Here is a 64,216-nt window from a genome sequence, read left to right as displayed (position 1 = left end):
TTCCGGATGACTCCCAGAACCTGAGTCAAGCGGGGCTATGGCTACACTGTAAAGCAGTAGGGCTCAGGCCCTGGGTCCTTGCTTGATTTGAGCTCGGACCTTCCAGCCCTGCAGGGTCCTGGGACCCAGGGTCCAAGCTCTGGGTTAGCACAATTGTGGTGAAGATGTGAGGAGGGTTAACTTGAACCCAGGCTCAAGTACAAGGTTGTATTGCAGTCTAGACATGCTCTCAGGCAGTCTGATTTCTTTCCCCAAACCTAAAGAAGAGCTCTGTGTAGTTTGAAAGCGTGTACCTTCCACCAACAGAAGTTGATCTAATAAAAGATTCACCTCACCCACCTTGTCTCTCTGATATCCTGGGATCAACACAGCTACAAGACTGAAAACAACTGAGAAAAAAAGGCCATCACACACACGTCAGGTTCTTGTGGGTTAGGGACCTCGTCTTCCTGAACGTGTTGTATGGTGTCGAGCACATTATTTATTAATAAGGTGCTGACAATGATGATTATTATTATAATAAAGTGGAAAGATAGAAAACAAAACAAGGACATTCCAAAATTCATAGCAATACTCTCCATTTATAAAATGCCTGTCATCTGAAGCTCTCAAAATGCTTCCATAAGCCAAGGAAACAGATGCAAGTTAGAAGCCTTAAGAGGGGATGAGTAGCAGGAAGTCTATAAAAGACCAGACACAGCATTAGTGTAGGAAAAAACCAACTGCAAGATGATGTAATGATTCTCCAAATGCTCTCCAATTTGCGGGCACACGTTTTTTATATTTATATAGCACCTTCCACTGGAAGATCACAAATAGTTACAAACCTACACAGACTTAGCTTCACAAGGCTCTTGTGTTCCTACCCTCATTTTACAGATGGCAGAATTAAGAGAGAGGTGAAATGATTTGCCCAAGCTCAAGCATACAGTCTGAAGTAGAACCACAATCAGAACCCAGGTGGTCTCTTGGCTTCTAGTCCTGAGTGGTAACTACAAGATCATTCCTCATCCCCTGAAGATTTACCTCTTCTGGGACCAAAAAAAAAAAAAAAAAAAAGCCCTTTTGTAAACACATCAGCCACATGTCCCTCAACAGTCTTACGACGAGTGCACAATCATTACAGTTCAGTGCACAAGTGGCATCCTGATTTGTGAAGGACCTTAGCTGGCTTTCCCAATACAACACTACCCTTAGGCACTACCCCCTCCCCCACTCCTCCACCTTCCACAAGAGGTTGTAATCTGCTCTTGTCCAGGGGAGGATGGAGCCCATATTAAACAGAACCTTCATTGAAAAAAAGCTTCAGAAGGGAACGATTTAAATGAGTGACTCTTCTGTATATAAAGAGCGCTTTCCGCGGGCAGGCAGCACAAGAATAGATGGAGACCTGTCAAAAAAATGATACACAGGCAGCTAAGTGAAGCTCTAGCGTTCATCAAGAAACAATGTTATCAAAGATGAATAGCTTGGAAACTGCTTTCACGAACATTTACACAGGTCTTCACCTCCTGGCAACACAGAGACGTCAATGTCGTTATACCGCGCTGACTCATAAGAGCGCAGGAGAGCTTTGCACAAAGCTTTGTTATTTTTTAAATTTTTTAAAAGGGTCTGCTCAAAGGTGAAGGAGAAATAACACAAAGGAGTTGTTCCAAATTGGTTCAAAGAGAAGTTGTTTTCAGACTCCTTGCCACGCTTTATTAGCATGGCAATTCAATAATCTCATTAATTACAGAAAATAATGTAAGGTGGATCCGCTGGGCTATGGTACAATTTGAGCTCTGCTTCTGTGGGTAATTGCCAATGACATGTCTGAGAGAAATATCACAGAGATACATAACAAAGGGCAGCTCTGCTTTACAGCATAGATCTTGTTGCTATGGAAACTTGTCTTTGCTCCCCTCCTGGAGCTAGATGATTTATGTATGTGTAAGAATTTCCCTTTTGAGACGAGAGAGAGCGAGAGAGAAATACCTCATTCTCTTTCTCTCAATCATTCTCTCTTTATTGTAACTTCCTATGCATTATAATCATTGTCCATCCATCTGTCCATCCATTCATCCCTTCATGGTTGTGTTCTTTCTTTCTTTCTACACATTTGATGATCTGCGTGTGAATACAATATTGACACGAACAGGTTTGTGAGTGTGTGTCTGCACACCATTGTCCTCTACTAAGCTGAAGAAGAACTCTTGAATGATCTGTCATCTCTAAAGTCCTACATTGCTAACATCTACCTAAGGCAGTTCTTTCTCTACAGCAACAGGGGCGGGTGTTTTTGCAGCTGGAAGCTTGAGGTTCTGTCCCTTCCATTGCAGGGAAGTTCCCAATAGTCATGTGCAGCATAGTGACAAATGTGACATTTCTTCGCAGCCATGGATTTGTTAGTGTTTTGGCAGCACAGAAGGAAATGTGGGTCAGGAGAACACACAGCCTCTGTGAGCGTGGAGGACACTCATGCGGCCACAGAAGAACTGCCTTTGGCCGGTGCTCAGAAAGTTCTACATAGGTTCATAGGGCTGGTTGTGCCGGTGTAGGATGTTTGAAGATGGTGGCATTGGGGAGCACAAAGAGGAAAATGTCAGAGGTCCAGGAGCAGTGCCCCAATGGAATGTCATTCCCACAAGGACTTTCCTTCATCCATTTACTTGCATTAACTCTGGCAAAAGCATCACTGTACAGGAGTGGTCTCTCTCTCAAACAAGGGATTGAACCTCTATCATTCACCTCAGCTCGTTTGCCATTTTACATTAATTTTTCATGGATCTACCCAGCAGGACTGCCGATGCCCAGCTGGATTTGGGCAGTGGGCAGAGTACAGAAATTTGATATCCTAATCCAGAAGACCACAACTTTGAGTGCAGCACTTTACTAAGCTCCATTCACGGCCCATGAAATATTTCAGTGATATGTTGACTGGCTAAGGTGCTTCCAAATTGAATATGTGATTTCTTTAAGTACAGTACTGTCTGCCAGGGGGCTGTCAGATGCCCCAGTATGGTTACACATACATGCATGTCCCACTCCCAACTAATTACTCATTCCCCCAAACTTCCAGCAGTTTAAAAACAAAGACCTTATACTCTGTAAAGTTCAGCTACAGCAGTCAACAGAATCTGGCCCTTCGTATGAAAAGGGATATAGAATGGGGATGTCAGTTCTTTGAGAAACAGTATGATGATCTTTAAGGCCCTGATACAGCAAATCTTGTGTATATGGATAACTTTATTCTCATGGATAGTCTTACTGGGGTCAATGGAATGAGACCTTTGCATAAAGTTATTTATGTAGCTATTTACAAGATTGGGGCCCAATGTAGAAATCCTACTCACTTTAATTTTGAGAGAAGGTGCAGACACATATTTACTCACTGTGGTTCAGGACAGATCCTTTGGAAGTCATCAAGCATCTCCTATCAGGCCTAGCTTGTATCTGAAATTTAATTTCATACTTGTACTTTTGCCAGGTAACATGGCATTATCCAGACACAATATTGGGAAGATGCATATAATTTTTGTTCTCTTGATGGTTTGTAAAAAACTATGCTCTCCGAGGCTAAATCAGGATTTCAGCATTTTAAATTTTCCAAAGAACAGTGTGAGCCTCTTAATCTGAAAGAAAGAAAAACGTCCATATTGATGAGCTCCTTCTTTCAGCCTTGAAATTCATGGATCAGTAAAATTTTTCTCTAAGTTCAGAGAGTTGATTACAAGCCTAGTCTATCAGTTCTATGCCACTTTGGCAGAGACCTCCAGGGTAACTTTCTTCCACTGAGACCTGCTCGGGTCTCACCCTTGATCTTGGTTCAGGAATGCTAAAGCATGAAATGGAAGCACAGGGGAAACTATTTATGCAAAAATTATAAGAAGAGCCATGTGGCATTTGGAGCTCCTTGCTCTGTAACTTCTCCGGCACCCATCATGTGTTTGCTCTTTTTCAAAAAACGTCTTCTTAATTCCTGTGTAAGACCAAAGTTAATCTCTTGACACAACTAATCAGTTCTTTGTAGCAGACACTTCTCTCCCTCGGCCATGAATTTGCGGCTGAGGGCTAGCCATTAGCTCCTCCCCCAGCCTTCTCACTCACCCTCGGTTTTCAATTACTTAAGGCTGACAAATACCAGTATTAATGTTCCAAAATCAATTATATTAATAAAGCCTAGGGGGAGTTGAAGGGTTGCTGTTCAGAACTCACCTTTAATTATTCAGGGTGTTTACTTCCCCCATTGATGGAACCATCTAACTTTATGAGAGATCACAGACAGAATTGCAGTGCCCAACACACTTGTTCGCCCTGGAGACATGTTGCTTTATTATCATCATTAGAGCCTTTTACTTCTGTTCTGCATTTGAATGGTGGCTTAAAAACAGTTTCCAACTTAGCTCGGATGCAATATGAAATAGAGACAGTCCCAGCTCCACACTGCATATCACACAGAGTAATAATCCACAATATATGTTCAATTATAACATTGCTCTAAGCCATGCAGCCTTGTTTATGCACTAGGCAATGCTGTGTGACCTGCAGCTATACTGCAGTACCCGACACGGGGTATATTACTTCGCAGTAACTCACAGCAAATCAGTTTAAGGTGCATTATGATACATGATCCTCGGTGTGTTTGAATAGCCTGCACTGTGAGTGGTCTCTTTCTTTCAATTACATCCTCTTTGCCACAAGGAACTACTGACAAGAGCTTATTATAAAAATAATCCCCTCAGAACTGGTGGCTTTATAGATGTCTCTTTAATGGGCAGGTCAGGACTGAGGCGCACAGGCAAGAACCACGTGGGGGCAGCAGCGCTAGGAGACCCTCGCTCTCATGAGCACTGAATCCACTCACTCTTCCCTTTGTTAAAGGACATTTAAATGGATGGATGCTTCCCTCCTAGTTTAGCAAAAGTGGATTGATCAGGGATGTAAAAGAACAGGGCTGGAGATGAGATTCCAGGACAAATTAATCTCGGTTATAACTCCAGTGGGGAGCAGTATGGGAGGGTAACTAAACCCTGCCCTTTTCAATTGCCCCTTCCTGATCCTGCTTACATGGTCAGAGTGCAGTCTGCTCATCTCACCAACCCTCTACATGGTGCCAAAACACCTGGCCAGAGTGGTAAGTAAAGACTCCAGTCAAAAACCCTGGACTCAATTCCTTCATTCTCTGCTTGGCTCTTGACTTGACAAGTGCATCTGGCAGAGCAGAGTGTTGATGGGTTGGGTGTGAAAATAACATAATGGCAGGGAGGCTAGGTGCTCTCCTTTGGCACTAGCAGTGCAAGGGTGGGGAAAAGGGCAGGACATGAGGAATGAGAGCTAAGGAGGAGACAAAAGAAAATGTTCCCTTCATCCTAATGCAGTCTCTCCCAAGCACAGAGAAAATCTCATCCAGCCCCTGCCTGAAGCTTGGCAGCTCTGGAGCCGAGAGGCAAACTGCCTTAAGCTTCTTCCTAGCAAATGTAATCCCAAAAATGTAATCTGTACCTGGTGATCACCGAGCAGCAAGGTTCTTCCCTGCATCCAGTGGAATCAACTTGGATGCAGGTGACAGAGAATGAATGGGAGATTGGCCACTAGAAAGACGGACAAATATAGACAGATGTATTTCCTACCACCCATTGGTGTCTGGAAAGAAAAATACCATTTACTGCTTTAGAGTTAACTCGTTTATGAGATAAGATCACTCAAACCAGTCATCAAACTGGATAATGAGACAGGCCCCATTTCAGGGAGATTATTGCTTTATTATGGACGGAACATTCTGCAGATGTCTTAATTTTACAAAATTCATTTCACATTATCAAGATTTCTTGTCTATCTTATTTGATTTAACATTTGTTAAGAGCGATTTGTCTCTCTCTGATACTTAGGACCAGTGCAGTCCAATCAAGCAAATTGTCTGTAATTTAAGGCATTCCTGGGGGATTCATATTAGCATGGGACCTTTTGGTTTAGGTTTTTTTTTAAAATACATTCTGCATTAATGATTTCCCTCATGATTTCTTCTTTTATCTGAGTCTTTCCTGCCAATATGCCCATGTAGCACAGTTCTAGATAAATCAGAACTGCAGCGCGAAGTGGCATGAAAGCAGAGCCACACAAATCTGATTGAAGTTGTGAGCGAGTGAGAGAAATGTGAGCCCATCAGAATCTGAATTAATTACAGATTGTATTAGCATCTGACGGCGCCTGAGGGAAACTTGCCCTTTTTTTCTTATTTTAAACGCAGAATTGCATGTAAAGGCATTTGTGGGTCATGCCAGGGAAACCTCAGATTGGGCAACACAGCAGCACCAAAACTGCTGATGGCTCTGGAAGAGCAGGCAGTGGAGCAATCAGTCCAGGCCAATGGAGCTATTGCAATAATTGGAACCTAACAGGTCTACCCGGAGCTGAGTTGTTCTGCTGTGTATCCCAATCAATACATTTCCAAATGTTGGCATGAGTTTTCTGGTGTGTTCACCATGGAACTAAGCAGGCTGAGATCTCTGTACTCAAAACCCCAAACCATGGGACCCCAAACCCTGAGTCCCCACAGAACACCTGTGACTGCTGGGTGCTGAGCACTCCCTATTTTTTTGCCCCAAAACAACAAGGAGTCCTTGTGGCACCTTAGAGACTAAACACATTTATTTGGGCATAAGCTTTTGTGGGCTAAACCCACTTCATCGGATGCATGCAGTGGAAAATACAGTAGGAAGATATATATACACAGAGAACATGAAAAAATCGGTGTTGCCACACCAACTCTAACAAAACTAATCAATTAAGGTGAGCTATTATCAGCAGGAGAAAAAAAACTTTTGTAGAGATAATCAGGGTGGCCCATTTAGAACAGTTGACAAGAAGGTGTGAGTAACAGTAGGGGAAAAACAGCATGGGAAAATAATTTTTACTTTGTGTAATGACCCATCCACTCCCAGTCTTTATTCAAGCCTAATTTAATGGTGTCCAATTTGCAAATTAATACCTGTTCTGCAGTTTCTCATTGGAGTCTTTTTTTGAAGTTTTTTTGTTGAAGAATTGCGACTTTTAGGTCTGTAATTGAGTGACCAGGGAGGTCGAAGTGTTCTCCGACTGGTTTTTAAATGTTATAATTCTTGACGTCTGATTTGTGTCCATTTATTCTTTTGTGTAGAGACTGTCCAGTTTGGCCAGTGTACATGGCAAAGGGGCATTGCTGGCACATGATGGCATATATCACATTGGTAGATGTGCAGGTGAACTAGCTTCTGATAGTGTGGCTGATGTGATTAGGTCCTATGACGGTGTCCCTTGAATAGATATGTGGACAGAGTTGGCAACGGGCTTTGTTGCAAGGATAGGTTCCTGGGTTAGTGTTTTTGTTGTGTGGTGTGTGGTTGCTGGTGAGTATTTGCTTCAGGTTGGGGGGCTGTCTGTAAGTGAGGACTGGCCTGTCTCCCAAGATCTGTGAGAGTAAGGGATCAAACTTCAGGATAGGTTGTAGATCCTTGATGATGCACTGGAGAGGTTTTAGTTGGGGGCTGAAGGTGACGGCTAGTGGCGTTCTGTTACTTTCTTTGTTGAGCCTGTCCTGGAGTAGGTGACTTCTGGGTATTTTTCTGGCTCTGTCAGTCTGTTTCTTCACTTCAGCAGGTGGGTATTGTAGTTTTAAGAACACTTGATAGAGATTGTGTAGGTGTCTGTCTCTGTCTGAGGGGTTGGAGCAAATGCGGTTGTATCTTAGAGCTTGGCTGTAGATAATGGATCGTATGATGTGGTCTGGATGAAAGCGGGAGGCATGTAGGTAAGTATAGCGGTCAGTAGGTTTCTGGAATAGGATGGTGTTTATGTGACCATCACTTACTAGCACTGTAGTGTCCAGGAAGTGGATCTCTTGTGTGGACTGGTCCAGGCTGAGGTTGATGGTGGGATGGAAATTGTTGAAATCATGGTGGAATTCCTCAAGGGCTTCTTTTCCATGGATCCAGATGATGAAGATGTCAGTGTAGTGCAAGTAGAGTAGGAGCATTAGGGGACAAGAGCTGAGGAAGTGTTGTTCCAAGTCAGCCATAAAAATGTTGGCATACTGTGGGGCCATGCGGGTACCCATAGCAGTGCCACTGACTTCAAGGTATACATTGTCCCCAAATGTGAAATAGTTGTGGGTGAGGACAAAGTCACAAAGTTCAGCCACCAGGTTTGCCATGACATTATCGGGGATACTGTTCCTGATGGCTTGTAGTCCATCTTTGTGTGGAATGTTGGTGTAGAGGGCTTCTGCATCCATAGTGGCCAGGATGGTGTTTTCTGGAAGATCACCGATGGATTGTAATTTCCTCAGGAAGTCAGTGGTGTCTTGAAGATAGCTAGGAGTGCTGGTAGCATAGGGCTTAAGGAGAGGGTCTACATAGCCAGACAATCCTGCTATCAGGGTGTCAATGCCTGAGATGATGGGGTGTCCAGGATTTCCAGGTTTATGGATCTTGGGTAGCAGATAGAATACCCCTGGTCGGGGCTGTAGGGGTGTGTCTGTGCATATTTGTTCCTGTGCTTTTTCAGGGAGTTTCTTGAATAAATGGTGTAGTTTCTTTTGGTAACCCTCAGTGGAATCAGAGGGTAATGGCCTGTAGAATGTGGTGTTAGAGAGCTGCCAAGCAACCTCTCGTTCATATTCCGACCTATTCGTGATGACGACAGCACCTCCTTTGTCAGCTTTTTGATTATGATGACAGAGTTGTTCCTGAGGCCATGGATGGCATTGTGTTCTGCACGGCTGAGATTATGGGGCAAGTGATGCTGCTCTTCCACAATTTCAGCTGTGCACGTCGGCGGCAGCACACTATGTAGAAGTCCAGTCTGTTGTTTCGACCTTCACCAGGAGTCCACACAGAATCCTTCTTTTTTTAGTGTTGGTAAAAAGTTTTCTGTGGATTAGTGTACTGTTCAGAGGTGTGTTGGAAATATTCCTTGAGTTGAAGATGTCGGAAGTAAGATTCCAGGTCACCGCAGAACTGTAACATGTTTGTGGGGGTGGAGGGGCAGAAGGAGAGGCCCTGAGATAGGACAGACTCTTCTGCCGGGCTAAGAGTATAGCTGGATAGATTAACAATATTGTTGGGTGAGTTAAGGGAACCACTGTTGTGGCCCCTTGTGGTATGTAGCAGTTTAGATAGTTGTGTCCCTTTTCCTTTGCAGAGAAGCAAAGTGTGTGTTGTAAATGGCTTGTCTAGTTTTTGTAAAGTCCAGCCACAAGGAAGTTTGTGTGGAAAGTTGGCTTTTTATGAGAGTATCCAGCTTTGAGAACTCATTCTTAATCTTTCCCTGTTTGCATCATAGGACCTAATCACATCAGCCACACCATCAGATGCAAGCACCTGCAAATTTACCGGGGCATGTGGTATATGCCATCATGTGCCAGCAATGCCCCTCTGCCATGTACATTGGCCAAACTGGACAGTCTCTATTCAAAAGAATAAACGGACACAAATCAGAGGTCAAGAATAAATTTGTTAGTCTCTAAGGTGCCACAGGATTCTTTGCTGCTTCTACAGAACCAGACTAACACGGCTACCCCTCTGATACTTTTTATGAGAGTATCCAGTTTTGAGAACTCATTCTTAATCTTTCCCTGTTTGCATCATAGGACCTAATCACATCAGCCACACCATCAGAGGCTCGTTCACCTGCACATCTACCCATGTGGAATATGCCATCATGTGCCAGCAATGCCCCTCTGCCATGTACATTGGCCAAACCGGACAGTCTCTATGCAAAAGAATAAACGGACACAAATCAGAGGTCAAGAATAAATTTGTTAGTCTCTAAGGTGCCACAAGGACTCCTCTTTCTTATTGCTGAGACAGACTAACACGGCTACCACTCTGAAACCTATTTTTTCCCCCGTGGGTGCTTAAGCCCCAGAGCACCCATGGAGCTGGTGCCTATGATACTGTGGGGTAGCAACTCAGAGGTGGACAGCAGACTCTGTGGAGATGCTTCTCCTCCTCCTGCACACACGAGGGGGGAGCGAGCAGGAAGGAGTGAAGAATGGGTGCGGCTTTGGCTCTACACCACAATGAGCCAGCCAGCGCAGCTGGGCCAGCACACTGGGAGACGTACGCGACACCAGGTACAGGGGCTGATGCACAGTACTTCCTCACCCACTGCAAGATACAGGGAAGCTGATTATGACTCTTAGCCAAAATTTGATTCCTGAGCTGTGCCTGGGGTAGCACAGCTATGTGCTGCCCCTTAAACAGGGTTTATGGCAAAACCACAATTGAGCCCTTTACAACTAGCAAATATTCTTGGCAAATGGGGTGGTTCACACAGAGAAGAAAAGGGACATGTTTGAAATGAATAGTATTTCCAAGAAATAACTGGACTGGGATAATCACGGACAGCACCCTTTAGCACCACCCCAATGAACATAATGCATACATAGATCTGGCCATGATCTTGGTATGTATTTGAGCAGCCTGCTGCAGGGCTGTATTTGGAAATGCATGTTTCAAACCAGTCTTTGCTGAGATAACTGCCGGGAAGTAGAGCCCCTGCACAGAACTGAAGATTGCCAGAGCTTGCAGCCAAGCAAACCAACGTTAGTGGACACCATGACTCTTAAAAGTTCTGTATTAAACTGCAGAGAATGAGCTCAACCAGATTATGTTTGCTTTTGTTTCAAGGGACCTGGAGCAGGACTACTTAGATTTTGTAGGAATGTGGGTGGGTGGGTGGGGGATCTTTAATGATCTTTTCTCTCATCTGCAAACCACAGATTTGGCTTTGAGCCTGCGATCTGCTCAGTAGCACTGTGGCTGAAATACTATTTTCATTCTTGCTTTTATTGTTGTTTTTTCTTTCCATTTTGCTCGATTTCCGATTGTTCCCCACTTTACTATCCTGGCTCATTTCATTATTCTCCCTATGAGGCTTTTATGCAGACTCTGTAGGTGGAGGGGGGAGCTTCCCTTGATTTCTTTTTTGCATTTCATGCACTTATCTATTTGGGTAATCAATGCACATATACACACACAAAAGAAAAAAACTAGTAAAAATCTGGTTAGGAAAATATCAAAAGAAATCTGCAGACAGGAGCCCCATGATCTGACTAATTTAAAACTAGACTGGGCACCACCATAGGAACAGTCCTGTGCTGGGCACCATGGGATGGACTAGATGATTGAATAGGCCTTTACCATTACTAGATTATATGGCCTCATGGATCCATTTGTTTTAGAGACACATCCTCACAGCAATCACCAGTGGGCCTGGTATATCTCAATATTCGCATGAACAGCCACTGGAGGAGCAAGTGATTCCTCAGAAGCCACTCTATCCTCTTCCCACTGCCTCTGAGGCTGAGGGACAACTCTGTGACCCTCTCACCCTTTTCTGACCTGAGGAGCAAGAATCCCCCCGCTCCAGAACCCACTGGTACTCATGTGTCACCCCCTTATGTAACATGAAACACGCACGCTTTAGCTCCACAAACATCCTCCCTGTCATGCTAGAAGGTTGCAGACCCTGTTTTGAGAGAAATTAATCAAGCAATCATTTAAATGTTTCCCATTGCTAATGAGCCTCGATCCAGGAAGGCAAACCTAATGGCTTTAGGCTACACAAAGCCATTCCACGCTACGAGCATGACTGTTAATACGCCTGCCGTCAATAGGATCAGAAAGAGATCTTTACAAAGCTCAGCACAGTGGGGAAATGATGCACTTCAAGGGCAATGCTGTTTATATAAGCTTGGTGGTGAATCCCCACTTACCGTGCAGGCTACTATCTCCGAAGCGATTGCAAAACCACCCTCTGTCGTGCATGTGGCTCATTAGCGCACAGGAGCAGGAACACGTAGCTAAGGAGGGAGAGAGAGAGAAGTTGATCTAAGAAGCAGCACTCGGCAGCATTTGGAGTCAGGTGTGGCCCGACAGTGCTTACTTCCCAACACAGCCCCTTTGGCTGGTGCCATACGCAGTGTTCCAATATGCAAGCGGACAGTGAATACTAAAGGGGGGGTGTAAGCATGCGGGACTCACCCCTGCGGCGCCTCCTGCTGGTCGTCTCAGGGAATTAGCTCTTTTCTGGGCTGTCTCTGGCGTAGCCCTTCCTTCAGGGCTTGCCTGGGCCCTGCGAGTTCCATGGGGGCACTCACTCTTCAAATGCCCTGGCTCCCCACAGGCCCAACAGGTCCTTGTGCCCTCCCCCTCAGCAGCTGAAGCAGCCCTGCTTGCTGCTCAGCAAGACAGACCACACAGGCTCTCCAGTAAAGGTCTCTCATGTCTCCGGTCATGGATCTGGGCAATCAACCAACAGTCCTTGCCCTGGCCCCTTGTATCGGGGTGGACCGCACATGCCTGCATTCTCCACCGCTTGTAAGCATGCAGGACTCACCCCTGCGGTGCCTCCTGCTGGTCGTCTCAGGGAATTAGCTCTTTTCCAGCCTGGGTGCCCTCTGCAGGCCGGTGTCCCGCTTGTTTCCGGCCCCGTGTCCCTCCCGGACCCCGGTGCCCTTTTATCTGGGGTGCTGCCCCCTGGCAATATGCCCACGCTCTGCCTCTGGGTCTCCGCTCTCTGGGGAACCCCCAACCCTCTATCCCCACCTTGCCTCAGTCATCTACTGCCAGTCATCACCAAGCCCCCGCTCCCTGGGGCAGACTGCAGTGTAAAAGCCACTCATCATAGGCAAGGGGGCTTGAACCTGCTGCCTTCTTCTGCCTCCCAGTACCTCTATGGGCCTTGGACCAGGCCCTGCAGCCTGGGGAGTTGCCAGCCTGGAGCTCCCCCTGCTCCTCTAGCTCTCCCCAGCCCTGCTTCACTCCCAGTACCCTTTCTGCAGGCAGCCAGGCCCTGCTCTCTCCCAGCCGGAGAGAGACTCCTCCTGGGCCTCTGGCTCACAGCCTTTTTATACAGGCCAGCTGTGGCCTGATTGGGGCACGGCCCAGCTGCAGCTGCTCTGCCAATCAGCCCAGCTTTTCCCCTGCCCCAGCCCTCTGCCAGGGGTGTTTTAAGCTCTCCCGGGCAGGAGCGGGTGATCACCCCGCTACAGGGGGACTAAATGGGAATCTGGGAAGGTGTGGCGTGGGCATACGGCATGCCAAGCCACTACATGGAATGAGTCGAGGTAAGCAATATTAAGCATGGTCTAGTGAGTGGAACACAGGACCGGAACACATACAGGAGCTGCTGGGGTCTATTCCCAGCCCTGCTACTGACTCACTCTGTGACACTGGAGAAGTCACTGAACCTCTCTATGTCAGTCGCCCTCTCTGTCAAATATAGATGATGGACAAGATTCATCCCCAGGGGCATAGATAGGGATATGGAATAAATGTCCCTTGCATTCACAGGGACATTGCCCCAGTCATCTCCAGGGGGAGGCGGATGGTGGTTGTACCTGGAGGTTTTGTTGGGAGAGGCCAGTTTTATTTATAGCTGAGGCTCCCCCTGGGAAATGCACTTCAGATGCACATCAAGGCCCCCTCCCCAGTGGAGTAGGGGTGGTGGGAAGCTTGTGACATTGTGTGCCCACTCCTGGGTGACTTAATGCCACCATGGGCCATTAGCCTGGCTTGTACAATGGGAGTGAACTGGGCCCAGGAATATTTACTTGCTCCCCTCAGCGTGGGATTGTGAGGATTGATTAGGTAATGTCTGTACAGAGCTGAGAATGTGTCAAGTGCTCAATGTTATTGGGGCTTTCAATGCACCGCAGAGAGCTGCACTTTAAACAAGAGGAGGAGAGCCTGTTGGCAGTACACATAGCTGCAACATTGGACAATGCATCACCCTTGTCTCTGCCAAATCTTTGGAGAGGGGTCTGCTGATGATAAGAAACCGCCCCCCCCCGAAGACCTGCACTCTTCAACTTACACTCTAGGCTTGCTATCAACCTGGGAATAATCAAGAGACCATGCCGGCCGCATATTACAGGATGCATTAGGCCCATGTTAGAATGAGTGTAAGAGGACCAATACATACCGCAATACCCAGGTCTAGGCCCAGCCGGGTTCAGAGGCAAGTACACATTGCACCTTCTGAAGAGGTGGTCCATTGACTGAGCAACCTAGGATAGATTGTGCCTTCTCTTCTCCCCTGGGAATGTACATCACTGCTCCATCCCCTATTCATCACTGTACCTTATTGACCCTGTGTTAGACTTCTCCTATGTGCTTCTGCAGCTATTAAGCCAGAAATGATTGCCGCTTAACAGGCCAAGAATCCCTCGGCTACCAATTGTTACTACAGCTAATGACCAGTGCGTTCCGTATTAATTATCCTTTACCTACTAAGAAAATTAGGAACTCCTCCTTCATTCTCCTTAAATCAGGAGAATTAGTTGGGTTAGATGATAAAATGGAGTAATAAACAGCAATACCTGTGCCTTATACAAGAGAAGCAAGGAAATATAAAGGAGACTGTAGGCTAGGGGTCGGCAGCCTTTCAGAAGTACTGTGCCGAGTCTTCATTTATTCACTCTAATTTAAGGTTTTCCGTGCCAGTCATACATTTTAACATTTTTAGAAGGTCTCTTTCTATAAGTCTACAGGGCCGGTGCTACCATTAAGGCGAACTAGGCGGTTGCCTAGAGCGCCAAGATTTGGGGGCGCCAAAAAGCGGTGCCCCCAATTTTTTTTTATAGCGTTCCTCCCCGAGTGCGCGGTCGCTGCTCCACTTCTTCCGCCTCCCAGTCTTGCAGTGCCAATCAGCTGTTTGGCGCTGCAAGCCTGGGAGGAGAATTAGAGCGGGGGCGGTGTGCTCGGGGAGGAGGCGGAGCAGAGGTGAGCTGGGGTGGGGAGGTGCCGCATGGCTCCCTGGGGGGAGGGAGCTGCCATGGGGGGGCGCCTTAGGGCGGGGGAGCTTTCGTGGGGGCACCTCAGGGCAGAGGGGGGGACGGGGAGCTGCCGCAGGGCTGGGGGGGGCAAGGTGGAAGTTTCGCCTAGGGCACGAAACTTCCTTGCACCGGCCCTGTAAGTCTATAATATAGAACTAAACTATTGTTGTAGGTAAAGTAAACAAAGTTTTAAAAATGTTTAAGAAGCTTCATTTAAAATTAAATTAAAATGCAGAGCCCCCAGACTGGTGGCCAGGACCTGGGCAGTGCGAGTGCCACTGAAAATCAGCTCGCGTGCCGCCTTCAGCTGCTGTATACAGGATTGTAGGGCCTGATACATGCCTAACTACCGTTGAAATCTATAGGAATTGTGCATGCACTAGGACTTCAGTAGGTTTTGGATTAGGCCCTTAGACTCCAGGTTTGGGTTCAGACTCTGTATGATCATTTACACCTCTCATTAAACCTACTACGAACAATTTCAAACAATAAGAAGCTTCGCAACCTCATTCTACGGATGGCGAAACTGATGCACAGAGTGGCAACGTCCGTGACTTGCCCAGGGCCACGTTGTATGTCAGTTTCAGTGACAAAGCTGGGAGTAGAACCCAGGAGCCCGCACTCCCAGTCCTGAGCTAGTCTGACCACTGCACAACATTCCATCCGTGTATTTGCAGAGCCATCTTGAAGAGCTCGAACTTCAAAGGCTGTAGCAGCCAGATTAGTCCTCAATCGCTTACAAGAGGGACCAGCTTAGTTAAGAGGAGAGATGTCAGTGCTGTCATTAGAGCATACAGAGTGTATCTCGCCAGGGACTCCTTAGTGGGAAAAGAAAGAGGAACACGTAGGACTTCCTGTCTAGGCGAAGGTAGGCTGAGTACCCGCTTCGTACTCTTGTCATTAGAGTATCTGCACAGAGAGAAGAAGGGGGTCTGGGAGAGAGCTAAACAAAGCTGGTAATTAGCTTCCAAGGGGATCCCAAGATGATTGCAGTTCAAACTGTTTGGCCAAGACCTTGCCATGCACTTTCTCCATGCACTAGATGGTTTAAAAAGAGAGCGAGACCGAGAGCTAGAGAGTTTATTTCATTCTTAATTAAGTGTCTGGTGCTTAAAGGAACAATTTCTCCAGCTACCTGTGAATGGAAGAGGCACTTGTGAGAGAATCCTGTCGATAGCATTTTAATAAACCTGCCACACCGTATCAAAAGACTCACTGGAAAGGACAGATGACTGCCTGAGACCTGCTCTCCCTGACGGCTAGCAAGGCCAGCCATCCTCCTGGAGCACGTTTACATTGGCAATACCATCATATCGCAGCAATTTGAGATGGAGACGCCTGACTAGGTCATTTAGTCCATTCCTCCAGTGGTCACAGAGGGGCTGCTCCATTCTGTAAAAATATAATTTTGACAAAGCTATTGACCTCCCTGGACGGGTGTATTTTCCAGGAGCTGTGCAGGGTGCTAGCCATGCATCTCTCCCAAGTAGAGATGTGAATCACATAGATAAAACCCTGCCAGCCACTGTAAAACCTATTGAATGCATGGGGAGGCTCTTCTAGGATCCCTTTTCCCTTCCCACACTGAGACGTCCATGAGAAGTCCTTTGGTCTAAGGAAGATCTCAATCTGGTGTCCAGGTCATTGAGAAGAGAGGGGGCTCAGATGAACACAACATGATGTTCTCCTTTGGTCTGATCCGACAAGGTGCTGAGCACCTCCTGAGAGCTGAGGGTGCTGAGCACCCAGCTTCCAGTGCCCGAGTAAGGACTAAGCAAAGACTTGTGGAGCTAGGATGATCTTTTGGTTAAGGGACTGACCTAGGACTCAAGAGACCAGGCTTTAAATCCCAGCTGCGCTAGAGACTTCCTGTGTGACCTTGAGCAAGTCACTTGGGCTATGAACAGAAGCCCATTGAAATCAATGGCAGCCATTGGCTTTGGTGAACTTTGGATCAGGCTCTTTTAGCCTCTCTGGGCCTCAGTTGCCTGCCTGTAAATGGTAATACCTCCCTATCTCACAGGAGTGGGCAGAGATCAATGCCTCAGTGTTTGTGAGAGAATATGATGGTGGCAACTATATACAATGCTTAGGTAAGTACAAACAAGGCAGTAAGAAAAGCATGGGCCATGATTTTGTTGTGGAAACAGCAACTTTTTTTTAATAGTTGTTGCAACTTTAGTGGCGTTGTGATCTTGTGCACCGGGTCACAATTCCATTCACTCACATTTGGGCCCGCTGCCCCTCTGCCATGGGATGGGGGGGTCAGGCCAAATTTGAGTGAGTGCATTGTGAACTAGTGCACAGGGTTGCAATGCTACTGAAATTTGGCCCAGTCACCGCCAGTCATAAAAGAGGGGTGGCCAGGCAAAATTTGAGTGAGTGGAGTTGTGACTTGGAGCATGGGGTAGCAATGCTGGGGAGCCATTTGTGTATGTGCGTAGGGGTGGAACGTGAGACACTGAGACATGCATTAACAACAGAAATTGCCTTCTCCTTAATAAACTACCATAAGATGTGTAACCTATAACAGGCAAAGGAGACAGGTACAAATGATTCCATGGACTCTGATTTGTAAGTGGCTTTGTAATAGGTGCTATCGCCTCATCTGTTCAGGATTTTAATATAATTCATATGTGCCACTACAATGTGGTACAATGATGCGTCTTCAGATAATTTACTGGAGAGAAGCAGTTGCTATGAATCACATCATATTGTCATTCTGAATGGTGGACATGCACGCCTTGCATGCTCAAGGAAAGCGTGAAAGAGACACGCTCGCCATGTAGTTTCTTCATGAATCCCATTTACTTTGCTCCTCTCGTTCCAGTTGTTCTCACACTCCCTCAACACAAACAACAGGCTCAGACATAGACCTATGCCAGAGCTTTGGGGTTTCTCTTTTTATTCTGGTCGTAAAGGCTGACTGACCATGAGTTTGTGGGTGTTTCTGAAGAAGGCATGGACTTGGACTATCTAATGGTCTGTTCTCCTAGTAGAGTTGGCCAGAAAATGAAATTTTGATGACATAGGCTGTTATGCTGAGAAAGGGGAATGGGAAGAGAGACAGAGACTCACACACTTGATAGCCTGGTGGTTAGGGCACTGGCCTATGGAAGACCCAACCTCAAATCCCCGCTATGTCTATACTGCTATTAGACACCCGCAGCTGGCCCATGCCAGCTGACTCAGGCTCGCGGGGTTGTTTAACTGTAGTGTAGACTTTCTGGCTTGAGCTCTGGGACCCTCCCACCTTGCAGGGTCCTAGATCACAGACTCCAGTCTGAACATCTACACTGCAATTAAACAGCCCCTTAGTCCCTGGAGACCAAGTCCGCTGATAGAGAGCAGCAGCAGGTTTTTAATTGCAATGTAGACGTGCCCTCAGAATGATCTGGGATGAAAACCTCTGCTCTGAGCCACGTAGAGCAAGGACTCAAGTCTGGGTCTCCTACATCCCAGGCCAGTTGCTTTGAAACAGAATTGTTATCCTCCGGTTAACTCTACTTCCTAGGGCTGTTATTCTGAGAGCTACCTCTTCATATTTTTTTAATTTTCTTTTTCTATTTCACTTTCAATCTAGTCTCTCCCTCTCTGACAGTTCTGCCTGGCTGCTTTCCAACAGGCCTGTCCAGTTTATCCCTGTACATGCAGATAATACAAAAGGATACAAAGAAGGCTGCAAATGCAATTATAAAACTGTCCCTTCTGCCCAGGCACAGTTTTTAAACAGCAACCTCCCTTTCAGCACTGCTGGAAGAGAAGAAAAAGTAATCTGGAGCCCTTCTAAGCCATGTCATTATTTATTCTGGATGCAATGTCCTGCAGGAAGCTTTAATTAGACCACATGTATGATAAACGAACAGAGAAGGCTGAAGAAGAAAAAAACAAATAAAAAGGGTAATGGTGTGATTACTTCTACTTCTTAAAGCTGTAACTCTTGAGGTGAGCCCAGTTTACACATGGCTTGGGAGTTGGAAGCAGGGACATGTACGTTATGGCAGAAGATAGGTTAGCCTGGCTTGAGCTGGTATGAAGCACAGCAGGGGTGGGACAACTGCCCTTTCCTCCTGTTCCACCTAAATGGCTCCCCTGCATTGCTAACTTACCCTCTGCTCCAAGCCACAACACCACTCACTTAGATTTGGCATGGCCGGCCTTCCGAAGACAGGGGTTTTCAATGAAAAATTGGGGTTTCACCTAAATGAAAATTTTCATGGAAAGTGTCTACTTACCATGAAAAAATTTGACTTTTTGTTGGAAAACCAAAAAAACCAACCAATTGTTTTTTCAATTGAAAATGTTTGTGGAAAAAAAACCATTTTTCTCCCAGATGTTTTTAATATAATAACGCATGCACAGAAACAAAAACACATGTCTTTGAAAAGCATATTCATATGCCAGTTAACTGTCATAAATGCATAAAAGCAGGCTAAAGATTTGTCCTAAGATTATCCCTATGCATCCAGATACAGTATCAGGAACTAATGAGGAACAACACACAGACAGACACACAATGAGTCCAATTCTGCATCCCATTTTCATGCAAAACTCTTACTGACATTAGAGGAGTACTTCTCAGCTCAAATTTGGACCCATATTTAGATTTTGAGAAAATATTTTTTAAACAAAATTTAAGACCGATAAAAATGTTCCGATGTTTTCTTTTTAGGCCCTGATTCAAGAAAGCACTTCAGCACATTGTTCAAATGGATTTAAGGATGTGCTTAAAGTTAAGTACGTGCTATCTTGAACTGTGCATTTGAGATCTGTAGATGAAAATACCTCTCTCTTATACAGAAGTTATTATTTTCAGGTCTAATTTGCATGCATGTTTTTTGTAATTGCGTGTGCAAGTTATTCACACAAAAATATGTGCATTTTTGCACTTACAAATGAAGTTGCATTTTTCTAAAAAAATGCAGGCTAACAATTCTTACTTTAACTTTACAACATTTTGCTTACATCTTGTGAACTCTTTCCGAATGTACATAAAGTTCTATATACAAACTAATTATATTGCAGACCTTTAATATTTCTCAAGGGCACCTTCCTGTGTGTGTGTGTGTTTATGATTATGTTTAAAAAGGAGTATATATAGGGGAAAAAGGCACATAAGCCCATACAGAAGAGAGGAAAATAGTTATAAGATCAGTCTATCTAGGATGATAGCAAGCATCCCATACTAGCCACTGTTGGAGATAGGACAGAGGACTAGATAGACCATGTGTTTGATTAGGTATGGCAATTCCTACATTACTATGAAGAAAAGAAATAGGATAGTGGTTCTTTGTGTCTTTTTTATGGTTTACCATGCAAATACATGCAAAAGGCAGAATATGGCCATATTTTGCCAACTACACCCTGATGACTTCATACAGGGGCAGAATTTAATCAGCATTGTAAAGTGAAGTTCTCTATTTAACCATACAAGAAGTACAGCATGGTCAGCAGCTCCAAGCTTCCCACGCATACCTCCACTTTCTAATGTGCCTCAGCCCTGTCCTGCTGTGATATCTAGCAAGGAAAGGAGGAGTTCTGTCCCCATGTCCCATTCAGCCCTTGGCTACTCTTGATTATACCATTAATAAGGATGCTAATTAACCAGTATAGACCAGGATGCAAATTATTTGGAGGGACTGAACTGAGATCACCTACTTTTTTCACCTAGCCCATTAACAGCCATCAGAAGGTCGTGATTTTCAGTCACTCTCAATCTAGGGCTGTTTTGGTCTGATGATCTAGAGGTGAACGGCCTTAGGTCAGTGCCAATCCCCCTAAGCCAGGCAGCCTCTCGGGCCTTTTTAACCTTCTCTATGAAGATTCCAACTCCTGCCTCTCCTCGTTCATTTGCAGGCACATAGCCTTACCTTGTCAAAACCGCGCCTGGGTTTTCATTGTGTGATGTCCATTATGTTTTATGGGTCTCCTGCAGATAGGCTCCCGGGGACTGCTTTGCAAAGGTAAGAGGTAAAACATTTCTTTCTGATACATATTCTGAACAGTTAAATGCATTTCCATGTTATTCCACGTGCTGTAGAGATACTAAATGTCCTTCGCATCTAAATGTTGTTCATGAGCCCATCATTAGTCTGGGAGTCTTCTGCAGGTCCCTTTGACTTGAACAGGAGTAGGGCCTGCTCAGAGCCTCTTAGGAACAGGTCTTTGTCATACAAAAGCTTTTGAGTCTCAGGCAGGGTGACCAGATGTCCCGATTTTATAGGGACAGTCCCGATTTTTGGGGCTTTTTCTTCTATAGGCTCCTATTACCCCCACCCCCTTCCCGATTTTTCACACTTGCTGTCTGGTCACCCTAGTCTCAGGTTTTCTTTCTTCCAAGGTGGGAAAGACAAAGCTGAGCTCACAATTGTGACTGGATTTTAGGCAGTTGGCTGAGAGCAGAGTAAGCTTTTGCCCAAACCAGAGCCTCCTGTTAGTTAATGCTGGCCCCAAGACCAGCCTGGAGATCAGCCCCGAAGCCATTCCTGAGGGAGTTGTGTGTGAGGAGAGATGGGGAGAGAGCAAAAGAAAAAATTATAAATAACCCAAAGTGGTAATTTCTCACGCGATTAACTAAAAACATGAATCGTGATTAAAAATATTAATTGTGATTAATCACACTGTTAAACAACAAAATACCAATTGAAATGTATTAAATATTTTGGATGTTTTTCTACATTTTCATATAGATTGTATTCTGTGCTGTAACTGATGTCAAAGTGCATATTTTTTATTAAAAATATTTGCACTGTAAAAATGATAAACAAAAGAAAAGTATTTTTCAATTCCCCTCATACAAGTACTGTAGTGCAATCTCTTTGTTGTGAAAGTGTAACTTACAAATGTAGATTTTTTTTTGTTACATAACTGCACTCAACAACAAAACAATGTAAAGCTTCAAAGCCTCCAACTCCACTCAGTTCTACTTCTTGCTCAGCCAATTGCTAAGACAAACAAGTTTGTTTACATTTACAGGAGATAATGCTGTCAACTTTTTATTTACAATGTCACCAGAAAGTGAGAACAGGCATTTGCATGGCACTTTTGTAGCTGGCATTGCAAGATATTTACATGACAGATATGCTAAGCATTCGTATGCTAAGCATTCACATGTTTCGGCCACCATTCCAGAGGACATGCTTCCATGCTGATGACGCTCATTAAAAAAATAATGCGTTAATTAAATATGTGACTGAGCTCCTTGGGTAGAATTGTATGTCCCCTGCTCTGTTTTACCTGCATTCTGCTATATATTTCATGTTATAGCAGTCTCGGATGATGACCCAGCACATGTTCATTTTAAGAACATTTTCACAGCAGATTTGACAAAATGCAAAGACGGTACCAATGTGAGATTTCTAAAGATAGCTACAGCACTCGACCCAAGGTTTAGAATCTGAAGTGCCTTCCAAAATCTGAGAGGGATAAGGTGTGGAGCATGCTTTCAGAAGAGCAACACTCTGATGCGGAAACTACAGAACCCGATCACCAAAAAAAGAAAATCAACCTTCTCCTGGTGGCATCTGACTCAGATGATGAAAATGAACACGCGTCAGTCCACACTGCTTTGGATTGTTATCGAGCAGAACCTGTCATCAGCATGGACGCATGTCCCCTGGAATGGTGGTTGAAGCATGAAGGGACATATGAATCTCTAGCACATCTGGCACATAAATATCTTGTGATGCCAGCTACAACAGTCTCATGAGAATGCCTGTTCTCACTTTCAGGTGACATTATAAACAAGAAGCGGGCAGCATTATTTCCTGTAAATGTAAACAAACTTCTTTGTCTGAGTGATTGGATGAATCACAAGTAAGACTGAGTAAGACTCAAATAAGACTCTTGCATCCGACGAAGTGGGCATTCACCCACGAAAGCTCATGCTGCAAAACGTCTGTTAGTCTATAAGGTGCCACTGGATTCTTTGCTGCAAGTAAGACTGAGTGGACTTGCAGGCTCTAAAATTTTATATTGTTTTATTTTTTAATGTAGGTTTGGTTTTTTTTACATAATTGTACATTTGTAAGTTCAACTCTCATGATAAACAGATTGCACTACAGTACTTGTATCAGGTGAATTGAAAAATACTATTTCTTTTGTTTTTTACAGTGCAAATACTTGTAATCAAAAATAAAGTGAACACTGTCCCCTTTGTATTCTGTGTTGTAATTGAAATCAATATATTTGAAAATGTAGAAAACATCCACAAATATTTAAACAAATGGTATTCTATTATTGTTAACAGTGCGATTAATCACAATTAATTTTTTTAATCACTTGACAGCCTTAGCAATTTCCCCTCACACTTCAGCTTTTTACATCTTTACTTGGCATACTGGAAACTGCATGGGCAACATTTAGTACAGCTGTTTCTTCCCTACTGGCTAACTCAGTCTTTTAGCCACTGATCATGTTTCAGTATTTAATAGAAGGGCCTAAGTAGCAATATTTGGATATGCACCTGAATTCTGGACACTTTGAGGTGTCTGGATCTGTGTTTTGGGGTGTGGAAGCCAGTAAATAATTAACAAGGATCCCCATACACAGATAAAAGCTGTCGCAAAATGTGGATCCAGATTCAGCTTTCCAATACCCTCATAGTACAGGTGTTTTCAGACCCCCAAATTTAACTTTTGACCAGCTCTGCCATTTAACATACCAGTATAACGTAGCCAGCCTCAGCAACAACACCCAGGCCTTGTCAGTAATCACAGGGCCAAGCTTAATCACAAATGTTTCTGTTGAAACCCATGCTTCAGCAGATCTCATTGAGCTTCAGCAGCTCATAGCGTGAGAAGGACTGGAGTCAGAGTCCTCACTATTCTGAGGGCCCCAAAGTAGCATCCATCATATATGTCCATTTCTTGCCTCCAGCAGCAGCTCCAATGGGAGGTAGGACCTGTGATTTTGGGGGAACCCAATGGTAGCTTTATTGCTCAGGGCCCAACAAATTGCAACACCACAGCTCAGGTGTCTATACTGATAGCTCTGCTCTCCAGGACACAGCATTTGGCCATTTTGAATAATCGGGAACAACTGAAGAAATGACAACAGGACTCTGATTCAGTGCTTCATTTGTAATGAAAGAGGTGCCGGGGCTCAGGCAATTGTTTTACTTTCATAACTGATGCGGCAAGTCCAGCGGTGCCGGGGCTATGAACTGCCTAAGCCTACAGATGCCGGGGCTCAGCCCTGGCAAGCCCTGGCACAAATTAAGCACTGCTCTTATTCAGGGCTGCCCAGAGGATTCAGGGGGTCCCGGAGCGGAAGGACCCCCCGCCGCCAAATTGCTGCCGAAGACCCAGAGCAGAAGAAACTCCGGGGGCCTGGGCCCAGCGAGAGTTTTCCGGGGCTCCCAGAGTGAGTGAAGGACCCCATTCCAGGGGCCCCAAAAACTCTCATGGGGGTCCCTGCAGGGCCTGGGGCAAATTGCCCCATTTGCGCCCCCTCTGGGCGGCCCTGCGATCCCATCTAGTCCTGTGGCTCCTTCATTCCTCACATTAAGTTGTTATCTTCAGCAACATCATGTCTGGTTGCCATGGAAATGATTGTGATGTTACACGGGGAATATTATGACTTCAGGTAGCAAACAGGCAGCAGGTGAGTAGGAATCTTAGGAAGCTGGAATTTGGGTGACTTCAAATGTAATCCCAACCCTGTTCAGCAAAGAAGCTAAACTTACGAGTAACTTTAAGTGTGGTTAAGTTTCATTGGCTTCAATGGGATTTACGCACATGCTTAACATTAGCCATTTGACTTTAGTGGGAGAAAGATAGGATCCCAGGACTTCATGCAATTATCCTGACCTACTTTGAAAAGGGGAAGAGAAATTCAGAAAAGATCTGCTCTGTCAACAACAGAGTCAACTTCAGCTAGTGTGTTTTTCAAAGGTTAACATTAATGTGCTGTATTAACATAAAGTTAACATACTGATGCTTCTGCTGGATGTTCTATGCACTATCCATTCCTGCTGTACATTGATTTTTGTCTGATAAACATAATACACACTGATGAAAGTAGGCAGAACCTGAAGGGAGACTGGCTTATCAGCCACAAACGTCTGGAAGAATCAGAAGTTGAAATCAAAGGATAATAATATTTACATCTTTAAATGGACTTGGAATGTGCATTAAACCAGAGGAAATGTCAATCCAGTCACCTTCACACCGATAATTCGTCACCATACAGCATCCTCAGACATTTTTATATTGGAAAAACAAATTCAGTACACAAGAAAGTTAATTAAATTAGATGGGAAATGCCAGGAGTACATTGTTATATAGAAATATCATTCCCCATGTACTCATGAACGTATATGTATCCACAACTACACTTTAGATGTATGATAAAACCCACATACCTATTCTGCACAGACAAAAGGGACATTGATGTGTCTACACCCAACCTATAGATAAAGGAGATCCACCTACGCTTAGTCTACCTCTAGGCTATACCTACAATCATTCTACGGAGACACTCAGATCGCAGAAGTACAGCAACCGTTCTATAGATAGATGAGGTTAACCAGGCCTCAGTCATAATCATCCCATCGACACGAGTTCATAGGTGTATCAATGTGTACCATTTTGTAGTAAGACAATATTCCATGTTAATCCACTTTATAACCACCCTGAAAAGACTCAACCACATGTACTGTACAAGTACCCTGCAGAGACAATGGGAATAGGCACAAACCTATAATTACCTAGTAAAGACAATCAGCTCACACATACTCCCACCACCTGTGGTTCTAAATGAGGAAAAGTGTTAGTTACACTGTTGTATTTCTATAGCGTCTCAGGAGAAAAAACAGAGGGCGTAATGAGCTACGAAGCTTGAGATAAGCTTATATGAGGCAGAATTAAAATGTACTTGCAATTTACCCCTACCACAGTTTCACCAATCTGTGAGAAGGAACACAGAGCAGGGGGCACAATTAAACTTTCTCACTTCCTCTTTAATTTGGAGATATGCAGAGAGAGAGAGAGAGAGAGAGGTATTTATATGGTTTTGCAGCCAGCAGTCATTTACCTTCCTCAGATAGAAGAGAGGCCAGAAGAAACAGATGTAGAATTAGAAGAATAAAGACATGCTCTGGTGACGAGAAGCTGCATTATCACGATCCTGACAGAGCTGTGCAAACCTTGTGTAACGAAATCTAAAAGCAGCAGAACTGATGATGATTTGAGTATAGTTTTCCCTGGAGGTTTGATGATTTACCCTAAGTTCAAAGTGGAATTCAGCCATTATGAATTCATGGGAACAAACCCCAAAGCCATCATGTGATGATAGGAAAGAACCACAGAAAGAGTCACTGTCTTCTACTGCAGACCAAAGAATTGTATTAGAAGAAAGACAGTTTTATGACTTTGCTGAAACTCTACCAGGAACCCAAACTGCTGTGGTTTTGCACAGGATTATTTAGGAGTCTCATCGATCCAGGAAGTTATCCAAACTCAGCAAGATGATGAGACACCTTCCAAGGGACTCACGGCTTGAAGTCAATGGGAATCTTTCAAATGACTTCAGTGGGCTTTGGATTAGACTCTAAATAACCACACATACAGACACACACATATCTACTGAATCCAAAATTCTTTTTTCATGGTTCCCTTGTCCCTCATTATAATGATGGAGAAACAAGAAACACATGGCCATGCCTACATGTGGAATCAAACCTAGAGAAATGCAAATTTCTAAATAAAATATGTCTCAATCAGGGAGGAGAATCTTGGATGCATAGGCTAAACCTGTGCTCACTTCTAATTAACTTTTACAGACAAACCCTCAGTAAATTCTGGCTCTCCCACCTAACATAAGTTTTGGGACCCATTGGGATGAATGGAGCTACATAATTGCAAGATTATCAATATCACTGGGCCAAATTTTGAAGTCCACACTCAATTTTTACTCAGTCCTTAAGCAAAACTGTCATAGACAACAGGTTTTGCCTGAGTAAGGATTGCATAAAAATGACATTATGAGCCATTCCATCTAAGCTAAATGGCACTTTGCTTTCATTTCCATGAGTGTGCTTATGTGTAGGTGGTGGTACGTGCGTGGTTATTTTTCCTCCTGGGAGATGGGCTAGTCATCTTGGGCCAAATTTACAAAGGCATATAGGCACCCAGATGCAAATAGATACCTAGTAAAATTTACAAAAGTGCCTAAGCAGGATAGGCACCAAACTCCATTCAAAGTCATATTAAGACTCCTTGCTAGGTTGCATAGATAGGCAGCGACAGAAGATTGTTACCATTTGACAACTAGCTGGTGCCCTCTGGTCCATCTTTCTCAGTCCTAGGGCAGGTTTCCAGATCACAAATGGCAACCTGATTATTGGATGACATTTGTATATAGTGCCATAGGTGTGCATAATTAGCTGGCTCTCTTGGTAGTTCTGGTGGGCAAAAAGATTGATCTATCTTAGGGTTGTTATTCTGGTGCCCATCACTGTAGGATCTGAGCATTTTCCACATAAAACAATAGTGATAGTGAAGTCTCCAGTGGACTTCATGGAATTTCTGGCAGGCCTCCCTTTTTTAAAGTAAAAACTCTACGTGGGGTAGGGATGTGGTTTTAAAAACATATTAATTTATTTCTAAGGTTAATTCATTTCAATTGTGTATTATTAATTAGGATGATTATTATTAGTTTGGTTTAGTGGATTGGGTTTTTAGGTGGAAGGGGATGGTAATGTTGTGATCGTCATTAGAATGACAGAATGGCCTTTTTGAAAAGAAAGGTTTTGCAGTGTTTCCTACAGCTGGTCAGACTCTGGATTCTGTCAGACTGGTATCCTCACACACAGGAATTCAGGCTTTAGCACAGCTAATCCAGTAGTTACCAATCTGTATTCTCCTATGGGCTGGGGCAAAATTACTGGCCAAATTACTGCTCACCTTGCTCAGGTGGGTAATTTAATCAATGGTGTTATCCATGTGGAACAGCTTACAAGGACTAGAGGTAAGTATGTTACTTCCTGTCCTTAGGTAGAGCACATCAAAGGGGATCATGGATAGGGATAAGGTTTTACCAGAGCCCCAGTTTGTCAGGTGAATTTTTTGTGGGTTAAAACTGTGCCCCCCAAATGGGGGGCTGTACCACTGCAAATGTATCTCTTGGCGTACGTCCAAGAATACAGAAAGAGTGAATTTGTTGGTGCTCAACAACACCTTTCAATAACATTCACCTTGCGCAGAAAAAAAACCATTCCTTTAATTCATAGAAAACAGATTGTCCCAGGAAAGATGTTCTGTGTGTGTGTGTGTGTGTGTGTGTGTGTGTGTGTGTGTGTGTGTAATCATTTATTTATTTATTTGTAAGGAGGCCTACATTGCTCTCACACGCTGCATATGTTGTAGATACATAAGATTACTATGGCAATAAGGCACTGAAGTGATTGTTTAAAGAGAAATCAGCTCTCAGCCACTGCAGTGTTTGAATTAAACAAAAATAACCCAAAGCAGCAATGTAATAACCTTAAATGATCCACAGTTTTAAGCAGCTTAGGCATAATGGAATTCTCTCGGTTTTTCACAAATGTTTCACATACGCTCAGATAATAATCACAGTGCCAGGTTGCCCCCGACAGAAGAGGACTGAAAACAAACAGTGGTCTCATAAGAGAAGATGTCGTTTCCCTCATTCCTTTTATCTATCTGCCTAACTCTTGTATGGTGCTCAATATTATAGTATCTAAGTTCCTTCACAACCCCAGAGCACCATGCATTTATGGATCTATAAATATCTTCCATATGCAGCATGAAATTGCCACTCTAGAGCAGACTAATGGTTCATCTAGTTGGGTATTCTATTTCCAACAGTAGTCAAAGCTAGATGCTTCAGATTAGAGGAAGACATAGCTTCAGTGTCTTTGTGAATTGGGTTTGCTAAGGAAGAGATTTTGGTATTCAGATTGTTAAGGTGGCTAGTCCCCTATGTATCTGATTTCTGAGCCTGGCTAGCCATGCTTTTCATAGTGATTAGTTTAGCTGTGCTTATGGTCTTTGTAACATTTATTGTTGTTTGCAGTTTTCTGTACATTGCTTTTATTTTGAGAAGCAAAAATGGATAGGTGGTTTTTAAGTCGTGACAACCACTGTTAAGTGTGTTGGAGAAGACACTGGCTTCTGGTGTGAATGGGAATGGAAGCAGGAAAGTAGTTATGGCTTGGGGTGCGACAAGGGAGCTGGCTTTGGTCAATATGGACCTGGGAGAAGCTGAATGATCTTGGGGGTGGGGAATGAGATGCTTGATTACCCCTGTCCTAGGCTAGCAAATTAATCATATAATCATAGGACTGGATGGGACCTCAAGTCCCCTGAACTCATGGCAGGACTAAGTATGATCTAGACTATCCCTAATAGGTGTTTGTCTAACCTGCTGTTAAAAATCTCCAAGAATGGAGATTTCACAACCTCCCTAGGCAATTTATTCCAGAGCTTAATTCCCTGACAGTTAGGAAATTTTTCCTAATGTCCAACCTAAACCGCCCTTGCTGCAATTTAAGCCCATTGCTTCTTGTCCTATCTTCAGAGGTTAAGGAGAACAATTTTTCTCCTTCCTCCTTGTAACAACCTTTTATGTACTTGGAAACTGTTATTATGGCCCGTCTATTTTGACTATTGCTGGGGATCATCTTATGGCTTCACAGTCACAGAGTAAAGACAGATCCATGCCTTGAAGAGCTTACATTTGGTGTTCACAAAGAGAATAAAGAGAAAGGATCTAACATGGAAGATGATTGAGGTGGAATCTGACATGTCTTGGTAGTTCCATGATTCCCCATCGTCCTTTTATTCCCCTCTTTCCTCTCCCCTTCACCTACTTTCCCTTGCCATCTGTCACTGAACCACCCCATTCTTCTATAATAGTGCCTTTCTCAACACCTCCTATTTCCCTCTCCTGTTTTCCACTACAGTGTATACAAATGTCAAGTTCTTTTTTTATTTTAGTCCTTTTTTTATTTTTAAGGACTAAGACACTTCCCTCAATAATATTTTGCAGCTGTGAGTTCCACAGGTTAATTAATAATTTGTATGGTCAGGCTGAAAAGGGCATCATCAGTAGGCATAGCCATAGCTATGCCAAATGATGGGCAAGTGAAGGAGATACCCAGTAAGTTAAATGGCAATGATATTATTAATTTTATATATATAACTGCAAACAACATTGCTTCCCAATATTTCAATAACTATTCCCTCTTATATGCCCAGGGCCAGGCCTTTTATTCCACACTGATTTAAATGCAGAGGCAATGTTATTTTTTTCCATATGCAGAGGAAACTATGTACTTTTGCTCTGAACTGCTTTTATTTTTGATGAAGGGAAAACATCAAAACAAGAAAGAACAAAAATAAAGTGACTGTGAGAGAGCACAGTGTGTACATCTCCCTGGTGACATGCTGCATCCCTTCTACCTTACAAATGGCAGCTGTCTTCTACAGACAGCAGGCAATAAAATCATAATATTTACTTAGCTGTACACACTATAGGTAGGGCATACAGAGTATGGGACATAGGGCCATGTAGTTGCTGGTCACATATATGGCATTGTATATTCATAAATTTGTACACAGATAAATCATTCAGTTAATTTATAATAATAATAAAAAAAGTACCTACCTTTCTTGACCTTTACTTTCTGCACTCACAGCAAATGTATGCCGAGCATCTACGGTGTCAAACTGGATTAGAAACAAAAACTGTTAAATGATACATGACTCAACTCTACCCAGCTTCCTTGAGAGGGCTAAGAGTGAGCAGCAGCAGAAGAATGGATTCAGTGGTATAGTCCCTGAGCCATTGCACTGATGTTTTCCTTCATATTGCAAAGTGAGCTGCTTAGAGTTGGGCCGAAGTCACTAAGTTCAGGTCCAGGTCTGAACACTCCCAAAATGTAGTGTGGCTTCAGATAGAGCATTTCAGGTCCAAAGCATCTCATTTCTAGGTTTCCAAACCATATGGGGGGTGGGGAGAGAAAGGGGGTTGCTTCTCCAGAATTCTTGACAGTAAATACAGAGTAGAGAGAAGGAAAAGGAAGAGATTTTCAAGATTGATTTTTAAGAAATGAGGCAGCTCCTCCTTTTGAGCTCCCTGTACCACCTGCTGAGGATGCACAGGGTCTAAGGGGAGTTTGAGCCTGCTTGGGAATTCCATGTTCTCTCTGGAAGTTCAGCATTGTCTGGGCTGTGTGTGAGGGTGGAGGGAGAGGTTCCAAGCAGCGTTGGAATTCAACTGTCAGAACCAGGAGCACCACACACACACACACGTTATATGTGGCCAAATACCACCCTGGAATCAAAAGGACTTAGAGAATGAGTCAGCTGTAAATGTCAGCTAGCGATGGACCCAAATCAGAATCTCAGATCTTGTCAGCCCAAACTTTAGTAACCTTTGGATCCAGAGCTGGATCTGAATTTAGCAGCTAGGCCCCATCTCTAACTCTAACCCACCCGCACTGAACCCTACAAATCCAACTCAGTCTAGACTAATCCCGAGGAAAGTAGCTGGTAACAAGCCTTTTGTTTGGAACCTCTACTCACTTGGGGAAGCAGAAGGTCAGGAAGAGCCTGGATTTGGGCACCCATCCCTATAGTGTGACTGGGAGGAAGTGGCCAAGTCCAGGTCCAGGCTCTTTAGCGTCACTGAACATGGTGGGCAGCAGCAGAATGTGGACATCTAGGGGTTCATCCATGCTCTGGTACCAAATAATTTCCAAGAGTCATTGGGGTCTGCTCCTGCTGCTGAGTTTGCAGGGTCCTCAACTTTGTTTGAAGCATTGCCTGCCAGCATGGTGCAATATACAGCCCGATGACTGAAAGGAAATACACTGATGGTGGTGACGCATTCTTCTTCTAACAAAGAAAATAGTGCAGGAACTTGAAAGAGACTCTCCATGACTGAACAACACACTGTCAGCCAATCCTGTGTGCACGACGGGTAATTAGTGACTTTGATACCTATGGGGAGCAGGTCATGATTTTGCTGCCAGGAATTTCAGTGCGACAGACACATCATTACAGTAGTAGCTGCTATTTATTAATGCACCTCAGCAGTGAAATTTCATATCATTTTCTGGGAGAAAAACAAAAGCCGTACGTGGGTGAGGAGTTTTTTTTTTAATAGAGGAAAAGTAAAGCTGCTTAGTGTTTTTGTGCGAAACCTTGTCTCTCCCAAGGAGATGAAAATGAGGGAGTGGAAGAACCTGACAAATATCCACTGAAAATAGTTCTTTAAACCAACAAATCACATTCCCAATGTGACTAGATCAGTGAAATTCAATAGAAGGTGATGTTACTCTGAGATACACATATGTGCTTGCCCATCTGGCTTGTCAAATATAGGAACAATATGCTTCCCTCTTAAGAGATGGAGCATGCAGCAAAGAAGCTCTGCAAACCTTGCTGGTATCTGAGGAGATGAGGAAAGAAACGCTTTAGAAGAGGGTTCTTTAGGGGGTATTATATCCTGGGAAAAGATGAGGAAGTGTCGCTGGCCCAAATTCAGCAAAGCATTTAAGCACATGCTTAACTTTAACCATTAAAGCCAATGGCACTTAAACATGTGCTTTGCTGAGTTGGGACCTTTTTGCTGAGAGGCTTTGTACATTGTGGTTTCCTGGAGTCTATGCTATATTCCATTAAAGACTGCATGGTACAGGAATTTCCAGGTGTACAAATAATAGCCATAGATACAGTCCCAAGCACATAACTCAGGGAACTTTTTATTGGGACATACTGTACTGTGTTAGGATCAGAGAGGCATTTATCAAGGATAATGAATAGGTGTTGAAGCCACCAAATGCTCATTAAGTCATTGAGTAGGAAGGCTGAGTCAGTTGAATACGTAACTCAATACAGTGCCTAATTCAGTACCTAATAATCACTCTCGTTCTTCAGTTTAAATAGAGTCGATACAGTATGAACCAAGTAATTTACAAAAACATGATGGTGAGGAGGAAAAAGATTTACATTGAACTATTTATATACTTGCAATGGCTCACATACACGGATTTCATTAAATAGCTTCCTCTGGTGTTAGAAATATCTCTGGTGCTTTTTGGGCTATTCATAAATAGAGGATTCGGGGTACACGAAAGGCCAGTTTTTATTAAGCATATCATTACCCTCTGGTGGCTGTGATGTAAAGTGGAGATCTCAATCACATTCCTCGGGGCCAGCTTTGGATAGCTCTAATATCAGCTCTACAATGAGCCCCTGCCTATGAATTCATACAGCCCTCATTGGCATAGCGTCTGAGCACGTCACCATCATCAATGGGTTTTATCTTCACAACACCCCTGTGAGGTAGGGAACATTATCCCCATGTTACAGATGGAGAACTGAGGGCACAGGGGTGATTAGGTGACTTGTCCGAGGTCTCACAGTAGGCAGAGGTGGGAATGAATCCAGGGTCTCCTGAGTCCCAGTTCAGTAACCTATTCATTAAACCAGAGGTTCTCAACTGTTTCTAAACTGCAACCCACTCTTTCATTCAGGACCCACCCCTCACTCCCCCTGCTATGTAGCTGGGATCCTTCTCCTATTTAACAATATAGGCAGGACCCTTGTTCATAACTCCCTGGTGTGTTGTGATCCTCAAGTTGAGAACCTCTGCACTAGACCATCCTTCTTCCCCCTTATTAGCAGCCTGAGCAGAGAGGCCAAGAAGTGAATGGGCCATAGAGACTAGACTCTCCTCTTAGCCCTGGTGTCCATTTGCAGCGAACGTGAGGCACACTGGCAGGGGACAACGTCTGGTGTGGGAAACTTGACTGGCTGCCTTCTATGCTGTTCTGTGAATAAAGACTAGGGTCCACCTGGGTAACAAGCCTGGTGCCTCTCGCCAGCTGTGCATTCATTTTAAAGATGACAAGGGATCTCTAATCAAACATATTATTGTGCATAGTTATACCTTCAGTCTGCTTTTTCCTCCACTGCTTTCTTTAGTTATTGTTTATTCATAACATTTGAGACCTGAAGCCTTTCAAACAAATGTTCTCAATAATTATAGCCATCTCATTTGGAATTAACAAGCCAGCTATTGTATCCTGATTCGTGATCAATGGAATGTTAAAAGAGGCCTTATTGAGTTTAATAAGTATATGAGTTGCCAGTTAATGAAGTGAAAATTATGTCACCAATAACTGTGTAATTACATTCTTATTAATGCATTCAAACATCTTGCAGCTTAATTGGCATTTAACAGGCTCGTTATAGCAAGATAATTAGATAGCCATTAATTGGTAAAATACTGATTGACATGCAGTATGTTAATAGACGTGTAGCTTGCTATAGTTGTCTCACTATATGCTAATTTAATGCTTTCATGCCTTTATCAATTAGAGGGTTTAAAATATACAAATTTAATGTATTATAAAGTGATTGTATATTTATTGGTGAAGTCATTTTGACAATCAGTGCCACGGTGACTATTTTTTGTCTGCATGTTTATCTCACATTTCAATGCAAGCTCTTTTGGAGTTTATAAGTACTATAATAAATGCATGACTTCGCTATGCTAAACATCACAGTCATTGAGAACTTCATAACAGTAACAAAGATAAAATCTGGATCCTCTTTTTCTGAAAGCAGAAGTGCTACCGTATGAGCTAATGAAGAATCCCCAGTAGCTGTCTGTAATATAAGGACTATGATACACAGCTGAGCAGCTTTAAGTCCATTCACGGTTGCGCAGTGATGCACAAACCCACTAGCTAGCTCATTATAATAATTATGCCTCTCTATGGCAGGATTGTGTCAGATAGGATATCGATGGCACTCAAAGGATGATCTGGAATTACAGGCCATCTACTTCATATCAGGGCATGTGCTTAATATCTCTTTCTTACTAGGAAGGATGTCACATGTGTTGAAAAGACAGATGGCTTAAAGATGTAATATTGTTATTAGTATTATCGTAGCAGCTGGAGGCCTAACCTGATATCAGTGCCCCATTGTTTTGGGCACTGTACCAATGCATAGTCACAGCCTCTGCTTTGAAGAGCTTGCCATCTAAATGGACAAGACAGACAAAGGGTAGAGGGGAAAAGGCACATTGCACACAGGAAAGGCCACCCAGGTAAACTGCAAATGCTGAAGTGCAAAACTGGCCATCTTATGCCCTCCCATACCCAATATGCAGACACTACTAGAGTAACTGTAAGGTGAATTAGGGGAGCAATTTAATATACATTTTGAAAATCAGGCCCTGAAAGTGCTAGATACAAGTCATTTGATGTCTACTGGAATAATTCTGCACTGCTGGGGGCATGGACTAGAAGATCTATGCCAGGGTACTCAATTCTTTTTTTGTCACGGTCCAAAGTTCTTGGTCAAGGTATAGTCAAGGTCCAGACTCCAAAGAAAATAATTTAAAAATAACAACAATGATAATAAGTAAATAAAAAGACTTCTGGATCTGTTCAAAAGCATCTGGTGGCCTGGGTGTGGCCCTTGGTCCACCTACTGACTAAGCAGTCTGTTCTATCGCTAGCCTCTTTGATTCTTTGAGTATCTCAGAGGACAGGTGATATACACATGCAAAGCCTGTTACTCCTAGGGTGATTGTTAATTAGAGCTGGGCAGGAAACAGATTTTCGTTTCACAGGAAATTCTGAGATTTAGAAATTTTGTTTAATTCTAAATCAGAAGAAAACCAGAAATTTTGAAGTTTGTTGAAATTGACTTGTTTGCAAAACGTTTAGCTTTTGACAGATAGGCATTTTCCCACTGAAGAACATTTCATCAGAAAATTTCTGACCAGCTCTAATTAACAATCATCACAGGAGCATACTTTACTAATAGTTCTTTATTAGGAAGTAGCCAGATACGTGTAACTTTCCTGGGATTAGCTAACATAAAGACTATTCTGAAGGTAACAGATGAGTTCATTGTGCGGAACAGGAAATCTAGATTAATCGTACCATCATATGGAAAACTGATTAGATCATCGTATATATTCCTCAGCCAGCATAGGATTGTTCCCTATGGTGTATTAAGTTGCAATGATAATGTTACACTGATTATAATGATGACATGAATATTATAAATGTTGATATTCTAAAGTTAGCACAGCAGGAAGAAGTTTTTCATTTAGAATTTTACAACAAATACGTGACTTGCAACATTTTCAAATGATACTTTTTTTTTTTAGACTGGGGGAAATAGCTAAAATGATTGTTTCACTAAAAATAGCCATTTTGTGGCCATGGAAATATGAACGTCTCTGTTTTTTCTCAGAAGAGGCAGCCACCTCAACACTGCAGGATATGCTATATTTTGCTTCGCTATGGCATCATTCAGCTGAGTGTAGCTAGCTTGATAAACTAGTCTTCAGTGTGGGAAAATTTGGAAGGGCACTATGGAGAAAGTTACCACAGTTGCTGGAAGGAATGTAAGAAATGAGATTAAAAGCCTTTGAAAATTACACAGATAAGTGTTTGCTCTGCAGTGACCTGTGAATGGTGTCAGATGAGATACATTGGCAGAGCTGGGGATGGGTAGACCCTGGGTTGAAATAACAAAATATGCAGTAGACCAGGACTGAGGCATCTTGGAAGAGCATTTTTGGAGCACAGGAAAGTAATTGGGCTGGGAGTTGCAGTGCCGGATTGAGGTGCAGTGGTGCAACTTGGTTTGAGTCCGGGACAAGAATAGAAGGAGGTGTGGATGCAGAGACAATGCGTAATTGTTGATAATGGGGTGGGGTTTTAAAATGTCTGGTAGTATGCAGTACAATTCAGGGCAGGGCATATAAACCCTGGCAGAAATCTGGGGGGCAGGGGAGCATGTGACCCTGCATCCTACCCACACATCACCTCTGTGTGGATCAAAACTGGGGTGCATAGACAGCGCTGTGTGGGGACCCAGGACTGCACTAGTCGTGGATAGGGCTGTGCCTCTGGATTGAGATACAATGGCAGAGCTGTCTAGAGGTCAGCACAGAAATAGCAGGGGTGCTGCAAGATGGCTTCACGGTGGCAGAACCATAAGGCAGCCCAAGATTGGAATAGCAGTGCGTACTCTGGGTCCCGAATGAGCTGCATTGGCGGAGCTGAATAAGGGCCTAGGGTTGGAAAGAAGAGGCAGGAACATTGCAGGTCAGGACTGAGCTGCACTGGAAGGAGCATGGTGCCTTTCCGTCTCTCATCTCAATGATCGAAAACATTTGTATAAAAGGTAAGAGGAGAGGTATCATATACAGTCAAAAAGGAAACCATTTCAGTACTGAGTAGATAAGCTCATTAGATAAACTCGCATAAATCTCATAGGTCCCGGGAAAACCCCTTTAAGATAATGGGAACTCATGAGGATGAGCATGGCAGGTGGCCCAAGCCCATGCGTAATAGTACCTGTGCTTTCCTTCCCACTTTAATTGGCATTAGCAGTGGAAATCAGGTAGGCAGCTCCTGAAATCATACGCTTACACACCCTGATACCCACATGGGATCAGGACAGAAATCAGATTAAGCTTGTTTGTGTGTTAAATGTTTGGGAAAAAATGACTTGTTCCAATATGGTGCAAGCAACAAAATGTGCTCCCCCTAACAATCAACCCCGGTGCAGTTCTGGAATGAAAGCGAGGGTGAATTCTGATGACAGAAGAGTCCTTTCCCTAGCCCCACTGCATTTCCACTGGTTTGACTTGCCTTCCACCTACCAACAAGAAAAAGCAAAGAAGGAGGGAAAAAAAACAAAACCCAAAGCTCCTAGCAAAATGCCAGGGTTTTAAATTAAATTTAAAACAGTTTAATTGCCTAATTGCTCAGCTATTTTGTGCAGTTTATTAACAGAAGCAATTCTTCGGCAGTCATGCCAGCATAGCAGAAAATTGGCATTTGAGCCAGCGGGAATTAAAGAGGCAGAGTGCGGAACTAAAACAAAAAGAATGCCTCGAACCTAGTGGAACAGACATTTGAGGTTTTCGTCTCATTTTTATCTCTTTCTCTAATCTGCCGCAGGAAGATCAAGCTTGGGTTTTTCTTTTTAATGCGGGAATGACAGTTGCTCGTCACCAGTGTCTCTGCCTATGGAAAAATACTAGATTTCCTAAGAAATGGATGTCTGAGCAAGCAGCGCCTTTACAAAGAAATAAAATGCATTTCTTGCCAATAGTATTGGCATCTTTTAAAAGAGTTAATTTGATGACATTTTGAATAATAAACCTTGCTGTTAAATATGTATGTGTATTCAAACAAAACTAGCAAATCACCCATGTAAATAAATGCATGTACTGACTGAATAGAAGAGATTAATATTCAACTGGACTATAGCACACTTGTCATGTGCTCCTCTCCCTACCATAGAGAGAGATAGAGAGAGGTATGTGGGGGGTTGGGGAAAAGGCAGTTATAATGTAAAATAAATCCAATATTTATTGCCTGTAATGGAGAAATTCAATTAGCCAGGAATGCTATTGCTATAAACTTATGGGCTACATCCAACCTTTCCATTCTCAATGCTTTCTATAATATAAAGAGGCAGGTATCAGAGGGGTAGCTGTGTTAGTCTGGATCTGTAAAAGCAGCAAAGAATCCTGTGGCACCTTATAGACTAACAGATGTTTTGGAGCATGAGCTTTCGTGGGTGAATACCCACTTCGTCATATGCAAGTGGGTATTTACATCCGACGAAGTGGGTATTCACCCACGAAAGCTCATGCTCCAAAACGTCTGTTAGTCTATAAGGTGCCACAGGATAAAGAGGCAGGTAGCTGTAAGTGTACGCCCCCCTCATTCCTTCAGAGTGCTGTCATTGGGAGAATCCTGCCGGGTGTTATACACCTGCAGTCGGGCTGGCCTAGCAGAGAAGTAAGAGAAGAATCACACTGAAACTACTTGTCAGTGAATGTTTACCTTTGAGTTATGGGGTGGGTATTGTGTTAATTTATCTTCTTTGGAGAGGATTTCTACATGGTCAGAAAAATCCACAATCTAATAGCAGAGCATGCAAAAAATTAAAGACTTTGGGTGAAATTAAGGCTTTGTTGAAGTCAATGGGAGTTTTCCCATTGACTTCAATAGGGGGTCAGGATTTCACCCCTCATTAATAAAAGAGGTATGCCTAATTTCTGCACGCAGTTGCATATGCAAACTGGGTTACTTATTGTGCATGATTAATTGGATTCATTTGCACATGCTACCTGTTATACAGGCAATCAGCAATTGCAAGTGAAAATTAGGGCACAAAGTAGGGCACCTAATTAAAAAAAATAAACAGGCCCTAAACTTTATGCTGTATTTTCCAAAGAACTCTAAGTTTCCTATAAATACTCCTAGAAATTGCAGTCCCATCCTTCCCACAGCATGGAACACTGCAGCAGAATGGACTGTTCAGGAGCATGTTTTTTCACAATGCAAAACGCCTGCCCACTCAGAACTTTTGTTTGCATGATTGCCCAGCTCAAGAAGCCCCTATGAAATGAGTTCATGATCTCTGCCCAGTACATAGCAGGCAGGGAGGTTTCATCTCTGACTCAAAAGCATCATCACAATTATCACTAATTAGCATGCTTATTGTCAGTCTCAGAGAGAGGCTAAGAATGAATAGACCTGGGAAGAGAACTATCCACTCTGTCTCGATCAAGGCACTTAAGTAGGGTGGTGAGTGAAAGCTGGAGCTTCCAGGGCCCGGGTTGTACCAGTAATCAATAAGGGAACTCCCATTTAGGGTTATCCGTCTGCCACCTAGGCTAACACATAAAGACACACACAAGTGGTAAATGATCAACGTGATACTGTATCTGGGGAAACAAGAGCACAGCTCTTGCAAGCGTTAATGTGAGCTCTGGGTATAATTCCCTATGTAGAGCACAAACATTACATGCCAGTGTGCTGACGATCACTGCTGCAGTGTCTACTGTATTTGTAAATGGGAGGAATGATACAGCATAGGTTGGCTGAAGGTTTTTGTCTGGTAGCATAGTCTAGTGGACACTATCTTTGACTGGGGTGCAAGAGACCTAGAGTCTATTCCCATCTCGGCCACTGACCTGCTGTGAGATCTTTGGTCTCTCTGTGCCTCAGTTTCCCCATCTGTAAAAAGGAGATGACAACATTTTCATAGATTGAAGGTCAGAAGGGACCATTATGGTCATCTAGTCTGACCTCCTGCACAATGCAGGCCACAGAATCTCACCCACCCACTCCTGTAACAAACCCCTAACCTATGTCTGAGTTATTGAAGTCCTCAAATTGTGGTTTAAAGACCTCAAGGTGCAGAGAATCCTCCTGCAAGTGACCCGTGCCCCATGCTGCAGAGGAAGGCGAAAAACCTCCAGGGCCTCTGCCAATCTTCCCTGGAGGAAAATTCCTTCCCAACCCCAAATATGGTGATCAGTTAAACCCTGAGCATGTGGGCAAATGCACCTTGGGATCTGTGGATAGAAACTGATGAGAGCTAAGCATCATTAGTAGAGATGGTCAGAAAATTCAGACTTTCACTCCAAAATCTTAAACTCCAAAACTGGACATTTTTGAAGGAATATTTTTGACTCTCGGGTTTTGGATATGAAAAATTGAAATGGTTTGCCAAAAAAATCAGACAATGTCTATGGAAGTTTGGTTTAGTCAGTAGCCCAATTTTCAGTTTTAAAAGGGTTTTGATGGAAAATTTTCAACCAGCCGGAGCTATTCATTAGCTACTGTTTGAAGCAGTAAACAAAACGTGCCTCCTCTTTTGATTAAATTCTCTAAACCAGCACTGTCATTAAACGATGTATCAATGCTGCCAGTTTCAATACTGCACTGTAAATGCACAGCAAATCAACATAGATAGCAATCAGGTTTCCATGTCTTAGGCAAGGGACATCCTGCGGACCTAGTAACTTTCAAAGCAATTGCCGGGATGTCAAGCTTGAGGACAAAGGTAAGTCCTAGCTTATAGCATTCCCCTACCCTCTTTGTGTGTGTAAGTATATGAGATGAGGAACTCATTTCTTCAAGGAAAGGACACTAATAATTTTTCTGGCATCCTTGCCTCTGGTCTCAAAAAACGATCAGGTGAGCCTTGTGATTTTCTTGTATCTTCTGACATACAAAGATCACTGTACAGCTATTGTCTGTAAAGCTTCCGGTTAACCTCACTATACAAAGTAAATCCATTTTTGGCCTTGTCTTCACTGTTAATGAAAGGTGCATTTTTACTTTGAGGTTACTAAGGGACATGAGCTGCACTGAGTTAAAAATCCCAGTGAAGACAAGCACTTTAGTTTTACCATAAGGTAAAATAGGCTAGCTAAGCCCTAGGTGGGGTATAGTTACCTTGATGTAAAAACACACTTTTTAAAATAGTGAAAACAAGTCCCAATATTACATTTCCTGAGATCCTAATACCTGCATATCCATAATGCCGCTGCTCTCTGTGCGATAGGCAAAGACAACATTCTCTTGCTTTACAAATATACTTATGTGTTTCAGTGACAAATGAAATTTGCTATTGAGAGTGACCACCACTTTTGGCTAGGGTCACTAGTATCTCTGTGTAGACTCTTCTGCCTGTTGCCACTGCTGTGTTCTGAATACACGGTACTCCTGGTTCTCAAGATTCACAGAAAGAGATAAAACGGACGATGGGCCACTGATGCTCAGCGTGTGCTGGGATTGTTGGCCCTTGGCTTAGGAACACATTAAATAATGCCTTGATGCACCGCAGAAGGAAGAGTTTGCACTAATGGGATATGTGACCTACTTTTAACTCTTTTATTTTCTAATACAGGTATGGAGATTGGCAACCATAGCCCAGTGGTGACGTGCACTTCAGAAACTGAGTCCCAAAGGGGAGCCGTAAAGCCTGGTCAGGAGGATGAAGAGTTCCTAGCCATTAAATCAAGATCTCTGCTTTCAGAGACCATATGTCATAACTAGAACAAGGGTGGTCACACCTAGTGGTCAGAGCGTGAGTCAGGTTACTGGTAGGTCAGAGTCTAAGACAGGCTGGAAGGCAAATCTAGAATCAGGCATCAGGAGTGTAGCCAATTAGTTCATTTTGTCATTCATTTGTTGTGTGACATTATGATTAACTATGTCATGGAATAGAGTTAAGTTGTAAGATGACAGAAGTATAAGATTGATCAGTAGTCAGAAGGGATAAGTATGCCTTAAGTAAGTGGCACTGAAACGCAAAGCCTACAGGCTGAGGCCTGCAAAATATCAGCTTAGATATATTTGGCCATAGGCTTAAGAAATACTTGACATAAGTAAATGACCAAAGAATGTCCCAATGCCACAAAATTATGGAAAAAGATGTGCCAATGGGTGGCATTACTATTAGGGTTCATTTTTTGCAATTTTAACTACAAGTATCAGAGGGGTAGCCGTGTTAGTCTGTATCCACAAAAACAAAGAGGAGTCCGATGGCACCTTAAAGACTAACAGATTTATTTGGGCATAAGCTTTCGTGGGTAAAACACCCACTTCTTCAGATGCATGGAGTGAAAATTACAGATACAGACATAAATATATATTGACACATGAAGAGAAGGGAGTTACCTTACAAGTGGAGAACCAATGTTGAAGGCCAATTCAGTCAGGGTGGATGTGGTCCACTCCCAATAATTGATGAAGAGGTGTCAATACCAAGAGAAGGAAAATTGCTTTTGTAGTGAGCCAGCCACTCCCAGTCCCTATTCAAGCCCAAATTAATGGTGTTAAATTTGCAAATGAATGTTAGTTCTGCTGTTTCTCTTTGAAGTCTGTTTCTGAAGTTTTTTGTTCAAGAATAGTTACTTTTAAATCTGTTACAGAATGTCCAGGGAGGTTGAAGTGTTCACCTACTGGCTTTTGTATGTTACCATTGCTGATGTCTGATTTGTGTCCATTTATTCTTTTACGTAGGGATTGTCCGGTTTGACCAATGTACATGGCAGAGGGGCATTGCTGGCACATGATGGCATATATAACATTAGTAGACCTGCAGGTGAATGAGCCCTTGATGGTGTGGCTGATGTGTTTGGGTCCTCCGATGGTGTCGCTAGAGTAGATATGGGGACAGAGTAGGCAACGAGGTTTGCTACAGGGATTGGTTCCTGGCTTGGTGTTTCTATGGTGTGGTGTGTAGTTGCTGGTGGGTATTTGCTTCAGGTTGGGGGGTTGTCTGTAAATGAGGACTGGCCTGCCTCCCAAGGTTCCTCATTCTCACAGACCTTGGGAGGCAAGCAATCAGGGCTGTGCATCAAATAGTGAAGTTGAGGACAAACGAGGGTCAGAAGCCAGAGTGTAGGGTCCATCACAAGCAGTGTCTGGAGCAGAGACAGTCAGGCAGCCTATATTGTTGCTCAGACAGCTCCCTTTCATGGCTTCCTGGTTTAAGATCTGGTATTGGCCAGTCAGGGGGCTGTGAGGGGCCACCACTCAGGTTCTGCTGGGCAGTTCTTCCTGCTGAGCCCAGCCTTAAAGGATCCTCCTGTAGGAGCTCTGCCTATGGCAATGAGGTGATGTCAGTAGATCTGAACTCCGCTGGTCCCAAGTTCCAGCCTTGTAGGTTCTAACACCAAATGTCTGGGGCTTTCAAAGGAATTAAACACTCACCTCCCACTGAATTTCCATGGGCTTTGGGCAGCTGGTGCTTTTGAAAATCCCAGCCTTCAGTTCTTGGGATGAGAACTGATCAGTGTATGGATCAGTACAAGGTGTTGCATCTCCTGTCAGACAAGTCAAAAGATTTCTAGCTCAGCTGAATCAATCCCACTCCCTTTCTGTTTGGCATTAATGCTCCCATGTGCATCAGTGGTGGTTCCCATTCCCTCTGCTCTAGGATCATGACCATCTGTGCCACTTATGACCACCGTACGGACAGGAGTTGAATTGCTCCCTGTATCCCCCTTTACACACCCACATACACACCACCAAGTCCTTCCCTTCCCTCTATTTAAAGAGTCACATTTCTTTCTTGGAGGTAAGTTGTGTGACATTTCCCTGGACAATATAAACTGACTCCATGTAACCCCATTAGCTCCACTTTTGGCACCTACCCCTTTCAAGCTAAATGCATCTCTCTCTCATGCATTCTGTATACAGGGAAAAGCATGTCATGCAGCCATACTGCCCAAGGGAAAAATTGCAGCAAAGTGTATTGTCACTGGCAAAGTCAAGTAAAGATGCCAGGTCCTTGCCAGTAATAGCCGAGTAACAGCAGAAGTGAGACTATTATGTTCTTTCTTGTGGGGCACAGAAAAAGAAGAGTTTTGCACCTGTTTATTGTGCCAGAAGAGCACTCCTATTTGTGTGTGGTATAGCAGCAGAGACATGCCGGGGAAATAGTTTTGCTGTGCACTGGGCACAATCCGGCCTGATCTAGCATTGTCGTATTCCTGCTTGCTATAACTCAGATTCAGAACCTGTAAAACACCGGAGGTGAATTTGGGTAGGTTCCTTCTCCCTAACCAGACACTGCTGTAAATCTGCTCTAAGAAGTCCTTTCTATCGGCTTTTGTTCCACTGCATTTTCTGAGCACATTCAGAGGGAGTCTGTTTTACATTACTAAGATGGACTACCTTCCTCATATGGTCACAGCGGAGACTCTGTAAGAGTATAGAGGAGGTGATAAAGATCTGCCCCACTAAGGGCCAGTGAGATGGCATCTTTTGCTGCTTATTCAGACTTAATCTCTGTGGGTACAAAGAGGAAGCACAGCATAAGATCTACAGCAAATCTCACTGGAGCCCTTTAACCATAAAACACAAGACAGGTCAGGGAAGTGATATTTGGATCTAGATCAGAATCAGAACTGGGATTGTACTTCCAGGCTGATCCAGAGCAAAGGTTCTGGTTCAAGTTTGACAGCCAACTCTCACCAGCTGGTCTGTTTATGTTTCCACCAACTTTCACACCCAAAGCGGATCTGGAAAATAGGGCCCCTTCCTATTTTGGTTCCAGTTTAAGAACCAAAACTATAGGGGACACATTCAGATCTGGAGGTTCAAGTCCCTTTTCTGCCCTTTAGTGCTCAGTGTTGTAGTACAGATTAGAGGCTGTGCTCAGTGCACATCTCTGTTTATCATTGTGTCCACCAGCTGTGAAACTGACTTCATGCCTGTAAACGTCATTGGTCTTTGAAATTAATTGGGAAGAAACTGGCCTGAATACATACAGCATCCCTCTCCCATCACTGCCAATGTAACTTAAAATATTAGTTGTATCCCAAGAGGAAGTTTCAATATTGAGCCAATTTCCTAGATTTTAACATTTATTTCCCTTGTGTTTTTAAAATAAAAATCAAAGATAGTTAATATGACAGCCTGGTTATTAATACGATTTAGTTCCTATTGAAAAGGACATGGGTTAGGACTCCGCATGCAGGCTATGTATCATTTCTTCAGAAAAAATAGTAATTGATTTTAACAGAAATGTTTTCTTTGGTTAATCCCCTTCTCCAGGCTGTTCTGCCCAAATAGTTTTTCTGAGAGGGCTAGAGTCTGATACAGATCTGATAGGATGCCTTATTTTGCACCAAGTAATTGCATTAATTGGTACAGCCAATGATCAATGTTAATTAAAAAAAAACAAACTACAAAGGCTTAGCATTCCAAAGCTATCTAGGAAAGTATCTGAATACCAAGGCTGATTTAGGCATATAATTGACCCTTCAGTCTGTAGCTTAGACAAATAACCCCACTCCTCACCACTCACAAACACCAGTCCCATTCATTTCAACTGGTGCTGCTATTGGAACATAAAAAAAAAGAAAAAAAACAAAAGGGCTGAAGTTTGCTAATTCTTTCTTTTCCCTCCCTGAAATTACAGAGAAGGGATTGTGTCAGATATACTTGTTCTACCCTAATAGATAATTCTTGCTCATTCTACAGAAAAAAAGCAAACAAGCCAGAAAGGAAGGTCCCGCTGTCATGTGGGATGATTTTTTTCGTGGCCCCAGATCTAGTGGACAGTGGTACTTTGTGCATGTCAGAAAGAATCATGTTTATACTCAGTAATACGTTATTCAACTCTATTTTTTCTTGAATCACAAGAGTGGATTCTTCCCATTTCACTGCAAAGCCAGAGATCTTACGCAGGGATTAGTTTGGCAAGGCTAGATTGGGATACTCGTGCTCGTGTTGACTAATGCCTGACTTGATGAATAGACTCACTGAATTCAGTGGACTATTTATTTATAAGTGGCACCTAAAGGCCCCAACTGAAATCAGTGCTTCACTGTTCTAGGCACTATACAAACAGAGGAAGAGACAGTGCCTGCCCTAAACAGCTTCCAATCTAAACAGACAAGGATTGGAGGAGAAACACACGTGGAGAGGTGAAATGATTGGCTAGTGTCACACAGGAAGACACTGGCAGAAGCAGGAATAGAATCAAGCTCTCTTAATGCCAAACTTAGGGCCCCATCCAGTGAATCACTCATAAAGTAGAATGCTGCTTAATTCAGGTGAGGGTGTTGGAATCTGGCCCAAGTGCTTAGCTACCAAGATGCCTTAAATAGGTGGTTAAACCCATAAGTATCACTACACAAAGAAAATAACCTGATGAAACTTTCTTTTGACATAGGACCTTTTGAGTCAGTCATTCTTCTCCCACGTTTACAACCATTTTACACTGGTGTAAATCCATTGCCTATACTATCATACAGAAAGTAAAAGCTGAATCAGGCTCAATATTTTCCAGACAATCAGAAAGAGGCATTTAGTGTGAATATGGAGGTACGTTTACCCTTTGATAGTAGGAGCTGCTACAGTACAGTGCGTTTCTCTGCAGACACGCAGATTAACTGTTTGACCTAGTTCCAAATGCAAAAAGTGTTTGTGGCAGAGGCTTATCACAAAAGGCTGCCAAAATATTCTGCCAGACAGCAATAAACTCAATTTACACTATAACTTAACACTTCCCTAGCCTTTACCTCTCTGCCAAGTATGACCGCATAACATGCAGTAATCCGCACTCCATTAAAGCAAAGAATCCCAAAGTTTCCCCTTCAGAACATTTCCTTGCAAGATCAACTTGCTTGTCGGTGCTTATGGAAAGTGCCGGAAAGCATCATCAAGAATATGATTCTGTCCATATCTACCAGTGCACCTAATGCCAGCATCAGATTCTGTGAACCTCAAACTTTTTGAGAGGGAAGAAGGGAACTTTTTTCCTGTCACTCAGCCCATGATCGGTTTTATGCCCTGAAGCATGAAGATTAATAGCCTTTAGAATTTCTTCCTAGCCAGCATAAGTGCAATATACCATTCTGAGCTGTAAAGTTAAAATATTAGCAGTTATATTACCTTTTATTGTTACATTATCTGTGTTTTAAATCTGATATAACTGATGCTTTTGAGTAGCATATTTTGCTAAAATCCTGAAAAGCCAAGCCAGCAATTCCCATTAAGGAAGCAAAACATTTATCCAGGAGACACAACTATGAGCAGCTTATGGACTCTGTTCAATAGCTACTGGAACTTTGCTCAGTCTTCACCACTTACTCTGTTTAAATGACCTCCAAACTTTGCTTAGGTCATCAAAAATTCCAGAGCCAACACTGCTCAAAAGATATTTAACATGAAGGGAAACAGGTTCAAATGGATTGAAAAGTAGAGGATCAGCAAATTGCAGCAAAGCACTAAATCTGCCTTATGTTTCCAGAATAATGAATGGATTGTTACTATCAGTTCGGCACATATATATGCAGTAACATGCTGTATTAGATTGAAAATGTACAAATAGATTATGTCTCCAGCCATCCCCAGAGGGGATGAGCTAGTGTTGTGACCCCCTACATTTAAAACTGAGATTCTGTAACAGCATAAGTTCATCTCCAGACCATTCTGAGACAGCTCCTCATTCTTCTGGGCTGGCAAACTTAGTTATATGTGTGTGCGATTTTATCTGAGCACTTAACAACTAAGGCCCTTTCTGCTCTGCACAGACTAAGAAGAACTGTATCTAAGAAGAGGGTTTTACTACTGTCCTTGGCCAAAATTACTCTCCCCTGCCCAAAGCTGTGCAGTATGCCAGCTGCCACTCTCCTGTCCCAGCACGATCGGAGCTGCTGGAGTGGGTGAAGCGATTGCTGCAATAAGTATACAGTCTGCAAAGTGCTTTGGAGTGAAAGGCATGCTCTGTATTTAAGTTATTATTTTGTGATAACCAAATTACAGAGAATGGTTCAACAAACTGTTCAAGGATAATCCAACCCAACAAGAAAATAGGAACTCTGCTCTGGAAATGAAAAACCAACCTTCTGGTTTGTATATCTAGAGCTATGCCGCACAAGTTAACTCTGTGGGGAATATTTAAATGGCTCCCGGATGGGCAAATTTAGAATTTTCCTGAAACAGTTCACCCACACCTTAATGTCAATGCTTTTATTTCCTGCTATCCACTCAGAGCAACAAATGTGATGTTACCAATGGCAGCAGGGTTGGTAATATGACCAGGGCTTACCTGAACCAGGGCATCCCACAGATCTGGCTCTCCTTAATTTAACAAAAAATAAATTTATAATTAACTCAAAATGGTCACCTGGGAATTTAAACCCCCAACATAAAATAATAGTCCTTTGCTGATCCAACTAAAATACTGGCCGAGTTAAGCCCCTGACCAGGCAAAGTTTCTTGGGTTAAGACAGGGATACCTTTCCCTGACAGAGCCTTGTCCAGAACTGGCTCCCTGAGTGAAGCAGACAGTCCTTTTGATCTGACCTGCTGGGTCCTGACTGGCTTCTGCCTGCTCCTGGACCTTCTAGCTGCTGGAGGACCAAGCCTCGCCGGATCTGCCAGCAGTTGATCATGGGAGGCCTCTCTAGGCAATCTCTTGAGGTCCATACTCACTGTTCTTCTCTTCTGAAAGGCAGTGGGGCCTCTGGTAGAGACCTGCAAATGCCTGGGACACCCTATCACAATGACCAATACCTTTCACCTCTGGATCACAGGTTTGAACTCAGTCAGCAGGGTGATGACCACAAGTGACCTTGAAAACGCTTTGGTGACCTGTGTGGAATGGACTGGTGGTCTCAGCCCAGTTCCGAATGGAGAATTTCCCATACGACAGGAACCTTCATCAGGCATTTGTCGGGCCCCTTCTTGGCACTCTCAACAGACAGGCTAAGGACTGAATAGGCCATGGAGACTCTTGCCCCTATAATTAAGACAGGCTTTTTATGGCCAGTGTCCAAGCAACTCAAACGTCTGCACTGATCCTGCTATGTAGATTCATAAAGAGGCTTCATCTTGGTGGACTGTCAATCTGGCATCCTTCACTAGCACAAAATTCGCTTTTAGAGAATGCAAATAAACGCCGTTAAATCTACTGAGCAACATCTCTCCCCTTTCCTCCTCACCCCCACCCCTTCCGAGGAGCAACAGCAATACACATTACCAACCAGGCTGAAATGAAAATTAAGAATGAAAATAATGAAACCCTTCTCCTACCAGCCATGCTGGGCCTTGGCTTCTGTTCTAGCATTATACAGTCAGAATCAGCAGGCATAAAGCTGTCTATAAGAGGGACTCTCAGGGGCATCTTAAATGCTCCTAATGTAACTAAAGCTTGGAGTTTCTTTCAAGTGCCAGCAAATGGGACTGCAGTTCTGTTCTGTCCATTCAATACAGTCCCTGCAGAGAGCTACATACTGGGCCCCCTGCTTCTTGTCAAAGAAAAATTAGCAATGAAAAAGACCCCTCAAAACACAGGAAATGCACTGACTGCAGCAACTGGAACATGTTCACTGCTTTGTGCCTGGGCACTCAGCCTCTGCCTTTGGAAAGCTTTTCAGATGTAAACACCTGGAGTTCATGGCACTGAGGTGCACCTAAAGGGGGAAAATATCCCCGTACATTTCCTGTACATCTTTTTTTTAATTAAAAATGTTTTAGGAGTGAATTTAGTGCTCATAAGAGAGAGGAGACTAATAACATGGATTTCAGCCAGGCACCACTTGGGCAGATGTTTTACAGGATTCCCTACAGAGGTCTGCCAAGGCACTTCATTCCCGATCTGTAACACCCCTCTTATTTCAGCCCTGGCACTGGGACACACTCAGCCCTGCCTTTCAACAACCCCTGTTATTCCAGCCCTGAGCCCACAGGCAGCCAGGCCTGTGGCCAGTCCTGAGCAGAAACTGCCAATCATGCTGCATTGTGCAGAGGGTATGGTATGCTAGGCACGGTGACAGGGATTAGGCTGAAATCAGTAAACTTGATTTCATTTCACCCAAACTAGCATGTGAAACTAGGCTGCCCGAGATGAAAGACTCAAACACATGACAGTTCTAAAGCCGCCAATGGGTAGGAGTTTCACAAGTGTTTGGCGCTGACCTAGCCTTGCTCCCATTAAAGTCTACAGAACCATTGACTCCAGTGGCAGCAGAGTTAGGCCGGCGCTGAGCGTGTCTGAAAATCTCATTCAATATTTGTGACCTATGACTCCCAATAGATTGCACAAGTGCATGAAAAACATATGCGACTGTGTCAGAAATGCTTCATTTACATATTTCCTGCAAGGCTTTGTATTACTTTGATGTCTCCAAAATATATTTTAAACATATGTTTCATATAAGAGATGTTGGTGCAACATAAATTTGATGGGCCAGTTCCTCAGCTGGTGTGAGCCAGTGTTTTTGTCAGTCACAGACATTTTATAGTGCATAGGCTCCATATGGAGCCTACCTATCAGAGTGATAGCTGTACTAGAAGTCCAGACAGACAGGCAGAGGACACAGAAGAGTGTGTGGTGTCAGCACTGGGTACCATTATTATTAATTAATTATTATTTATGACTTGTGTTGCCGTATTGCCTAGGACCCCAAGTCACGGAGCAGGACCCCAGGGTGCTAGGTGCTGTACAAATCTAACCTGCACATCTCCTGAGTGTGGTGCTCTGTCCCCTCTAGTGGCACTCAGACCACTTAGAGCTTAATTAGTCTGCTCTATAGCCCTCGCTGAGGGGCATTTGGCTTTTAGCTCATGCAGTAGAGGCTCATGCATTTAGCTCCAGAGGTTGCAGGTTCGATCCCACCTGCCAACAAATGGGGTCTGTCTGTTACACAAACACAGAACAAAAAGATGGTCCCTGCCCCCCAAAGAATTTACAGTCTAAGCACTTAGGCACCTAAACTGCAGACTTAGGCACCTACATCCCAGTTTCAGCTCCGCTGCGATACACAAAAACCTGTAGGCACCTATCTTACTTGGCACCTAAATTTGTGGGATAAAAGTTCCCTAGATACCCATGTTTCCACCTCTGAGCATGTACACTTCTGCTTCCCTTTAGGCGTCTGGATGCCTATCTCCTGCCTAAACCCCAGAATGATTCATAAACCAGGGGAAGATCTGTATTTCTAGCTTTTAGCCCACCAATTAGATCACTAGCCTGGGATGTGGGAGACCTGGATTCAATTCCCCTCTCTGCCAGAGCAGGGGGGAAAATGACTTGAACAGGATTTTGAGCCGCCTGACTCCAGGAGACAGGTTCCCATTTGTGGATTGCGTAGAAAAGATAGGTGCATCCCTGCAGCCCACGCTTATCTCTGAGAGAGGGGTGGGGCTTAGTGCACACCTCTGTCCTTGGCATCTCCCATTGGCTAGCTTAGATGGTTCCTCATTTAGCATGCTGGCTTTTGTGGATCACATTCTTAGGTGCCTCTCTCTCCCCATTCACTGGATAGGGAGCCTAGATCCCTAATTCAGGCTTGCGGGATGACAGTGGTGTCCTTGTAATTTTCTAGACATCTAACTTTTAGGTGCTGCGACACTCAGCATTGCAACACCTTTGTGGATCCAGGTCTTAATGTCCCTCTTAAAAAAGTCCTGAGTTAACTCTACTGCCAAGTGTGCAACAGGCCAGAAGCCCAGGTGTTCAGGTATCACAGTGATGGATGCGCTATTAGAAGAAAAGAGAATTCTATACAGCTACTTTCACCTGATAATAATCTTTTTTTCTGAATTAAGATAGGCTTGGGAGAATGCTAATGGACTCAATATTTGTGAGCTGAATAACATCACCATCAAGTTTGCACCTCTATTTCAATCTTCCATAATGCTGAATGCAGAAAAAGAACAGGCAGCAATTCAAAAACATTAGAAGTTTAACTTGTTGAGCAGATTTTGATGCCTGCAGTTCCCATTAATATTTATGGGAGCTGGGAGGAGAAGAGCCACACAAAAGTATAGAATAGATATCTATATCTATATGTATTCCCCTTTAGATGTTAGTGGTATTTGCTGCTATCTAGATCTTATCAGACTCGTGCTTTCAGTCAGATTCACACCTCATTTCCCACAGTTCTGTAAATATATTACAATCACAATGTTTTAATAACTTCACAAGAAAACTGAAAATAAGGCAGAGATGACAACTTATGGATATAAATTTCAATGGCCTAGTTTTTTTATGCAGTTATTAAATGCTTTGAATTGAAGAGGCAGGTTCAGAGCTTCGTTTAGCAGGGTATTGGAAATACACTGAAGTCCATAACTCTGGGAAAATAAAACTGACTTTGTCAACCAATTTTACTTCCATTAGGTTCCACAATTCAATAGGCAATGATACGTTTTTAAGAAGATCACTGGATCTTTTGGTGAATTCCCAGCCTGGCCATTGAGGGTGATTTCATTACATCACTTTCATTCACAACTGCTTTAGGCAAATACGCTCCTTAGGATGAGTGATGAGGAGGGAATGTTTTTCACCACACATGCAGGGATGCTAAAAGGAAATAAAACTGTTTCTTCACATTAGTTCTTTAATGTGGATATGCATTTGTGCTCGGGTCTGACATTTTAAATGGGCTCATTTTGAGCGTACTCTAACTCATCTGCTGTGACTTAGCACAGGATCCATACCATAGTTTTGTATCTGAACAAAACTATAGTTTGGGAAATTCAATCTGAACCTGGTGCCCAGTCCAAGATTTGTGGTTGATTCCTGTGTGTAGACCAGCCCCAACAAAAGCCCCAGAAAACCCACATAACTTTGGCATCTCCACATAGTCCAGAGTGCATGTTTGCCCACATGACACAATTACTGCTCCCCTGGCAGTATCTGCGAAGAACAGATTTAGGTCTGGAACAGGAGGATGTGTTGAGATCTGGAGTCAGGTGCTTTTCTAAACCAGCGTGGAGGACACCAGGACTGGAGCAGAAAGGGGGGCTGCAGGTCAGGATTCAAGGGAACTGGCAGAACAAGAAGTGCAGTTACAGAAGGTGCCATGCAAGTGGCTAGAAAATTCACACACTGACTCCTGTCATGCAAAAGGAATTTATGTAACTATAACAGAGCCACCACTTCTGGAGCACCCCCTTATGGCATAGGGTGATCCTACAGCATCCCTGCCTCTGTTTTCCTCTCTTCAGGGCTCCTCAGTAATTTCACAAAGGTTTTCTCAGAGCCAATGGCACCCAGACTCAGGCTGGTATCTAATCACAAACAGTTCCAAAATAAGGTCCTTCAGGTTCAAATCAAAACAACATACATTTTAAAGTTTATATATTCATCCTTCCCCATACTTCATCGAGCCACACCCAGGCCTTCCTGGCTGGAGTCTTTCCTACCTTGGCAGGCCAGTCCCAGCCCTACCTAGCTAGGGACTTTTCTCTTCAGATTTTGCTCTCTCATATCTCAGGGGCTCCTGCAGGAGCCTTCCGGATCTCTTCTGAAGTCCCAATCCCAATATCTCATTACCCAGGTGTCTCCCTTGACTATCTCAGAGTCCTGATTTAGTCACATGACTCACCAGTCACATTCTCCCCACCTGGGGAGGAGAGTTGGCTGTGTCACAAGTCAGGTGAGATTCATCTCCTTTTAAAGGGCCAGCCACCCTGTAAGAATAACCCTAATAAAAAGATCCTCTGTGATGCATGGAGGCATTAACTGACTAATAATCTGTTGAGCCCATGGGTCTCAAACTCTTTTACTGGTGACTTCTTTCACACAGCAAGCCTCTGAGTGCAACCCCCCAATAAATAAAACACACGTTTTAATATATTTAACACCATTATAAATGCTAGAGGCAAGCAGGGTTTGGAGTGGAGGCTGACAGGTCGTGATCCCCCATATAATAACCTTGCAACCCCCTGAGGGGTCCTGACCCCCAGTTTGAGAACTCCTGAGCTAACAGATTAGAAAAAAAAACAACACTAGTATGATACGCTGGAACAACGCCAACCTGATGAAGATTTTCATGCAGTGATGCGATGGGAAAAACCATTGTTTTCCAGTTCAACTCACCTAAACTAGTGCCAGGCACAGCAAGGGAATTGTGAAGAAGATCTGGTGCATGCATAATCCGTATGGGTACATGCGTACAACAGCTGCTGTAAGAGACACAACACGCGCTGCTTCAAACTGATGCTGCAACTAGTGCAGGTAAATGTACAAATATTAAGAATAAAATCTACAGCATAAAGATCTACAGGATATAACAACTGTGAGCAGTAAGAAACATGGGCATCCATGTGGGTATGTGTTATAAAAACAAATCTCATCAACAAGCTTTTTATTATTGTGATAGGTTTACAAAAACCAGGGCTATTTCTGAGCAATGTATAAACTGCACCACCCCATGAGCAGACCGGGCAGGCAGTGTGCCTTAGAGACACATCTCTGTGTCAAAATTCTCCACTGCTCCCTTCCCTCCTTGCCCTGGACTACAGTCCTTTCCTACTGGCCTAAAGCAACAGCAAATTATGCCACTATCTTTGCCAGTTCAGCGGTGCCAGTCATGGTCTTGGAGCAGGGAGGGGAGAGCCAAAGCTATAACCATTCTCTTTCTCTCCCCACTCACTCCTTGCCCACCTTCTCTGGAGGGGAATGAGCAGGTGTGCAGCCCCTGCTTCCTGGAATCTTTTATCGATGTGTTCCCAATTAGTAATTTAAAGATAAGGAATAAAAACAAAATGGATTCTTTACGGTTCTTTAAATCCAGGGCAGTTACAGATAATTTAATTCAGTGGAGGACTGTGAATGACACAAGTGATAAAATTAAAGACTTTATTTAAAATCAAATAGTTAGTTAAGCAAACAGGCATTCCTATAGAACGATAGAATGATGTATCCAAAGGTGATCAGCCCCTGCATGAGAAGGGGGGTATATAATCCTATTTCTAATGGTACCCTGATGGTGGATGGGCACATCTCTCTAAAATCAGTGTCCTGTCCTTTTTATACTTACTCACAATAACCTCCTACAATTAATTATCATTAAGCCCACCTCTTAACCATATCTACCATAATTAAAAACATTGGCTATTTAATATTAAACATCATTAATTAGCACCTGTGTAAATGCCATTCCAATAACTATCTTCTAAAACATTCATATTTCATCTAAAACTCGTTAAAACCAGTGAGAACCGAACATGTTTACAACATAACCTGGGGTTATGCTCTAACGTAGCTCGAACTTGCCTCTGAGTGGTCTCATTTCACTTGTCTCAATTTTACCAGGCCTTGCTTGACTATTGTGGAGCCTATTTTTAGGCAATACATTTTTGGGCCAACTTACATTTTGATGTATATCTGTATAACACAACCAAGCATCATATAGGCTACATTCCTCCTACACGCCCTGTCCCATCTTCTGTGTAATGCACTTAGAGGTCATCTTATTCCTCTCACACCCTTGCACTGCCATGTAGTCTAAGCCACAACCTACACCTTAACGAAAATGATTTTACATCATCTATAGCACGTTTCATGCAAATGACACCCAAAGCTTTTTTACAAAAGTTGCTAAGGGCCCAGTTCTGCACATTTACATTGAATGGTATTTTACACTATTAACAGTCACATTAAAAGGGGATCACGTTAAACAGTCACTTTAAAAGGGGATCACAAATAACCACAAGTGGGCTTGCCTTCTGCTTCACATCCAAAAGAGAGCACCCCTGGCAGCACAGCACCTCCTGACGACAGGTTGGAGCATTGCCTCATTATTCACTCAGCAAGAAGAGTGACACTTATAGCCAACACCATTCCCTACAGCATCGTCCCTTGGGGATCTTCCATTCAACTATTTGCCCCGCCCAACCCTGTACAGAGCGTAAGATGTGAGGAGATCAGAGCTGGCGACGATCTGCCTGATATCCTTTCCTGGTGTGAATTTGTTGGAAGATATAAACGGGGAGAGATTTTCACTTCATAACATGAGCAATGTACTTGTAAAATATTTACCATATTCAAATAAGTAAAGTGACTCTCTTACCCAATATAACATATAGTGCCTACTGCTTGCTGATAGGTTAATGCAACTGTCTCCACTCCCACCCACTTTAGCTGCTTTTTAACACACATGCTGGTGTTTGTCAATTAAAGGGATACTGTAGCTCTCGAGCTGGAGATGTCTTGTCAGTTGTAAGGCAATGTAAATCATCCTAAAGGCCACAGAAATGACACATTTACTCCTCAACTAAAATCAATAGCTATTCAGCATGGGAAAGGAGGTATGTGCGCGTGCACACACACACACACACACCCCTACCTTTAACAGCCCTATTTGAACACCTTGCAGTATTGGAATTTCATGGCTGGATATCACAAAATTATCCATCATCTAGGTGAAGGGAAAGGGTCGGGGGGGGGGGGGAAGGCCTTATTAATCAATAGCTGGTTCCTTTAAGCAAATAAATCCCATATTTAGATCCTAAAGAGCTGTGCAAGCATTTGGGAGACCCAGTTGGGAATATGCTAGCAGTTGTACCACACAGAAATGCTGAGAATGCAAGTTTAATTTAGGGAGCCTTTTGTGGAGGATGACCAAAATGAAGCCATGATACACATCACTTTCTTGGTTTGCCAGAAACAAATATGCACCCAGATAGTCTAATGTTATAGGGAAGCATTTGCCACAGACCCTAATTTAATATTTCTTTTGGCTTAGTGGGAATTAATTGTTAGGGTTCTGGGTTTTCTCTTTTCTTTTTAATGTCAAATACATAGCTAGCAGGCACTGCCAATAATACCCTCCTAAGGGTAAATGGTGAGTGCATGGCTCATTTAAGCCTCGTTTGAGTGAAACTGCTCCCTAGCTCTGCTCTGTGAATCAAAAGGAGAGTGTGTACAATCACTCGAAGCAGCAGTAGCATTTCCCAGAAAGCTTTTGGAAACCTGACACAATTGCTGATCAATACACTCTCCAGTTAATTGATGGGACATGGAGGGGGGGAAAAAAAAAAGACCATCAATAAATAATCTTAGTTAGGAAACCTAGGTCTGAGGAGAGGTGCTCTAAGTTTAACGAAACATGTCCATGCGCAGGAAGAAAAATGAGGAGTGAAGAGAAGAGCAGTGTCAGATAGGTGTGTCTTTCGGAGGATATAGGCTTAAAAGAAGCTGAGTAAAAGAGCACTAGGTAGACTTAAAACATTGGGTCCTAAAAGGAAACAAATACACCTGTACATTATTATATAATAAATAATGCAGTGGTTCTCAACTTTTCCCCTACCAGGACCCTCTTTTCTATCACACTGAGGCATGCACAGGGGCCTCCTCCCATTAGCCAGGCCCCACTCCCATTTAGTAATATGAGAAGTGAAGGGTTGTCAGGACCCTCTCACGCCTGTTGGTGACACTCTAGGGGGGGTCACACACCCAGGCTGAGAGCTCATATATTAATAATTGACACTTGGTAGAAGTAAAGGTTCACCCAAGGTTCTCACAGCTCTTTGCAGACATTAATTCAATAAAGGTGGAACTCACCTCTGTGCAAAGGGGAAGCACAGTCCTACACACCCTAAGACTAAGTAAGTCCTGATTTGAGTACTTAAGTGGTGCATAGATCTTTTTCTGGCCCACTTCACAAGGGTGAATTTCATCCAAAGCCTGCCAACTAGAATTGGGGTAATGCTGCAAAAACATTCTCAGGAATACCCATTGTAAACAGTCAATAACTTGCATTGGGCATGTTCACACTTCCCCCTTTTGTATTCTCTTTCAGTGAGCATTCAGAGCCAAGTTTCACTAGCGTGAATGCTCGTGGAAAGCAAACATGAAGCTCATGGGCTTGAATACTTGCAGGAGGAGAAGTTTATATTCCAGGGTTTGGCAACCTTTCAGAAGTGGTGTGCCGAGTCTTCATTTATTCACTCTAATTTAAGGTTTCGCGTGCCAGTCATACATTTTAACGTTTTTAGAAGGTCTCTTTCTATAAGTCTATAATATATAACTAAACAATTGTTGTATGTAAAGTAAATAAGGTTTTACAAATGTTTAAGAAGCTTCATTTAAAATTAAATTAAAATGCAGAGCCCCCCGGACCAGTAGCCAGGACCTGGGCAGTGTGAGTGCCACTGAAATCAGCTCGCATGCCGCCTTTGGCACACGTGCCATAGGTTGCCTACCCCTCTTATATTCCTTTCCACAGGTTTTCGCACCAGAAATGTCCTTAGAAGAGTTACATTCACTTGTTCCGGGAAAAGAAACAAAACCACCTGACTGATGTGACCAATCACAACTAAGCAAAGCCATCAGATGAGTGAGCTTGGTGAAAAATGTCATAAAATAATTAGAATAGTGTTATGCTGGGAGTTGAGTGAAACCTGGTGTAAGCTGTTGGGCATCACGGCTGCCCTTTGCCCAGGATAGAAGCAATTAAACTTCTCTATGGAAGATAGATGAAACAACAGGAGCCACCACACAAAACACAAGTCCCATGCAAGGCTGGTCAGGAGCTGAGCTATATGGGTGGAGGGTTTTCACTGGGGAATGAATGCAAATGCAGAGGGCCGGTTATTATTAGATGGAGCTGTGTGTGAGAGAAAAGCAGCCAAGAAACCACCACAGAAGTATATAGAGAAGACAGCAAGGAAGCCCCAATGTCAGCCAGAGAAGCATTTGTAGCAAGATGTTTGGGGGAAAAAAAACGGAGAAAACTTTTGGGCAAAGTGCTGTCTGGAAAGAGACTTGGAACTGTTAGCAAAGAAACTGTCTCCTGCTGTTTGATGCCTGTTATGCTCAGGGAAACAGGACTTGTATACATTTAATCCAAATAAACAGGATTGGATCAAAGAAATACCTGACTCCACCATCAGTTTCTCCTCCTATAATAGAAACAACCCATAAGACCTAAAGTAATTGCTACCTGCTTAGATCAAAAAGGGTAACAAATACATTTGAGAAAACAGATTTGTTCATGGACCAAAAAAAGGTTAAATTCAACTGGATGATTTGTAATGTTTTACTCAGACAGTTCTACTCACATTAATGCCATTATCCCTATGTAAGGTAAACTGAGGCACAGAGAGGTGAGGCAATTTGCCCAAGGTCACATAAGGATCCAGTAGCGGAGCCAAGAAGAGACTCCAGTAGCCATTCTAACTTAAAGTCACATGTTGTAACCCACAACACTCTGTCGACATGATTTCCCAGATTATACCTCACTGTTTTTTTCCTGAGTTGCTGCTGTAACAACCTATCTTTTTGGTAGCAAATGTCCTATCCTGTTCACAGACAAGCTTAGCTAGCATTGCAGGGCAAGAGAACTAGTCAGAACCAACATAATCTCTTCTAATATTTGTACTGCTGTTCTTTAACGGACAGGTTCCACATTAGCGTGATTTGTGGGAATCCCGTGCCAAGATGCCCAGTGACTCAACATGCTGTTTGTGGCTGAGCAAGGGGTAATGCATAAACTGCACCATGCCTTGACCAGCCCTGGCAGGCTGTTTTGTGGATCCTGCAGCAAATCATTATGAATAGCATCCATATAGAGAGAATTGCCCTGTGAGCTGAGGCTACAGTGGTGAGCACTGTCATAATGGCTGCATCTACTTATCACATTGAAATCACCTGTGACTTGATTATTTGTAAACTTCAATTTTCAAACATGCCCAAAGCATTTGGTCTCACTGAAGCCAGAGTGAAAAGCATCGTTTTTGAGTCAAGTAAATGTACAAGATTGAAATGCCCTTAAACTGTTTTTTTTTAAAAACATTTTATTTGCATGCTCAGACATGCCAAGAAGGAATTATTGTTTTAGTGCAGAGAGTGGAAATTCTACTCCTGGATTCTACCCCCAGCTTTGCCACTGTTTCATTTTGTCACCCTGATAGTGAGCAACTGTGAGTGACTCGGTTCCCCCATCTGTAAAATGGGGATAATCATCCTGAAAAATGTCTCAGGGGTATTGTGAGGCTTAGTAACCGAATATGTGCATAGGGCTTTGGCAGCAAGATTAAAGGTGCTAAATAAGTGCAAAGCAGGAGAAAGCCTGTTTGATCAGTTGTCCCTCATTCAGAATACATGCATCCTTTTTCCTTTTGGCCAAGGAGCAAACATCATATTGTAGGAGCATCTGGCACCTTACTGGTGCATTTTCAAGCCAACGGCTGCCAGCGGTTACGATGGTCTTGTCAGCATTTGGTGGATAGAAGGAATCAGTACCATGCTTTACTTGTTCAATCCCTTGAATAGACGAGACAGATTGTGCAGTTGGAATGAAGGATTGTGAACTCCCTCACAGCAGCAGAGAGTTCAACAAGATACGAAGCAGCCATGGTGGAACTACATTAGTTTCCGAGAGGAGGAAAATTAAGTACGCATGTGTGTGTAGCAAAGTTGCCCCTTTGGAACTCCCTCTTGTTCTCCTCTTTGATCTAGTGGAAGGATGGTGCATAGACACACAGAGACAGAATGTTTCATTGCTTTGATAAATCCATGCCTCACAGGCAAGATTTCAAAGGGAATTTTGAAGCGCTGCCCCTCCCCTCACTTGGCTACTTTGTGTGGGGGGAAAGTCAGTGTGTCAGCTGTGGAAGATGCAGATGCGATGATAATCAGAGGCGCTGACGTTGTTCTTGGCACAGCCACTGGAGTGAGAAAGGATTAGAGGGGGTCTCTCTTTTTTTCAGGTTGGTAGGGTGGTGAAAGCCTTGAGAGCTCCAAAGCAGAACTGCCAGCTGTATAAATTAGTGCTCTTGAAGATGGGATGAATTATTATCCCTTACTCAGGCATTTGCTGGAGATTCTGAACTGTGGGCAAGGACAATAAAACCCCAGCTGTGAACCACAAAGCCCAATGTCTACATCTCTTATTGGGATGAGCCTGCAGATGAGATTAATGTCTTAGGAGCAGCGTGCTCTGGAAATGTGCTACAAAGAAGAGGAAGCAATTCCTCACCTTCCCCTGTGCAGCACCGCAGCTGGCCAAGTGCATTATGGAGAGGGAAGATTGGCTCCACTCTCATCTGAAATATAACAGTCCCAACCCTTTTTCCCCATGGAAGAGAGAGAAATAGTTCCAATAATGTGAACCCATCACATTTGTCAAGCTTCAGCCTTCTCTGAAGGTTCAAAAGAAAATGCAATTATCATTATGCCCCAGTTTTGCCTGGGCCTCGCCACGAGGTCTGGGCAATTGTGGTTTGCTGGAACTTTGATCAAAACTTTTGAATTTTAATTGCTGTGGGTTTACATGCTGTGTGTTTTGCTTCGCTTTTTGGAATTCAGACTAATCTACAGAGTCAAAGGGACACTCAGCTGAGTTAGCAAATTTTGCCCGCTTCAGAGTCACAATCAGGGAAAGTCCCACATTTCATGTTTTATATGTTCATGCCAAAGTCTAGCAGCTAGTACTGTAATCTACACACACTTTAGGGGTGTTACCTAAATGGGGATTGTGCCCTATCTATCTGGTAGTATTGGCTGGGAATTTTATATCAAAATGCTTTTGCAATGGAAAATGTGGCATCTGCAAAACAGAAATGGGAAAATTTTGATATTGCTGAAATGCTTCAATATTTTGTTGTGAAAATTGAAATGAATTATTTTGCTGTGGGTCAGGTCAACAGAACCAAAACATTTTGTTTTGTGGAACATAATCAAGAAGTTCAGCCACAATTCATGGTTGAAGTGCTGCAATGTCTCATGGGAGTTGAAGTTCAGGTGCCTTATACTGCATAGTCCAGGCCCTGTAGCTGAAATACAGCTCACTGGATGCGCCATGTTCTTACCTGTGGCTGAATCACCACAATGTATCATGAGAATCCCATGACTATGGTGCATCATGGGAAACGTAGTCTGACAGGAGAGCCCAGCTCATAAAATATAATGGGGGACGAGGTACATGAACTACTGCTCCCGTGAGGCATTGTGGTAGCTCAAGTGGATGCTGTTCTGCATCAGACTGAATCAAAATGAAACATTTTGACATTTCCTAACTGAATTTTTTTGAACTTTCCATTGTATCAAAAAGATATTTTGATTTTTTGGTCCTGATTCGTGATAACAACAAAATGTTGAAATATCAGAATTTCCTACAGGATGGAAATTCCAATTTCTCCACCCTCTCTAATCTAGGTACTTATACAGTCCCCATCACTGTAGTATCTGAGCACCTCATACACATTATGTAATTTATTCTCACAACTTCCAAACCCCTCTGTAAGATAGGAGGCAGTAAGTATCCCATTTCTTTTGTGATTAAATGACTTGCCCACAGACACAGGGAGCCTGAGGCAGAGCTGAAAACAGAACACAGATGTTTTCGTTCCAGAAGACAATCCTTCCTCAAGTCTCAGAAGTGCTCCAAGCTTGGCCCAGGCTCAGTCACATCTCATCCTAAGTTCCCTCACTGCTTGGTTCACCATCACTCAGAGCTGAACTCCAGGGGCATGTGAAATTCAGCAAGTCCAACTTCCAAGGCAATTTCTAGGTCATTGCAGTTTACAGGAACTACACCTGAGCCAAGCCAAACTATCAGGACCGAGTCATAGGTGGCCAGCCTACTGACTAAAACTAAGGCCAGATGTCAGGAATCTGAGTTGTTTGTCCATCTGGGAGTCAGGAATCAGAACTCAGAGGTGGAAACAAGGCCAAGTCAGAAACCAGGTCTCAGAGCCTGGGGACGAGTGCCAGAGTCAGAGGACCAGGCCAAATCGGTAACTGGGTGTCAGAGCTGTCAGGCAAAGTGAAGCGCAGCAACCAGGGATCAGGAGCAGCACAAGAAAGCAAAGTCTATAGCAGGAGCTAGCTCAGGTTCTGCTTAGTTGCTCAGACAAACTTCCTGTATCCTCCCCAGGTTTAAATAGGATATATGGGCCAATCAGGAATTGGGAATGGCCCGTCAATCAGGCCTTTCAGGGGTGGCATATCCTGTGGGGGTGGGTGGGCCCCTAAGACTCATAACTTGCTGAGTGTTTCTCTTACCAAAGCTGTTCGATGGCAGCATGGAGGTGGGGACCACTCTGGGAACCTGCAAACCCCGGTTATAGGCCCAGTGCTCCTTGTGCAAAGGTTTGAACCTTTTGAAGTACCCTCACTGCTCTAGACAAGAGGAAGCGACTGATATTCAAACATAAATGAATAAGTAACCCTCTCACTCTGTGTTTATTAAGTCTCCCTTTCTCTCTTTTTTTATATAATTTATAGAGTATAAATAAATTATATCATAAAAAGCTATGGCATGCAATTTTCATTCAACTTACATGCCACAGCTACACCAATTACTGTCTCCCAGTGAGTTGGGACTAGGACACATTTTTATCTGGGCTGCATACTGACACGTTTTTAGGTTCTGGTCTATTAGGGAAACACACATTGTGGGTGCACATAATGCAGAGCAGCCCTGCAAATCAAGTCTAGCTACTCATGCAGAGCCCAGACCAAAATGCTGCCAAATGGCCAGTTCCAGGTTCCACTTCATGGAGGGAGAAATCACCTCCAGGACCATTTGTCTGCCCTCTTTCTGGCACTGTTTGGCATGGCACATCTGTTGCTTCAGCTGTTGTCAAACCCTTTGGCAACTCCTGGTGCTTGTTTGGCCTTTGCCAGCCTGATTTGCATGGTGATTTGCATAGCATAGCCTTTTCAGTTGAAATTGTGGCTAACAAAACATTTGGCCATTGTTATTCATGATACTTGCTAACTCCAGCCTCATATCTCCCCCAGTAGATCAGCACCATTCCCTTCATTCAGCTTCTTCTCTGTGGGCACAGCCTTTGGATTTCATTAGCTCTACTGTAATCCTTCTATCTCTCTTCCAGTAGGGGCATGCACTAGCATCAATCCACCCAGTGTTCCTTTCCTTCAAGCGGACTATCCACTTAGCTCAGTGTAGACGGGTCGGACTCACCCCTGCGGCACCTCCTGCTGGTGACTCCCAGAATTAGCTCTCTGCAGCGCTGGAGCGCCCTCTGTAGGCCGGTGATCCGCCTGTCTTCAGGCCCCCCATATCCCTCCCTGGACTCGGTGCCCTCTTACATGGGGTGCTGCCCCTGGCAGTAACCCCTTTCTCTCTGGGTCTCCCCTCCTTGGGGAACCCCCACCCTCTATCCCCACCTTGCCTCAGTATTGGCTACTGCCAGTCACTGTCTAGCCCCACACTCTGGGGCAGACTGCAGTATCAGCCTACTCATCACAGGCAAAGAGATTTGGACTTGCTGCCTTGGCCTACCCCTGGGCTGCCCTCTGCAACCCCCCAGTACCAGTTAGCCCTCTGCTAGGCCGCAGCCTGGGGCTTTCCAGGCTGGAGCTCCCCAGCTCC

General features: G+C 43.5%; 1 long non-coding RNA gene across 1 annotated transcript; it reads right to left on the bottom strand.

Annotated features, from left to right (window-relative positions):
* Positions 1 to 3,503: 3,503 nt before the first annotated feature.
* Positions 3,504 to 30,905, bottom strand: LOC120409024. Its single transcript, XR_005601058.1, has 3 exons — positions 30,431 to 30,905; positions 11,738 to 11,824; positions 3,504 to 3,614 (listed from the first exon to the last, which is right to left on the bottom strand). It is a non-coding gene; the product is annotated as an uncharacterized LOC120409024 (long non-coding RNA).
* Between the last annotated feature and the right edge of the window lie 33,311 nt (positions 30,906 to 64,216).

This window comes from Mauremys reevesii, linkage group 7 (assembly GCF_016161935.1).
Source record: "Mauremys reevesii isolate NIE-2019 linkage group 7, ASM1616193v1, whole genome shotgun sequence".
In the NCBI taxonomy this organism is placed as follows: domain Eukaryota; kingdom Metazoa; phylum Chordata; order Testudines; family Geoemydidae; genus Mauremys; species Mauremys reevesii.
This window is presented reverse-complemented; position numbering and strand designations above follow the sequence as displayed.